At 44.2% G+C, this 72,089-nt stretch overlaps 1 protein-coding gene and 1 long non-coding RNA gene across 4 annotated transcripts; one reads left to right on the forward strand and one right to left on the reverse strand.

Annotated features, from left to right (window-relative positions):
- The first annotated feature begins 29,480 nt into the window (after window positions 1-29,480).
- Window positions 29,481-35,354, forward strand: LOC125506991 (GDSL esterase/lipase At1g71250-like). The gene is made up of 3 exons (XM_048671695.2): window positions 29,481-29,694; window positions 29,777-30,406; window positions 34,991-35,354. Exons 1-3 carry the CDS (start codon window positions 29,481-29,483, stop codon window positions 35,257-35,259), a joined length of 1,113 nt encoding a protein of 370 aa, XP_048527652.1. The 3' UTR covers window positions 35,260-35,354.
- Window positions 35,355-37,285: 1,931 nt separating this feature from the next.
- On the reverse strand, window positions 37,286-39,555 carry LOC125508643 (uncharacterized). 3 transcript variants are annotated; one of them, XR_007283686.2, is made up of 3 exons: window positions 39,407-39,555; window positions 38,913-38,937; window positions 37,286-38,145 (listed from the first exon to the last, which is right to left on the reverse strand). It is a non-coding gene; the product is annotated as an uncharacterized LOC125508643 (long non-coding RNA). The 3 variants fall into 3 exon arrangements; XR_007283689.2 differs by having other exon boundaries at window positions 37,286-37,378; window positions 37,480-38,937; XR_007283687.2 differs by having other exon boundaries at window positions 37,286-38,937.
- Window positions 39,556-72,089: the final 32,534 nt, after the last annotated feature.

Raw genomic sequence — 72,089 nt, forward strand, 5'->3', positions numbered from 1 at the left:
TTGTCATCGGTATGTTACTTGCCCAAGATTCAATCGTCGGTATCTTCATACCTAGTTCAATCTCGTCACCGGCAAGTCTCTTTACTCGTTCCGTAATACATCATCCCATAAATAACTCATTAGTCACATTGATTGCAAGGCTTATCATGATGTGTATTACCGAGAGGGTTGATGCGGCTTGAAGCTACGTCGGTATTTCCCCAAAGAGGAAGGCATGATGCAGCACAGCAGCGGTAGGTATTTCCCTCATATATGAAACCAAGGTTATCGAACCAGTAGGAGAACCAAGCAACACAACGTAAACATCACCAGCACACAAATAACAACTACTCGCAACCCGACGTATTAAAGGGGTTGTCAATCCCTTTCGGGTAACGGTGCGAGAAATTGGCAAAACGAGCGTGAATAAATTGTAGTAGATTCATAGATCGAATGCCAAATAAAATAAATAAGAATAAATTTTAGCAAGGTATTTTTGTATTTCTGGTTTAGTAGATCTGAAAATAAAAGGCAAATAAAATAGATCATGAAGGCAAATAATACGAGAAAGAGACCCGGGGGCGTAGATTTCACTAGTGGCTTCTCTCGGAAAAATAGCAAACGGGGGGTAAACAGATTACTGTTGGTCAATTGATAGAACTTCAAATACTCATGACGATATCCAGGCAATGATCATTATATAGGCATCACGTCCAAGATTAGTAGACCGACTCCTGCCTGCATCTACTACTATTACTCCACACATCGACCGCTATCTAGCATGCATATCTAGTGTATTAAGTTCATGGAGAAACGGAGTAATGCAATAAGAATGATGACATGATGTAGACAAGATCTATCTATGTAGAGATAGACCCCATAGTTGTATCCTTAGTAGCAACGATACATACGTGTCGGTTCCCCTTCTGTCACCGGGATCAAGCACCATAAGATCGAACCCACTACAAAGCACCTCTTCCCATTGCAAGATAAATAGATCAAATTGGCCAAACAAAACCCAAATATCGGGGAAGAAATACGAGGCTATAAGCAATCATGAATATAAGAGATCGAAGAAACTCAAATAACTTTGATGGATATAAAAAGGTAGATCTGATCATAAACTCAAAGTTCATCCGATCCCAACAAATACATCGCAAAAAGAGTTACATCATATGGATCTCAAAGAGACCATTGTATTGAGAATCAAACGAGAGAGAGGAAGCCATCTAGCTACTAACTACGGACCCAGAGGTCTACAAAGAACTACTCATGCATCATCGGAGAGGCACCAATGGAAGTGGTGAACCCGTCCGTGATGGTGTCTAGATTGGATCTGGTGGTTCTAGACTCTGCGACGGCTGGAATTGATTTTCATTGACTCCCCTAGGGTTTCTAGAATATTGGGGTATTTATAGAGCAAAGAGGCGGTCCGGGGGGCACCCGAGGTGGGCACAACCCACCAGTGCGTGCCTGGGCCTCCTGGCGCGCCCTGGTGGGTTGTGCTCTCCTCGGAGCACCCCCCCTCCAGGCGTAGCCTTGGCCCATTAGGTGTCTTCAGGTCCATAAAAAATCTCCATGAAGTTTCGTTGCATTTTGACTCCGTTTGGTATTGATTTTCGACGATGTAAAAACATGCAAAAACATCAACTCGCACTTGGCACTATGTCAATAGGTTAGTACCAAAAATTGATATAAAATGATTATAAAACATCCAAGATTGATAATATAACAGCATGGAACAATCAAAAATAACAGATACGTTGGAGACGTATCAGCATCCCCAGGCTTAACTCCTACTCGTCCTCGAGTAGGTAAGTGATAAAAACAGAATTTTTGATGTGGAATGCTGCCTATCATGTCATATCATATTTCTTTTCTTTGTAGCATGGACATTTGAACTTTTATATTGTTCAAAGCAATAGTCTAGTTTTGACATGATAACTTAAATACTCAAGCATATCAAAAAGCAACTATGTCTTTCAAAATATCAATGCTAATATAAGCTATCCCTAGCCCATCACGCTCAATCATTCATCCATTCATGAAATACACTCACATGTTAACTACGCCCAATGCTCAAGTACGATCATAGTGCCTCCTGGTTGGTGCTTTTATAAGAGAAGATGGAGACACAAATTCAAAATAAAAATTGCATAAAGTAAAAGAAAGGCCCTTCACAGAGGGAAGTAGGGATTTGTAGAGGTGCCAGAACTCAAAGCGAAAAACTTAGAGACAAAAAACATTTTGGGAGGTGTGTCCTTCCCACCAACGAAAATGACTTAGAGTTCCCAATACTTTCCTTGCTTAGAGATATCGTAGGCGGTTCCCCAACAGAAAATAAAGTTTACCTCTTTTTCCACCATGCTTTCACTTTCCATCGCTAACCGTATCCACGGGTGCCCTCCATACCAACACTTTCCAAGGAATTTATCATTTGACAACATAAAGTAAATTCATTTTTCATTTCGGGACTGGGCATCCCTAATACCTTTGCCTTACTCTCGTGCAATGACAAGTGAATAAACACTCATCGTGAGAATAACACATCGAACATGGAAAATAGTAGCCACCCCTCACCGCTCCGCGAGTGGAACAAACACACAAAATAGAAGTTCATTTTGAAAATTAGAGATGGCACATACAAATTTGCTTAGAACGGCAAAAGAATAGCGCATATAGGTAGATATAGTGGATTCATATGGCAAAACTAGTTTAAAGGTTTTTGGATGCACAAGTAGTGATCATACTTAGTGCAAAATGAAGGCTAGCAAAAGATTGAGAAGCGACCAGCCAAGAAACGAATAATCCCATGAGCGAGCATTAAGCATAATTAACACCGAATAATGTACCACAAATAAGATATAATTTCATTGCATAATTATTGACTTTCGTGCTTGCATGGGGAATCATAAACCTTAACACTAATATTCTTACTAAAGCATAATTACTCATCAACATAACTCACATATCACATAATCATATCTCAAAACTATTACTAAGAATCAAGTTTATTTTGTCCAATGATCTTCATGAAAGTTTTTATTATATTCTTCTTGGATATCTATAACTTTGGGACTAATTTTCATGTGTTGCTTTTGACAAGCTCAAACAAATATAAGTGAAGATCATGAGCATAATATTTCTTTCTCTCAAATTAATTTAAGTGAAGCAAGAGAGAATTTATAGAAAATTTCACTAACTCTCAAATAAATCTAAGTGAAGCAAGAGAGCATTTCTTCAAAAATACTAAAGCACACTGTGCTCAGAAAGATATAAGTGAAGCACTAGAGCAAGCCCATAGCTCATAAAAATTTAAGTGAAGCATAGAGAGCAATTCTAATAAGCCATGACATAATTTTGGCTCTCTCAAATAGTTGTGTCCAGCGAGGAATCAATACTTAAAACACAAAATAGAACAAGCAAAGACTCATATCATACAAGACGCTCCAAGCAAAACACATAGTATGTGACGAATAAAAATATAGCTTCGAGTAAAATACCGATGGTCGTTAGAAGAAAGAGGGGATGCCACTCGGGGGCATCCCCGAGCTTAGTTGCTTTCTCTCTTTTGGATAATAGATTGGGATGCTGGGGCATCCCCAAGCTTAGGCTCTTCTTACTCCTTATTCCTTCATCCATCGTAAGATAACCCAAAACTTGAAAACTTCAATCACACAAAACTCAACAAAAGCTTCCACGAGATCCGTTAGTATAAGAAAACAAATCACTACTATAAGTGTTGTATTAAACCAATTAATATTTCATTACTGCATTATATCTACTGTATTCCAACTTTTCTATGGCAAAAACTCATCAAAGAAAACCATAGAGCCATCAAAACAAGAACACAACGCAAAGAAAACGGAATCTGTCAAAAACAGAATAGTTTGTAGCAATCTGGGCATTTCGAATAGTTCTGTAACTCCCAAAACTCTGAAAAATTAGGACGGCCTAAGAAATTTGTATATTGATCTACTGCAAAAGGAATGCGTATTTTATTGCTCTCTGGTTAAAAATGAGAATTATTTTCGCGAGTGCAAAAGTTTTTGGTTTTTTCAGCAGGATCAAACAACTATCACCCAAGCAGATCCTAAAGGCTTTACTTGGCACAAACACTAATTAAAACATAAAAAACACAATCATAACAGTAGCATAATTGTGCTAACACTCAAAAACAGAAAGCGAAAAGCAAAAATAAATTTTATTCATTGGGTTGCCTCCCAACAAGCGCTATAGTTTCACGCCCTTAGCTAGGCATAAAGCAAGGATCGAAGTTTTGACATATTTGTTTCAAGATCCATAAGATGCCCTCATGATTGATTCATATGGTGGCCTAATTCTTGTTCTAGGGGAGTGTTCCATACCCTTCCTCAAAGGCAATTGGAATTTAATATTGCCTTCTTTCATATCAATCACGGCACCAATTGTGCGCAAAAACGGTTTACCAAGAATAATTGGACAAGACGTTGCAATCAATATCAAGAACAATAAAATCTATGGGCACATAATTCCTATTTGCAAGAATAAGAACATCATTAATTCTTCCCATAGGCTTTTTAATAGTAGAATCCGCCAAGTACAAATTCAAAGAACATGATTCAATATCGGTAAGACCAAGCACATCACACAAAGATTTCGGAATTGTAGAAACACTAGCACCCAAGTCACACAAAGAAAAACACTCATATTTTTTATTCTTGACTTTGATATTAGGTTCCCATTCATCATGCAATTTTCTAGGAATTGAAACTTCTAATTCCAACTTTTCTTCTAAAACTTTCATCATAGCATCAACAATATGTTTAGTAAAAGCTTTATTTTGTTCATAAGCATGGGGAGAATTTATCATGGATTGCAACAAATAAATACAATCAATCAAAGAGCAACTATCATAATTAAAGTCTTTGTAATCCAAAAGAGTGGGCACATCACTAGCTAAAGTTTTGACCTCTTCAAACCCACTTTTATCAATTTTCTCAACAAGATTTTCACCCTCCGAAATATCGGGACGCCTTCTAACTAAAGTTGACTCTTCTCCAGTCCCTTTTTCATCAATCTTAACTTTACTAAACAAGGAATCAATAGAAGAAACACCAACCATTTTAAGATCTTCATCACTTTTACAAAAGTAATCACTAGAAAACATTTTTTCTAAAAATTCTCTTTTAGCTCTAAGAATAGTAGTTCTTTTCTTACTTTCATCCAAAGAAGAATAAAGAGCTTTAATTGATTCCTCTACCTTAGGCACAAAAAATTTCATTTTGAGACTTTCCACATCATGAGAAATTCTATCAACACTTCTAGACAAATCATCAATCTTATTCAACTTTTCTTCTATGGTAGTGTTGAAATTTTTTTGCGTGTTGATAAATTCTTTAATATTATTCTCAAGATCAGAGGTGTTCCTATTATTATTATAAGAAGAATTTCCATAGGAATTACCATAATTAATAGAGGAATTACTAGGAAAAGGCCTAGGATTAAAATTACCTCTATAAGCATTGTTGTTGAAATTATTTCGAGAGATAAAATTCACATCGACGGCATCACTAGTTTGCTCAATCAAAGTAGACAAAGGCATATCATTAAAATCAATAGGAGAACTTTTACTAGCAACCAATTTCATAAGAGCATCGGCTTTTTCACTCAAAGAGGAAATTTCTTCAATCGAATTAACCTTTTTACTAGTAGGAGCTCTTTCGGTATGCCATTGTGAATAATTTGCCATAATATTATCAAGAAATTTAGTGGCTTCACCCAAAGTAATTTCCATAAAAGTACCTCCCGCGACGGAATCTAAAAGATTATGAGAAACAAAATTCAACCCCGCATAAAATTTTGTATGATCATCCAGAGATTTAACCCATGAGTTGGGCAATTCCTTAGCATCATTTTCATCCTTTCCCAAGATTGTGCAACATGCTCATGTTCAAGTTTCTTGATATTCATGATCTGGGTTCTAAGGGAAATAATTTTTGTGGGCGGAAAATACTTAGTGATAAAAGCATCTTTGCATTTATTCCAAGAATCGATACTATTGCGAGGCAAAGATGAGAACCAAATTTGTGCAGAAGCACACAAAGAAAACGGAAATAATTTCATCTTCACCACGTCGTTGTCCACATCTTTTTTCTTTTGCATATCGCATAATTCCACAAAGGTATTAAGATGGAACGCGACATCCTCATTAGGAGTATAGGACAACTGATCTTTCATAACAAGATTCAACAAAGCAGTATTAATATCACAAGACTCTACACTAGTGGCAGGAGGAACAAGCGGAGTGCCGATAAAATCATTATTGTTGGTATTTAAGAAATCACACAACTTGGTGTTCTCTTGAGTCACGATGACTACACAACAAGATTGCACTCAAAAACAGATCCGGCAAGAAAACGGCGAACGAAAAAGAGGGGCGAATAAAACGCAATTTTTTGTGAAGTCGGGGAGAGGAAAACAAGAGGCAAATGGCGAATAATGTAAATTGCGAGGAGATGAGATTTTTGATTAGGAACCTGGTATATGTTGAAGATCCTCCCCGGCAATGGTGCCAGAAATTCCTTTTGATGCGGCTTGAAGCTACGTCGGTATTTCCCCAAAGAGGATGGGATGATGCAGCACAGCAGTAGTAGGTATTTCCCTCAGATATGAAACCAAGGTTATCAAACTAGTAGGAGAACCAAGCAACACAACATAATCAGCACCTGCGCACAAATAACAACTACTCACAACCCGGCGTATTAAAGGGGTTGTCAATCCCTTTCGGGTAACGGTGCCAGAAATTGACAAAACAGATGTGGATAAATTGTAGTAGATTGATAGATCGAACGCCAAATAAAATAAATAAGAATAAATTGCAGCAAGGTATTTTTGTATTTTTGGTTTAATAGATCTGGAAATAAAAGGCAAATAAAATAGATCGCGAAGGCAAATAATATGAGAAAGAGACCCGGGAGCCGTAGGTTTCACTAGTGCCTTCTCTCGAGAAAAATAGCAAACGGTGGGTAAACAAATTACTGTTGGGCAATTGATAGAACTTCAAATACTCATGACGATATCCAGGCAATGATCATTATATAGGCAGCATGGCCAATATTAGTGGACCGACTCCTGCCTGCATCTACTACTATTACTCCACACATCGACCGCTATCCAGCATGCATCTAGTGTATTAAGTTCATGGAGAAACGGAGTAATGCAATAAGAACGATGAGATGATGTAGACAAGATCTATCTATGTAGAGATAGACCCCATCGTTTTATCCTTAGTAGCAATGATACATACGTTTTGGTTCCCCTTCTATCACCGGGATCAAGAACCGTAAGATCAAACCCACTACAAAGCACCTCTTCCCATTGCAAGATAAATAGATCAATTGGCCAAAAAAACCCAAATATCGGAGAAGAAATATGAGGCTATAAGCAATCATGAATATAAGAGATCAAAGAAACTCAAATAACTTTCATGGATATAAAAAGATAGATCTGATCACAAACTCAAAGTTCATCCGATCCCAACAAACACACCGCAAGAAGAGTCACATCATATGGATCTCCAAGAGACCATTGTATTGAGAATCAAATGAGAGAGAGGAAGCCATCTAGATACTAACTACGGACCCGAAGGTCTACAAAGAACTACTCACGCGTCATCGGAGAGGCACCAATGGAAGTGGTGAACCCCTATGTGATGGTGTCTAGATTGGATCTGGTGGTTCTGAACTCTGCGGCGGCTGGAATTGATTTTCGTCGACTCCCCTAGGGCTTCTATAATATTGGGGTATTTATAGAGAAAAGAGGCGGTCCAGGGGCACCCGAGGTGGGCACAACCCACCAGGGCGCGCATGGGCCTCCGGGCACGCCCTGGTGGATTGTGCTCTCCTCGGAGCACCCCCCAGGCGCCGCCTTGGCCCATTAGGTGTCTTCTGGTCCATAAAAAATCTCCATAAAGTTTCGTTGCATTTGGACTCCGTTTGGTATTGATTTTCTGTGATGTAAAAACATGCAAAAAACATCAACTCGCACTTGGCACTATGTCAATAGGTTAGTACCAAAAAATGATATAAAATGACTATAAAATGATTATAAAACATCCAAGATTGATAATATAACAGCATGGAACAATCAAAAATTATAGATACATTGGAGACGTATCAGCATCCCCAAGCTTAACTCCAACTCGTCCTCGAGTAGGTAAGTGATAAAAACAAAAAATTTGATGTGGAATGCTGCCTATCATGTCATGTCATATTTCTTTTCTTTATAGCATGGAAATTTGAACTTTTATATTTTTCAAAGCAATAGTCTAGTTTTGACATGATAACTTAAATACTCAAGCATATCAATAAGCAACTATGTCTTTCAAAATATCAATGTTAAAATAAGCTATCCCTAGCCCATCATGCTCAATCATTGATCCATTCATGAAACACACTCGCATATTAACTACGCCCAATGCTCAAGTACGATCATAGTGCCTCCTAGTTGGTGCTTTTATAAGAAAAGACCGAGACACAAATTGAAAATAAACATTGCATAAAGTAAAAGAAAGGCCCTTCGCAGAGGGAAGTAGGGATTTGTAGAGGTGTCAGAGCTCAAAGAGAAAAACCACTTGTCACTTCCTTCTACTCCTCGTTGGGTTCAACACTCTTACTTATGAAAAGAGCTACGATTGATCCCATATACTTGTGGGTCATCACACCGCAATGTCCTTGATGAACCGGACGGCTGTTGGCTCGTCCAGCTTCTTGATTGGTCGTGCCACGATCCACTTGGTGAACTTGTCCACCGCCACCATCAAGTGTGTCATGCCGTCTCGAGCATTCTTGAAAGGCCCTACCATGTCGAGTCCCCAGACCGTGAAGGGCCAGGTAATCGGGATGGTCCGAAGTGCTGAAGCCGGCTGGTGGATGCGCTTGCTGAAGCGCTGGCATCCCTCACATTGAGGACAAGCGACTCGGCATCTTGGAGGGACGTTGGCCAGTAGAAATCATGGAGGAAAGCCTTGGCCACCAGGGAAATGGAGGCGTCGTGGTGCCCGCACTCATCCTGGTGTATGTCGAGGAGGATCTCTATGCCCTTGTCCTGCTCGACGCAACGCTGGAAAACGCACGTCGCGTTGCGCTTGACGAGCTCATTGTTGATGATGATGTAGGTGGACACCCGGTGCTATACTTGTTGGGCCTCAGTCTCGTCCATGGGGAGGACTCCGTTCTCCAGGAACTTTGAGATTGGCAGTGCCCATGATGGAGCCGTCACCACGGTGAAGACGGCCACCATGAGGGCTTCTGGGGTGGCAACCCCGAGCCGGAGGCGGCAGCCCCCGGGTCGGAGATGACGATGGCCGGGTTGAGTATGGTAGCCCCCGGGCCGGGTTTAGCAGTCCCCAGGCCGGGTTCCGCAGCCCCCAGGATCGGGTCAGAGACGGCATCGGCCGGGTCGGACACGGCAATCCTCGGGCTGGGATCTGCAGTCCTCGGGCCAGGTTCCGTAGCTTTCGGGTATGGGTTGGAGAGGGGCATAGCCGGGTCGTCCGAGACGAAGATGGACTCGGAGTCTGGAGACGGCTTGACGGACGGCTTGTGTAGGTGCTCGAGGGAGACACCGGACGGTATGGCCTACCGGGATGAGCCAATCTTGGCTAGTGCGTTGGCGGCTTCATTTTCTGCGCGCGGGATGTGGAGGAACTCACAGCCGTCGAAGAAGCCGAAGAGCTGTTGAACGAGGAAGCGGTAGCTGGCCATGTTGGCGTCTCGGGCGTCTCAGTCACTGGAACACTGCTGCACCACCATGTCTGAGTCACCGTAGCACAGGATGTGCCAGATGCCGAGTTCCTTGGCAAGCCGGAGGCCATGCGCAAGGGCTTCATACTCGGCAACATTGTTGGAGGCAGCGAAGTGGATCTGGAGCGCGCACCAAAGACGGTCACACTTCGGAGACGACAGCATGATGCTGGCTCCCAGGCCGAAGCGCATCTTGGAGTCATCGAAGTGCATGCGCCAGTGTGTCGAATCCGACGGTGGCGACATGTACTAGGTCTCCGTCCAGTCGACGAGGAAGTCGACCAGGGCTTGGGACTTGATCGTAGTGCGGGGCTTGTAGAGGATGGTGTGGCCAGCTAGCTCGATCGCCCACTTTGCAACCCGGCCAGAGGCATCCCGCCAGCCCATGATCTCGCTGATGGGGGTCGTGCTGACCAAGGTGCCAACGTGCTCTTGGAAGTACTGCTTCAGTTTCTTGGTGGTAGAGTACACGCCATAACAAATCTTCTGGTAGGGCGGGTACGTAGTTCTGCTTGGAGGGGGAAAGCACCTCGCTCGGGTAGTAGACCGGGCGCTGGACAGACTGGATCTTGCCCTTCTCTGGTCGCTCGACCACCAGCACCGTGCTGGCCGTCCACGAGGTGGCGGCAACGTATAGCAACAGCGGCTCCTTCTCGGCTGGTGCGGCCAGGATGGGTGCGGTGGAGAGCATGCGCTTGAGATCCCAGAAGGCTTCGTCCGCCTGGTCGTTCCACTCGAACGGCATCGTCTTCTTCATCAGCTGATATAGGGGCAAGGCCCTCTCGCCTAGTCGAATGAGGAACCGGATGACCTAGGCCAAGCAGCTAGTGAACTTCTGGACATCGTGCGGTTGGGTTGGCTTGCTCATGCGCTTGATGGCCTTGATCTTCTCCAGGTTCACCTCAATGCTGCGCTCCGAGACGAGGAAGCCGAGTAGCTTTCCGGCTGGCATGCCGAAAATGCACTTCTCCGGGTTGAGCTTGATATGGTACTCGCACAGATTGGCAAAGGTCTCTCTCAGGTCATCGAGGAGCATGAGGTGCTGCTTGGTCTTCACCACTATGTCGTCCACATAGACGTGGATGTTGTGGACGAGTTGCGTCAGCAAGCATTTCTGCATGCAACGCTGGAAGGTGGCGCCGACAATCTTTAAGCCGAACGACATGGTGATGTAGCAATACGCCCCGAAGGGTGTGATGAAGGACGTCTTCACGGCGTCGGAAGAGTCCAGCTTGATCTGATGATAGCTGGAGTAAGCATCCAGGAAGGATAGGAGCTCGCAGCCGGCGGTGGAGTCGATGACTTGATCGATCCGCGGTAGGGAAAAAGGATCCTTGGGGCAAGCCTTGTTCAGGTTGGTGTAGTCTATGCACATGCGCCAGGTGTTGTTCTTCTTCAAGATGAGGACTGGGTTGGCCAGCCACTCGGGGTGGAACACTTCCATGATGAAGCCGGCCGCCAGGAGCTTGGCGAACTCTTCACCGATGGTTCTTCTCTTCTCTTCTGAAAAGCAATGTAGGGGTGGACGGACAGGCTTGGCGTCCTTGTAGACGTGGAGTTTGTTCTCGGCGTACTTCCTTGGAATACCTGGCATGTCCTTTGGGGTCCATGCAAAAATATCCAGATTCTTACGGAGGAAGTCGACGAGCTCGCCTTCCTATTTGCCGTCGAGGCGGGTGCCCACAACAACGTACTTGCTGAAGATGGGGTCCTCCGGGTTCAGCTTGACCTTCTTGGTCTCCTTGGAGGGCTGGAACGAGGCCTCGCCAGCCAGCTACTTAGCCGAAGCTGGCACGACCAGCGTCTCGTTGGCCGGTGCGATGATCCGGTCAAGCTGGCACCGCTCCTCGGCTATGACCAGCGACTTGGCCAGTTTGGCGCCGACTTGGGCGCATTCCAAGGACTTGTGGTAGTCGCCGACGATGGTGATGAAGCCCTTTGGACCTGGTAGCTTCATCTTCAGGTAGGCGTAGTGGGGGACCGCCATGAACTTGGCGAGCGCAGGCCGGCCCAGCAGCACGTGGTACATGCTGGACAGGTCCACCACCTCAAACCAGATTGGCTCGCGCCGGAAATGGTCGCTTGTGCCGAACAGGACATCAAGCCGGATCCGGCCGATGGGGGAGCTGGAGAGACCGGGTACGATGCATTGGAAGACCATCCGGGATGGCTCCAGGTCCTTGGCCTTGAGGCCCAGCTTGGTCATGGTGTCGCGGTAGAGGATGTTGATGCTGCTGCCGCCGTTGATGAGGACTCGTGAGAACTTGCAGGTGTGCCGGGGTACGCCGATGGTGGGGTCGAAGGACGAGTGCGTAGCCACCCGGGTTTGGCATGACAGTCGGGTGGTCTTCCCGAGACCAACTAATCGGGCGTTCCGACCAGTGCATGTATTCCGGCTTGGCCGGGACGATGGTGTTCACCTCCTGCCGGAGCAGGCACTCGCTACGCTTGTCGTCGCCAAGGCTGGTGAAGACGACGTAGCTCGCATTATGGTTGGGGTAGACGTCATCGCGCATCACGCCATTGGCCAGGGGCGGGGTGGAGGAAGCGGAGCCGGCGGCCCCGCTCCCGGAGCCGGAGGAGGCGGGAAGTTGCCCCTCATGATGCGCTTGGTGATGGCGCACTGCCGGAGCGTGTGCGTTGATGGCCTCGCGTCGTTGTGGTGCTTGCAGGGAGCGTCGAGCATCTCCTCGAAGCTCATGGCGGGTTGCCACGCCGTCTTGCCGGTTTGCCAGCGTTTGGCGGACGGCTTGGCCGCGGGTGCCTGCATGGTGGCGGCGACGAGACGGTTGTAGTAGCGCTGGGCTAGTTGGTCGGCCCTGCGTTTGTTGTTTTGTTGATTGTTCTACTGGCGGCTGCTCTCGCTAGCCGGCTTGGGAGGCGGTACCGGCTTTGCCTTGCTGGCTTCGTCCAGCGCCACCTGAATCTTTATGGCGGAGTCAGCGTTGGCGTACTTGTTCGCCGTCACCATGAACGCGACCATGGTGGCCGGCTCAGAGCGCAAGAGCTTGTGCTTGAGGAGGGTGCCATCCCGGCAACCGCTGATGAAATATTGGATGTCATGGACCTCATGGACGCCCTCGCAGCTGTTCCGGAGCTCAGTCTAGCACGCGAGGTACTCGCGGCCGGTCTCTGTCGGCCCCTGCACGCACATAGCAAGCTGGCTGGGGCGGCCGGTCTCTGTCGGCCCCTGCACGCACATAGCAAGCTGGCTGGGGCGGCCGGGACGCTTGTAGGTGCCAGTGAAGTTGTGTATGAAGGCCTGCTCAAAGTCGACCCACGCATTGATGCTGCCAGCCGGCAGGCTGTTCAACCACGTGCAGGTCGAGACCTGGAGCATGAGCGGAGCGTAGCGTATGGCAAGGCAGAGATTATTGCCCACGATGCCAATGGCGATGGTGTAGTCGACGAGCCAGTCCTCTGGCTTGATGGTGCCGTTGTACTTGGGGGTGTCACGGGGGAGTGTGAACCCTTTGTGGAAGGTCTCATCCCGGATGCATGGACCAAAGCAAGCCGGCCCAACAACGTTGTCCTCCTCGAGCTCCAAGGAGAGGGCGAGATGGTCGAGTCGGTGATGAGCGTTGGTGTCATCAATGGCGCGCGGGCCTAGCCGGCTCGCGACTAGGCCGCAGGGAGCCGGACGAGCGCGACGGCTGGGTTGTGGGGGAGGATCCTGCTGGCGCCGGTCTTCTAGGGCAGGCTCGTCGCCCAAATCGCCGGCGGTCGCCGGAGCGCGGTTGTGCCGGGTCCGGGCGGCCGGAATGAGCTTCGTCGGGTGGCGAAGACGCCATGTGCTGTTGCTCGGGGTCATTGGTATGGTGCTAGACGGATCCCACGGGCTGGTTGAGGCGGTTGAGGCAGTCCTGCTGCGTGTTGGTGGCGCCGAGAAGCTCGTTCACACGCTGCAGGCTGTCTTTCAGCTCCTCGCCCTGTAGCTGCTCCAGGCCAACAGCGGCCGCTTGCACGACGCGCATATTCTTCAAGGGGGTCATAGACGGGCGGGATTGCGCCAAGGGCGCGGCCAATGGCGCCACCCCAGGCCCACACATTGGCGCCCCGGTTGGGCTTCGCGCTCCCGCTGAGCAGAATCCAGACGGTGCCGCGTGGCAGCGAGCATCTTGGACAGGTCCAGCAGGCGCTGGCGATCTTCCTCGAGCCGAGCCCAGGTCTTGGCGGAGTTAGTGGCGTCGATGTCGGTGGCGATGGGGACGCGGAGGCTCTGCATCGTGGCGTGTGATGTCTACTACACAACCTTCTTCTTGTAGACGTTGTTGGGCCTCCAAGTGCAGAGGTAGGACAGTAGCAATTTTCCCTCAAGTGGATGACCTAAGGTTTATCAATCCGTGGGAGGCGTAGGACGAAGATGGTCTCTCTCAAGCAACCCTGCAACCAAATAACAAAGAGTCTCTTGTGTCCCCAACACACCCAATACAAAATTAAATTGTATAGGTGCACTAGTTCGGCGAAGAGATGGTGATACAAGTGCAATATGGGTAGTAGATAATGGTTTTTGTAATCTGAAAATATAAAAACAGCAAGGTAACTAATGATAAAAGTGAGCACAAACGGTATTGCAATGCGTTGAAACAAGGCCTAGGGTTCATACTTTCACTAGTGCAAGTTCTCTCAACAATAATAACATAATTGGATCATATAACTATCCCTCAACATGCAACAAAGAGTCACTCCAAAGTCACTAATAGCAGAGAACAAACGAAGAGATTATGGTAGGGTACGAAACCACCTCAAAGTTATCCTTTCTTATCGATCTATTCAAGAGTCCGTAGTAAAATAACACGAAGCCATTCTTTTCGTTCAATCTATCCTAGAGTTCATACTAGAATAACACCTTAAGACACAAATGAACCAAAACCCTAATGTCACCTAGATACTCCAATGTCACCTCAAGTATCCGTGGGTATGATTATACGATATGCATCACACAATTTCAGATTCATCTATTCAACCAACACAAAGAATTTCAAAGAGTACCCCAAAGTTTCTACCGGAGAGTCAAGACAAAAACGTGTGCCAACCCCTATGCATAAGTTCACAAGGTCACAGAACCCGCAAGATGATCATCAAAACATACATCAAGTAAATCATGTGATATCCCATTGTCACCACAGATAAGCACATGCAAGACATACATCAAGTGTTCTCAAATCCTTAAAGACTCAATCCGATAAGAAAACTTCAAAGGGAAAACTCAATCCATTACAAGAGACTAGAGGGGGAGAAACATCATAAGATTCAACTATAATAGCAAAGCTCGCGATACATCAAGATCATGCTGACTCAAGAACATGAGAGAGAGAGAGAGATCAAACACATAGCTACAGGTACATACCCTCAGCCCCGAGAGAGAACTACTCACTCCTCATCATGGAGAGCACCGGGATGATGAAGATGGCCATCGGAGAGGGATTCCCCCCTCCGGCATGGTGCCGGAACGGGTCTAGATTGGTTTGAGGTGGCTACGGAGGCTTCTGGCGGCGGAACTCCCGATCTATTCTGCTCTCTGATGTTTTAGGGTATATGGACATATATAGGCGAAAGAAGTCGGTCAGGGGAGCCATGAGGGGCCCACGAGGGTGGGGGCGTGCCCAGAGGGGTAGGGCACGCCTCCCTGCCTCGTGGCTTCCTCCAAGCTTCCCTGACGTACTCTCCCGAAGGTTTCATTCCGTTTGGACTCTGTTTGATATTCCTTTTCTTCAAAACACTGAAATAGGCAAGAAAACAACAATTTGCGCTAGGCCTTCGGTTAATAGGTTAGTCCCAAAAATAATATAAAAGTGTATAATAAAGCCCATAAACATCCAAAACGGGTGATATAATAGCATGGAACAATCAAAAAATATAGATACATTGGAGACGTATCAGCGTGCAGCAGGTTGGGCGCGTTGGCGTGATCTGCTGCAGCCTTGGCTTCAGCGGCCTTTCTCGCAGCGTTGGACGAGGAGCCGGTGTTGGTGGTGAACACCTCCACTCGAACGCAGAGGTCCATCACCCCGGCGGAAGCATCATTGCCGAGGGGAACGAGAGAGTCAGAGATATTGAGCACCCCGTTGGGGTCCTCGTCAGCCGCGGGCGCATCACAGACGCGCAGCGCGGCAAAGGAGGCAGCGAGCGTGTCAATGACATCGGCTGCCAGTGTGACGGGCTCATCGGAGTTCGAGAGGAGCCCTGTCTAGAACGTGTCCCTAGCCGGGACCTCGAGCTGCCCAATGGTGGGCACCAACTATCGTGGTGGGTGCACGGCAGATGCCAAAGGATTGCTAAAGAGAGGAGGAGGCTTGAAGGCACCGATGGGCTCCAAAGGCGAGGTCAGCATGAGCGAGCGAGGAACGCAAGACATACCCAGGTTCGAGGATCTCCGGAGAGATAACACCCCTAGTCCTGCCGAGCGTGGTTTATATGTGGATGTTACAAGCTTGATCCTAGAGCTGTTTTGGGGAGGAAGGAACACTGCTAGGGAAAACCCTAGTAGTAGCGCGGGTTTTGAGGCTATCAGTAGCGCGGGCAGCCATGCTACCAATAAGGCGCTACAACTAACTGGTAGTAGTAGCGCAGTTTGCACCCGCGCTACTACTATTGACTATATCAGCAGCGCTTTTCCAGAACACGCTACTATTAGTTAGTTGTAGCGCTTTCCTAGCCCCGCGCTACTGCTATGTGTTTCATCATTTTTCTCCGCTTCCTACCCAGTTTCAGTTTCAATAAACTGCAATTTCCAGATACTAGGCACTACTAGATATCAATTTCATAAAGCATTATAGGTACCAGGTAGTACTACCTACGTTCCAAATTACTCGTCGTGGTTTTAGTTCAAATTTGAACTAAAACCATGACGAGTAATTTGGAACGGAAGGAGTACTAGATAACAATTTCATATATAGTCAACATGCATCCTCAATCAGTACAAGGTGATATCGATGACGATCATCATATATAGTTCTAGATGATATCGACAACGATCATCATATGTAGTTCTACATGATATCGACGACGATCATCATATGTAGTTCTAGATGATATAGCCACACACACATATGTAGTTCTAGATGATATCGACGACGATCATCATCCTGAAGTCTGGGCGGTGGGTGTTCCTGATAGTAATTAGGATGGCCTGGCCAACATGAAGATTCTTGCCAACGAGGAATCTCTTCCACCCAACCGAGTTTAAGTGTGCGCGACTGTGTCCATGCGGTAAGTACAGGTGGTGAAGGAGCCCCTTGTGGTAAGGCGTAGTCCAGCTGAGCCTTCTTCATTAGGCTCGATACCACAACTCACAGATAGGTTCTTTGGCAATTTCTGAATAAGAAAAACATATCAATGAATAAATAGCCTCACACATACTCTTGCAAATATATTTCTATTAAGTATAGATTTCTACACTATTGAAAGACACAGTACTACACATTTGTACTAATTAAGCATGAATTCTACTAATAAGTATATACGGATTATCTACACTATTAATAGTTCCTTGGATTGTACACTAATAAGCATGTGATCATACTCTACACTAAAGCATATCATCTTCTAGATTCCACAAGGCATATCATTGGACTCTACACTAAGCATATCATCGGATTCACTAAGCATATCATCGGATAATTAGCATTTGTAAGTATAACAATAAAGCATATATATATATCATCAAATTACTACAGTCAGTATAACATACCATTTCATGCCGATCGACCATGGTACTTGTCAGGCGGGTCAGGAATGGCACCCCGACAAAGTCATCACGTGGCGGAATTATGTCCCATAGGTTGCACACCTCCTCCTCGCCCAGCCTCATTCTTTGAGCTACGATGGCTTCATGAAGTGGGTTCTCATCATCTTCATCGAGTGGGTCCTCATTATCTTCATCATCTTCCACCAGGTTGAGATAAATGACAGCCAGCTTGGGTCTTTCTGCTCTGAAGGAGAAGTTGATCAACTCACCACCAGTAAGACACATGCGGGTGAGGAAACAGGCCCATCCATCTCCTCCAATCTACGACATATTGCGTCCTTTCTCGACCTCCATAGTGTACGGCCCCCTAGGAGCCTCAAATGTCATAGTGTCTCCTGTCAGCTTGTTGAATTTCAACCTCACATTGCATGGGACGATCTGTGTAAAAAAGCAAAATGACACAATGCAATAATGCCAACACTAAAAATAAAATAGTTGTTACATTTCATCTAATTTCTTACCGCCGCATGATGAAACTCGGCTGGAAGTAGATGCCAAACAGCTTGTCAGTTGCAAGGCTGCTGGCGCACCTTGACTTGCACAGTCGACATGGTGGTCGTGGTGGTGGCGCCATTTTCCTAAAGCAATATGAGCAAAGGATTAACGATCCACTTCACAGGAAAGAAAAACAGTAGCATGTGATATTTTTGGTTCTTCTTCAGTTATATTTTCATAGTGGAACCTGATCCCAAAAAGTAAACAACAAGCTCTCAATTAACTTACTAACACCTTCTATAATAGAACCAACAGCTAGCAGGCCAATGCCAAATCAACCAACAAGACTCCAGACAACAAGTTCTCAATTAGCTTACTAACACCTTCTAGAATATCTCTAGATGAAGAGATTCTTCCGCAAGAAGCAATTTCAGGGGCACCTATTTCCAAAAAAATATTTGGCCCCTACCAAAGGTATAATCCTAAGATCTGTAATAAGTTATCTACCAAATCAAGGTACCACCTACCAAGACACATTTCATCTAATTTGGCCCCTATTGCCTAAGATAACTGATTAAAAAACAAGTGGAAAATTAAATTGGGATTAACTTAGCACTTGCAAACTAAATACTTGTACCACCTACCAAAGCATTTCAACTAAATTGGCACCTAAATTTAATTCGTAAGCCCTTGTTGCATCTAGGTAGGGCAACCCTCGGGGGATGCTGACGATCAGGGGGGATGGCATGGTGTCCTTGGTCGGGGGTGCTGACGAGGGGAAGGTCGGTGACTTTCCTATGAGAGGGGGCAACGACCGCGGCCGGTGAGGAGATCGAGTGCGATCGGCCAAAGGCACCCGGCCAGAGCTCGCGGGCGGCGACAGGGTGGGTGGCGACAGGGTGGAGGAGCAGCTAGCAGAGTGGCGGCGAGAGGGGGGAGGATCATTACGTGTGGAGGCGGTGGGGGTGGCGGAGGATAAACCCTAACCGCAGCTGCCGACGTCGGGCGGAGGGGACGATTGAGAGATGAGCGTGCGGGGGGCGGGCCGCGTGTTTTGTTTTGCTGTAGCAGTAGCGCGGGTACAGGGAGCGCGTTGCTACTAAGCCCAATATCAGTAGCGCTTTGTCCTGAAAAAACACTACTGCTAAGGCTAAGCATGTAAAAACATCAAAAATATACGTTGGTCATCATTGATCTTTTTGTGTAGAATCTAAATAGTCAACATGAATCCTCACCATACCTGTATAGGCACAGGTGAAGATTCATATTGCAGCCACAAATCCTACACATACAGTTCAATGAAGACCAAGTGCTCGAGATAGTTTGAGAAGTAACATATTTAAGGTGGTAAACACCTTGTTCGCTTAGCAGTATGGGACTAAACTTAATTAGTTGCAAGAGGGGATGATACTTAGCAGCAGCGAGTTTTAAAGAAAAATGCTGCTACTAAGTACTTTAGCAGTAGCGCGTCTAGGAGAAGGGCTCTACTACTCTATCTAGCCTGGAGGCAACACCGTGGCTATTGTAGTAGTAGCGCTCATTTCAACTAGAGTGCTACTGCTACTGGGCTATTAGTAGCGCGGTCTTCTGAAGCTTGCTACTAATAATTAGCAGTAGCGTTTGTTTTTAAACCTCGCTGCTGCTAAGATTCTGTGTATAAGGTTTTCCCTAGTAGTGGAAGACAGGAAAAAGCATAGGTCACTCCTTCTCCTTGTATGTGTGTTCTACTGATCCTATGATCGTGTGCCTGTGCCCGTGTACATGGGGGCTCCTGGGGGGTTTTATATGTCAGCCCCCCCAGGGTTACAATGGTAAAGTTACAAAGCCATCGGGTCGGGACGTCAGCGCCTGGGAAGCCGGTGCTGGGACCCGCCTGGTGCCAGGGCTCGCCGGGTTCTCCGGGCACGGGGCCCCATGTGCCAGAAGGCACTGTTCTCCGTCTTGTCGATCGTCACAGAGTGGCCGGGTCGACTCGGCTACAGTGGCACACCGCCTGGTCACCGTCGGCTGGCGTCAGTAGTGATGAAGGGCACACTATAGCCATGTCGACCTCGGTCAGCGGAGTAGGAAGGCCATTGTTGCCACGCCCCCACTGGTCAGAGGAGTTGGTGGGGCACTGTTGCCACATTCATCCCTTTTATGGGGACTTGCTCCATCGTACTCCTTGGATGGGACAGGAGCTGACTCGTGGCCGGGTTGAGGAAGACGCCACGAGAGAGCTGGCATGCTGGAGAAGTCTTGGCCTATCGGGTTCGGCGGCACGCGCCGGCCGTCTTGGCCGGGTTGAGGAGCTTGGCCGGGTTGAAGAGCTTGGCTAGGTTGAGGAACCCGGCCAAGTGCGAGCCAGATTGAGGGGTGTTGATGGCCCGGATGTTTTTGAAAAGGATCCGGGTTCCGTTGCCTGCCCGGGGTTCATCCCCCCGACACCCCGGTAGTAAAAGTCGCTTGTTCCGCAGGTATTATGCCTTGATTGTGAACGCGGATCAAGGAAGAGGGGTTAAGGCTACCGCTAAGGAGGGCCTTCGGGCCCACCACGACTCCTTTCCACAATTATAATGAGTTGTGGGACCATAAAGCTACCCAAGGGTCGCCAAGAAACCTCAGAGGTAAACGTCTAGTAAGGAAGAGACCTCAGGTTTTAGTCCTCGGACCCAGAAAAAGGTGCATTACTTGTATAAGGAGTCTTGTTAAAAGACACGCGGATACTCAAAGTATATCGATGCTCGAATCCCGAATCTAAAAACCTAAGGCCGACAGCCAAGCATAGAAAGAGGACCTCGGGTACGAATATAGCCTCGGATCTAGAAGCCGACATGGAGGATAGAACTCGCCTACGAAGCCGAAGACCACAAGATAGATGTTGTTCTGAAGATAGGAGCCTGAGTCCTTGCCTTGAAGACCGGTTCAAGGGCTATTGTCGGTGTCATGGATTAGGGGGTGCATGCCACGTCGGCCTGCCACTCATGGGCCGAGCCGAGGACCCCACCAATGGACTTCACATACCCTGGCCCTCGGCATGATCAAGATGGAGTTCTCCTGAGACTTGGCGTACACTTCAAGACATATTTGAATGATTGACATGTTTATCCCTAAATTGATTATGTGCAAACCCTAGCTACCCCCTAGTGCCTACATAAACCATGGGGTTTCGTCCGTAGAGGTAAAATTTCAAGATCTTAGAGCTTAGAACTCATTCATACGATCTCGAGGTAGATCAAATTGTACTTTGTACCCCCTCCACAATCAATATAATAAGAGCAGGACATAGGTTTTACCTCTTTGAGAGGGCTCAGACCTGCATAAATACCGCGGCCCTATTCTTCATGTTACCATCGTTCCTAGATCACCAGCTTGGGACCCCCTACATGAGATCCGCCGATTTTAGCACTGACACCACTCAAAATACAATTATATCTACTTTTGAAACAATGAGCTCTAGCACCTCTCCAAATCTCTGTTTTCCTCTGCGAAGGGCCTATCAATTTACCTTTATTGTTGACTCATCACCTTCTCATTCAAGCACCAATCCTGAGAGCGCAATTGCATTCTTAGTGTACCATGCATTCTATCTAATTAATGTTGACAATGAGCATGACTGAATCTCTTCTACCCCGAATTACAATGTTTAGTCTCTGCTTGAACTCCAGAGGTGCTCTGTTTTTATATTTTGCGGTCTCAGAAAGGGCTAGCGTAATACTATTTTATCATATTGCGTCACAATTGTTTTGACAAATTGTTGGCATCTGAGATATTGTATTATTACCCGCCAGTAGGTTATGTCATTGACATGAATAAATATGAGTTATAAACATTATCAGATATGTGTCTAGTTCACGATCTTCGCTGAAAACTTGATTACTAGTTAAGCTCATATACGATAACAGAAACAAAAAAGTTTGTAAAAGTTTTTCTGTGTCACTTTCAGTTTGTCAATTGAATTGCTTGAGGACAAGCAATGAGTTAAACTTGGGGGAGTTGATATGTCTCCAACATATCTACTTTTCCAAACACTTTTGCTCTTGTTTTGGACTCTAATTTGTATGATTTGAATGAAACTAACCCGGACTACCGTTGTTTTCAGCAGGACTACTTTGGTGTTGTTTTTGCGCAGAAATAAAAAATTCTCAGAATCGAGTGATTTTGGAATATATATAAAATAATAGCATAAATAGTTACTGGAGGGGGCCACCTGTGAGGCACAAGCTTAGGGGCCCCCTCGGGGCACGCCGTCTGAGCTTGTGGGTCCCACGGGCCTTAGTTTGCCCTACCTCCAAGTCCATAAGTACCGTCTTCCCGAGAGAAAAAATCAGAGAGAAAGAGTTATCGGTTTTACGATACAAAGTCACCACCACCTCTTGTTCATCACCAGAAGGGCGGATCTGAAGTCCTTTCAAGGCTCCGAAGAGGAGGATTTGTCACTGCCATCGTCTACAACCCTCCTTCGTCAATAAACTCATGATGCTCACCCCCGGGAGTGAGTAATTTACTCATAGGCATATTGGAGGTAGATGGACATGGATGAGATTTTTCATGTAATCGAGTCAATTTGTTAGGTCTTGATCCCTAGTATCCACTGTGTTCTAAGATTGGTGTTGCTATGTTTAATACTTGTCATTAGGGCCCGGGTATCATGATTTCAGATCTAAACCTAGTACGTTTTCAAGAATATATTTAAGTTTTTGATCCTATCTGCAAGTTATATGCACTTGTTATTGTTCTGAACCTTAGACCCCAAGGTGACAATAATTAGGATACTCTTCGGGGATGACTGTAATTTGAGGAGTTCATGCATTCATTGTTGGTTAATGCTTTGTTCTGGTTCTCTATTGAAAGGAGCGTCTTAATTACCCTTAGATTTCTATTAGGACCCGGCTGCCACGGGAGGGTAGGACAAAAGATGTCATGCAAGTTCTTATTGCAAGCACATAAGACTATATACAGAATACATGCCTACATATGATTGATGAATTGGATCTATTGTGTATCGATCTAGGTTGTGACTGTTACATGATGAATGTCATCCAAATATACATCGCTACTCCATGCCTACACTTTTCATAATATATTTTTTGCTCGAATCACTATTACTATTGCTATTCCAATTGCTACAAATTTGTTACTACTGCTACCAAAACTACCATATTATTGTGCTATTAATATTTTGCTACAAGGAAATAATTGTGGTTGAACTAACAACTCAACTTCTAAGGCTTATAAATATTCTTTGCCTCCCATTATGCCGAGTCAATAAATTTGGTTGAAATACTACCCTTGAAGACAGTTGCAGTTCCCTATACTTGTGGGTCATCAATAGCTCATAGAATTGATGCAGTGAGTTTTATCCAGTGTCCCATGGATGCTAATATGATATCACATAATTTGACTAGGTGGGTTTATGATTTTAAAATTGTACTAATAAATTGGGAGGGTGTCCCCTCGAGTTTTATTATCCCAGACTGTCAGCGAGTCCAAGGCCGGAGCAGAGCAACCAGGAGAGCGCGAAGACGATGATTCGACTCATGGGCGATCGCACGGCCCACTCGAGCCCGGCAGCTTCCCAGTGGCTTGCAGGCTCGAACTGGGCCCGTTAAGGGTGTACGTTGGCATATAACCATTGGCGTGTGTTGCGTGTGGATTGGGAACGGAGTTGGTGGCTTTGGCCAGGACCTCGCGCGTGCATGTGAGCTTGTATAGCCATTCATGGCGAATTGATCCCCAATTAGAGATAATACATGCCCCATCTCACATCTGGCATCAAAGATGTTCAATCCTGGAGCTTCCCCGCCACCCCCACCCCACCAGATTCAGCGATCTTCGACAGCGAGAGGCCATGGAGAACCTGTCGGCGGAGGGCCGCAACATCCACGAGTTTGTCAAGGCGGCCGTCACCGACGACCTCGAGCAGCGCCTCAAGGTACACAACGACGACCTCCTCAAGTCCATGACCAAGCTGCTCCAAGATTCAACCAAGACCTTGGATGGGATCATCACGGCCTGTGTCGACAGCGTCCGTTCCGAGCTCCACCTCGACATAGAGCGGATCTACTTCGATCTAGAGTGAGTCGACAAGGTTGACTACGAGGGCGGGCCCGGGGGCTCGTCTGCTGGCAGAGAGGTGAGAACCCACAACATCTGTGTCCCCCCCCCCCCCGGCTCGCGGAGCACGTGATCTGTCGTCTCCACAGGAAATTCAGTCTCCCCCCGCGAACTTGTTGCTCTGGATCAAGGTGAGCAGTACAGTTCAGGCCCTCAGGTGGAATTGCCGTGATTTGACGGGTCTAATCCACGATTATGGCAAGCTAGGTGTGAGGATTACTTCAAATTATGGGGCACTCACCACAACAGATGGATATCTTATGCCATTGCCCAGTTTGAAGGTGCAGCCGCCCGATGGTTGGAGTCAGTGCAGAGGCGAACTGCAGAACTGCATTGGATTGAATTTTGCAACCTATTGCAGACAAGGTTCAGTCGGAATCAGCACCAGAATCTCTTGAGGAAGATGTCCAGAATTAACCAGACGGGGTCAGTGGAGGAGTATGTGGAACAATTTGCAGAATTGTATGATGAACTCACTGCATATGAATCTAGTCCTGATCCTCTGCATTACACCACCTGATTCATTGATGGTCTAAAACCAGGAGTTCAGATGGCCATTGCCATGCAAAAACCACGCGATCTGGATACTGCTTATGAATTGGCCTTGCTCCATGAGGAATTGGGCGAAATGCAATATTCTCAACACACTTCCACAGCAAAAAGAAGTACTGCTCCATCAGGAGTTTATCCTTATAAGGCAAGGACAGTAGAAGAGAAAAAACCAGCTGAAGGTCATAGATCTCTGCCAGTGGAAGATAAATGGACTTCCCTAAGGAATTTTAGGAAGGATAAGGGATTGTGTTTCATTTGTGGTGAGAAATGGTCCAAAGATCACTAATGCAAATTGACAGTCCAGTTGCATGTGGTGCAGGAACTGATAGAATAGTTGCAAGGCTCCACTCCTTCTCTTGATGATTCAGACAGTGACACTGATAATCTGATGCTACTGTCAGCAGCTGCTACAAGCAAAAGTGTGTCTATCTTGTCTTTGTCCTTGCCAGTAAACATTAAAAATACAGAGCTGAAGTTCTTAGTCAATTCTGGCAGCATTCACTCGTTCTTGGACAGTTCCTTGCATTACCTGCTCCTAGAAGTTACTGACATTAAAGCAGTTACAGTAAAGGTAGCAGGTGGAGGAAAATTGACTTGTTCACAACAAGTGAAACAATGTCAGTGGGACTATCAAGGCTAAGAATTCTCACATGACTTCAGATTGCTGTCATTAGGGGGTTATGATGGCATTTTGGGCCTGGGTTGGCTAGCCAAACACAGCCCCATGTACATTGACTGGGAACAGAAATGGCTTTCATTCTAATACAAGGGTACTACTGTCACTCTGCAAGGAGATCTGCCTAAGGAATGTGCTTTTACAGTTATGGCCATTTTCCAAAATGTTATCTCTGAACAAAAGGAACAGTTACCTAAAATTCAAGCTCTGTTGGACAAGTATGCAGTGGTCTTCTCTCCTCCTACAGGTCTACCTCCCAGAAGACAGTTTGATCACAGTATACCATTAATCCCTGGTGCTCAACCAATATCAATCAGACCCTATAGAATTCCTCCTCATCTGAAAGTTGAAATGGAGAAGCGGGTGCAGGAAATGCTACAAAGGGGAATAATTCAGGTGAGAAACAATCCATTTTCTTCCCCTACTCTGATGGTTAAGAAAAAGGAAGAAGGAGATTGGAGGTTGGTCATTGACTTCAGACATGTTAATGCTCTCACAGTAAAAAGCAAGTACCCTATTCCTGTCATAGATGAATTACTTGATGAACTTGCTGGAGCTTGTTGGTTTTCCAAATTAGACTTAAGAGCTGGCTACCATCAGATCAGATTAGCACATGGAGAAGAATTTAAGACTGTCTTCCAAACACATACTGGGCACTATGAGTTTACTGTGGTAGCTATGGGCCTGACAGGTGCACCTAATACTTTCCAAGGAGCAATGAACATAGACCTAGCTCCAGTTTTGAGAGAAGGTCCTTGTGCAGTATGTTTCTTTGATGATATTCTCATTTTCAGTAAAACCCTAAAGGAACATTTCATACATCTAGAAAAGGTGCTAACAATTTTGTTGGAGAAACATTGGAGAGTTAAATTGAGCGAGTGTGACTTTGCTAAACAAGAAATTGCTTACTTGGGCCATGTCATTAGTAGTGAAGGGGTTTCTACTGATGCCAGCAAAATTGCAACTATCAAACATTGGCCAGTTCCTGCTGATCTGAAACAAGTTAGAGGATTTCTGGGCTTAACTGGGTACTACAGGAAATTTATCAGGAATTATGGCATGGTCAGTAGACCATTAATTGATTTGTTGAAAAGGGGGGCTATCTTTGTGTGGACACCAGCTACAGAGATGTCTTTTCAAACTCTGAAGCAAGCCCTTATTCATGCTCCTGTCTTAGCAGTGACTGATTTTTCTAAGTAGTTTGTGGTGGAAACTGATGCTTGTGATGTTGGTATTGGTGTTGTTCTTATGCAGCAGGACCATCCCATTGCTTTTGTTAGCAGAGCTTTAGGTCCTAGGAACAGAGGATTATCTGTTTATGAGAAGGAATATCTAGCTATATTATTAGCTATTGAGCAGTGGAGACCATACTTACAGTTCCAGGAATTCATTATCAGGACAGATAAAAGAGTTTGGTTAATCTTTCTGCAGAGATTGCATACACCCTGGCAGCAAAAGGCACTCACAAAGATGATGGGACTGAATTATAAGATTGTTTATAAGAAGGGTATTGATAATTCTGTAGCTGACGCTCTCTCCGGGAGACCATAATCAGATTCTCAAGTGTTAGCAATTTATGGGGTTCGGCCTAGCTGATTGGAAGATGTTGTTGAAAGCTACAAGAATGAGACAAAAGCACAGGAATTATTGCAGCAGTTGTCAGTGCAACCAAAGTCCAAACACAATTTTCAACTGATACACGGGGTGCTGAGATATAAAGGTTGCATTTGGGTGGGCAATGACAGTGGCTTTCACACTAGAATTTGCCAAGCTTTCCATGACACTCCCCTGGGTGGTCATTTTGGGTTTCTTGTCACCTAGAAAAGAATTTGTGCATTGTTTAAATGGGTAGGTATGAAGAAAAAGATCCAGCAGTTTGTGCAATCTTGTCTCATTTGTCAACAAGCAAAACCAGAGAGAGTGGCTTACCTTGGGTTGCTCTCACCATTGCCTGTTCCTGCAAAAGCTTGGGAAACTGTGACAATGGATTTTATCTCAGGGCTGCCTTCTTCTAATCAGTATGACTCCATCATGGTGGTCATTGACAAGTTTACAAAATATGGCCATTTTGTTCCTGTCAAACACCCATACACTGCCCAGAAAATTGCTGAACTTTTCTTGGATAATATTTACAAGCTTCATGGCATGCCTCTTTATATTGTATCTGACAGGGATCTAGTGTTCACAAGCAAATTTTGGCAAGCTCTAGTGAAGAGGACGGGAGCTGTACTTAATATGAGCACGACATATCATCCTGAAACAGATGGACAGACTGAACGTGTTAATCAGCAGGTGGAGTGTTTTTTGAGGTGTTTCATCAGTGCTCATCCGAAGAAATGAGCAAAATGGCTCTCACTTTGTGAGTTTTGGTACAACACAAACTGGTATTCAGCACTTAACAAATCTCCATTTGAAGTTCTTTATGGCCATGGCCCTCGGCAATTTGGAATTTCTGCTTCAGATTACATTGACCATGTTGATTTGCAGCAATGGTTAGATGCTCGGGCAGTTGTTCAGCAGTCAGTGCGCCAACATTTGTTGCGTGTTCAGCAAAGAATGAAGCATCAGGCTGACAAGAAACGCACTGAAAGGACATTTGCTGTTCGTGATCGGGTATTTCTCAAACTTCAACCATATGTGCAATCTTCTGTGGCGCACAGAGCTAATCACAAGCTCACCTTCAAGTACTTTGTCCCATTTCTCATCCTGGATAAGATTGGAGAGGTGGCTTATCGCGTGCAGCTTCCAGCAGCCAGCCGTATACATCATGTTTTCCATGTTTCACAACTAAAATGTTGCGTGTAGCCACACCATGAGGTACTCAACTCACTACCTTCTATCGATACTCGCCTCCAGTTTCCTGTCAAGGTGCTGCAGGAGCGCCTCCGCCGTTCAGATAACAGATATGTGGCACAAGTTCTGGTCCAGTGGAGCGGGGGAGACGCGTCTTCAGCTACCTGGGAAGACAAAGACTCCCTTCGTCAGCTGTTTCCGCGGGCTCCGGCTTGGGGACAATCCGGTTCTCAAGAAGGGGGGAATGTCAGCGAGTCCAAGGCCGAAATAGAGCAACTAGGAGAGCGTGAAGACGATGATTCGACTCGTGGGCCGATCGCACGGCCCACTCAAGCCCGGCAGCTTCCCCGGTGGCTTGCAGGCCCGAACTGGGCCCGTTAAGGGTGTATGTTGGTATATAACCATTGGCGTGTGTTGCGTGTGGATTGGGAACGGAGTTGGTGGCTTCGGCCAGGATCTCGCATGTGTGTGTGAGCTTGTACAGCCATTCATGGCGAATTGATCCCCAATTAGAGATAATACATGCCACATCTCACACAGACATTGTTTTCGATGTAATTGTCATTTGATGTTGATAAAGTGCGCCCAAGGGCACTCCCCAAAAAACAAAATCTCGGCCATGAGAGGAGGATTACACCCAATAAATCATAGTTATGGAACTAAATCCCAAATTTCCCTGTGCTATTCGCGTTTGAAATTCTAGCAAAAGGGGATGCAATTTATAACTTCCGGAGACACAGCGGCTCTTCCCCGATCTGGCTCCCAGTCCAGGCTCCCTCCTCCTTCTGCCCGGCGACGAGACCTCCCAGGAGCGCGAGAGATCTGCTCACTTGCACAACGGCACATACAACAAGTTGCTAGATGGGCGTTCGAGCAAATATTACAAGAGACGAATATCCAGTGATACCACACCTTAGATGCTCTATGATAACAAAAAAATCAAATTCAGATCTAAAAAAACAAATTCAAATGTTTCAAAAAATCTTTAAAAAATCATGACGTTCACAAGAAATGTGTCTACAACCCCTAGAAATTTTAGCTTCTAATTCGAAATGCACATTGAGAACCAAAAAAAAACAAATCCAGATGTGAATGGTGTCAATTTTGCTTTTTTCTTTTTGTGACACTAGTCATGCTAGATTTGTCTTTTTTGTTTTTGAATTTGTATTACGAATTTAGATTTGATTTTTAGGGGTTGTAGTCTCATACGTTGTTTATACATTCATAAAAGAAATTCAGAATTTTTTGAAATATCCAAAATTGATTTTTCAAATATCATGCGAGTATGTTTCAAAATTTTCAAATACCTTTTTGTAGACACCAAAATTTCAAATACACTAGTGAATTCAGGAGCTCAGCCCGGACCTTCCCGCGAAGCCAAGCCTACTTGTGTTGGCGCCGCAACGCGAGAGGCATGGCTCTCCTCCTCCTCCACCTCTTGCTCTTCCTCCGCCTCGTTACCTCCGGCGCCGCCGACTCGTTTCCAGCCACTGCGATGTTCGTCCTCGGAGACTCCACTGCCAGCTGTGCCGCCACCACGCTGTCCCTCAACCTCACCCCCCCCTCCTCTTTCTCCAGCCCCTGCCTCTTCCACTCCGGCCGCCGCCGCCTCCTCCCCGACATCCTTGGTAAGCACCTTGAACGCCCCCGTTCCACTGAACCCCACCAGCTCCGCTCCTGATTCGCGCACCATCACGTGCGTGCATGCAGCCGCCAAGATGGAGCTCCCGCCACCGCCGCTCATCTCCACGCTCAACGGCTCAGCGGCCGCGGCCGCGATGGGCGTCAACTTCGGCGGCGAGGAGGGCGAGAGCGGCGGAGCCGGGGTGTTCCGCATGGGCGCCGTCGGGCAGCAGCTGCGGCTGGCCGCCGAGACGCTGCAGCTGCTGCGCCTCGAGGCCGCCACGCCGGGCGAGGCGTCCGCGGCCGCGGCCGGCGCCGTCTTCGTGGTGTCCTTCGGCGCCGACGCGTACGCGCGGCTGCTCGCGCGCGGGTCCGAGGCGGACGCGTCGGCGCCCAAGCACGGCCGCCGCGGCTTCGCCCGCCTCCTGGCCGGCCGCGTGGCGCGCGCGGTGCAGGAGCTGTACGAGGCGGACGTGAGGAGGGTGGCGGTGCTGGGGGTGCCGCCGCTGGGGTGCGCGCCGCGGGTGATGTGGGACGGGCTGCACCTCGTGGACGGCCGCGGGTGCGTGGAGGAGGCTAACGAGCTCGTCCAGGGGTACAACGCCAGGGTGGAGGCGCAGCTGGACGCGCTCCGGCCGGAGCTGCCCGGCGCCGACATCGTCTTCTGCGACGTCTACAAGGGGGTCATGGAGATGATCACCAATCCGGCCGCCTATGGTAACATTACTTTTACTAACCGAAATTATCTGTTTTGTATGTGATCACCAATGTGAGTCGACGTTTGCCGCATTGCGCTCTTTTGTTTCTGCAAACACATTCGGAAAAATGAACACCTGCTGCTACCGGGTGTTCAATCAGTTCCATGTGAGCCATGCTGTGCCTGTTTTTCAAACTTAGCTGGGTTGATCGGTGATCGAAGCGTCTTAACCAATCTTCTATTATATTATTAAAACGATAGAGTTATGATAAATCAACGGCAGTGATTGGGTGATCTGAATTTTTTTTTCATGGAGCGTGATGTGAGCTTGGAAAGGCCAGCCAGCAAAACAGAGTATGTACGTGAACCTATTCCATCGGCTATAGGCAAGAAGAGTCCATATGCTAATACAAACGGATTCCGGATGAAGTCCAATTACTATACGGGTCATGTTATGGTAATTCGTATACGTACAGCGTAACGTTTGGATGCTATCTTCCAAGTATTTAATTTGCATGCAGAAGGCAAGGCATAATGGCTCTTGCTTGCATGAGCGTGGATTGCATGCAACATGAAATTCAGCTGGGGAACATCAAAGTAATAAGGAACTGTAGGACAGCTAGAATATATATTGCTTGCAAATACGAATCAACCATTCAGAGTCTACACGGGTGAAAAAAATGGCCACAAAAATTATAGAGGAAAATACGCAGCAGAGTCGTATTTCCCAAAAAAATGTCCACAGAAATTGTACAGTGAAAAAGATTTTTTGCATGTAAAAGAATTAGAAATTTCAATAGTTGGATGGATATTATAATTCTGTTATTTAGAAAAAATGTAGTACGTATTTGTTTTTCTAAGAATGGCAATGCCATTATATATAAAAAGCATTTTTTTGGTAGATAAAGAATACAATAATTATATATATGTAATATATCTATTATATTATTATTAAAACAAGAGACTACGGAAATTGTACAGGCAAAAAGATTTTTTTGCATGTAAAAGAACTATAAAATTCAATAGTTGGATGGACACTATAATTCTGTTATTTAGAAAAAATATAGTATGTATTTGTTTTTCTAAGAACGGCAATGCCTTTATATACAGAAAGCATTTTTGGTAGATAAAGAATACAGTAATTATATTTATGAAATCTATCTATTATTATATTATTAAAATAAGAGACTAACAAGCCATCACGGTTATCCACATATGTTAATATTTTTTGCATCGTTTGATAAAGAAAATAACAGTTGAGATTTAAAATAAATTACATAAGAGATTAACATGTATGTACGAACATATTGGACTGTGGCGTCTTTACTTGAAGATTCCAAATATACACGCTTAAAGCTTCCACGCCACGTAAAAAAAAGAGGCACGTAATGCTCAGAGTCTTGGTTATGCATACGCTTACTTCCCTCACTAATAGAGACCCAAAGGCTGTAAAATAAAACAAAAACAGTCGGTGTATGCTAGCGTGTAGTACTAATGAGAAGCTAGCACATGCATGTATATTAATTAACTAATGCAAAGTTACAGTTCACAAATGGGTCCAGCCTGCTTTATGAGCCCACTTTAAAAGACAACAAGCACAATCTTTAGGTAAAAAGTCCGATCAGTTATTCTAGATGCACAGATAGTTGCTCATTCTTTTGCAGGGAGCTGCTCATTACACGTAGGTAGAATTTCGTGAATAAACATGTTTATCTATCTATAAGCTAAAAAGCAAAAATATATCTGTAGAATGCACGTACTATTTACTATTACATATGCACATTTTTTATTTATTTTCGTAGTTCAGAAATAAATATATTTAAAAATGATGAAATTACTCATGTGTATAGAGCACATCTACAAGTACACATGATATGTATTTTAAATGTTCTGAAAATTTACAAATATGACTCTCTTTACTTTTGAAAATAACTCCCATTATATAGGTATATAAATGGTCTCTAACTCTATATTTCTTTTTCTCTTCCACTATCTCAAAATTTTCCGGAACCTATAAATATGTCTTTTCTTACTTTTGAAAATTATGGGCCAGCTTTATGGGTATATGGCTGGCCTTCAAACCAATATATTTTTTCTCTCTTTCTGTCGATAAGATTTCAGCTGTTCCCAAAGGCAAAAAACCATAATTCAAATTCACATATCAATTTAACTAGCACGTGTTTTTTTTCAAAAGATGAAAAGTGTGTACCAAGTGGGGCCATATCCGTTGGCCAAATTCAAATTTTACACGCCAACCAATAGAAGGAAATCAAATGCTTGACTGATGGTAGTTTGTAAAGTCTTCTCTTCCATCATGTCAAGGGGTGAGTGGATTAATAGATTACTAAGATCATGTATAACCATCAATATTTCGATTTAATCCTATATAAAATGGTTCACAAATAATATATGTTGTTGAAGAGATAGACATTGCTCGACGAGGAGGAGTGGAGGAGGGAAGTTAGAGATCAATATGAAAGTAAATGATTTCACATGGTAGGTTAAAAACTCGAATAACATCAAAAAAATTATCACCAACCTTGCCAAAGACCAAATACAACCATCGGAAGATTTATATCAAAATGCAATCATATGTTTCCGCCAGGCATATATTATGCATAAATTTTTAAATAATAATTCACCGCACGAACACTATAGCTTCAAGAGAATAAAATTTACAAGTAAAATAATAAGCACCAACTTTTGAAATATCTTGAAGACAAAACAATATGTGTTGAGCCTAGCCGCGCAAATGCGCGGGTTACCCCGCTAGTTACTAGTACTAGAACTAAAATACTTGTTAGAGCAAGTACAATAGTGGGCTTATAGCCGGCTTACATGGTAATTTTGCCAATGTGGAGGAGAGACATGAAAAAATAAGGGGAGTGGGCTCTTATGTAAGAGCCTGACTATATGCGTGCTTCAAGGCAGGTGCAATAAATGTGAGAAAAGAGATAGAGAGAAGATGTGAAAAAGTACTAATCTTAGAACCAACCTTATAGCTAACTTTGTTGTATGAGTGACTATATATGTTGACTATATATGATATAACAACACCTTATAGCTAGCAGTTGACTGTATTATTAACCATGCTCTTAGTTACCTTCTTGATCAGTTGTGTGCAAAATCACTTTTTCTAGTTATAGTATTTCAATAGAAACTGGTTGTCGTGACAAGAAACATAGATGGTCACATTCTTTTCTCTTCTCTCTGGGGTCAAAAAGTGCCTTGTACAATATCGAAACGACAGAATAAGCTGTGAGGTCTACGTATATAGTCAGTGGTGGAGCCATAACTTTTGTGAAGCCTGGGCGAGTTTAAGTCTAAGTGACTAATCTAGAAATCGAAATCAGGTATTCATGTATGCAATATACAAAATATCCTCAAACATTCAAACCAAAAATCCACATTAACGTTGATGTAAAAATGCAAACATATGGTAGTCATACAAATGTATTTTAAAGTGAACTAACATATAATATAGCAGAATTTAGTAGATAGACCACAATAACGTTGAGACTTGGCAACAAAAGTCATAGAACCGAGCCATGCATCGAATCAAATTTGCCATGTTACAGACAAAATTATAGATATCCAATTTATAATCGAAACGTCCTTCAAGATTAAGAAATGGATTTGTAATACATGAAAATTAAGTGTTGTGATTTGTGAGTATAATTTAGAATTTTGAAGTAAACATTCAACTATGTAGAACAAATGACTGACGAAAAAGGCTTTTCCCCCGCTTTATATTAAAGCAAACATCTAGAACAAATACCTAAAGCAAAACTAATTTCATGAAGTCACAATCATCCCTGGATAATTCCCCATGCTTTGATCTCAAATTTAAGCCATAGGTATGTCGATTAATCCCCACATGAATAGATCAGTTAGCAATTTTACCTAGTCACAATGGAGGAGCCGAGTAGTTAAGATGCATCGGTTTCTGCCTTCTTGGGGATGGACCGGCTCTGCCGGCGCGCGGCCAGCCTCTGCTCGCGGCCAGTCTATCTCCTGGATACGCGGTCCTGGCGGTTGGCGATACGTGAGAAAGAAAGGAAGGAACGAGGAGGCGGAGCGATCAGCGCAACAAAATTGGACATGAACCAGCCGAACAGACGTTTCAGTCTTGCTAGGCTTAGTTCTCACGAGGCCCATTGCCACAAGAAGCCCAAAGTGTGCCTAAGTTTTGGGCCAAAACAATTCTGCCCGGGAAATAAAGTATACGGACATGAATTTTTCAGTTGTGGCACCGCATGTACAACGTCAGCGTACGCAGGGAGCCCGGGCAACTGCCCAGGGTGGCCGGGCGCTGGCTCAGTAATTAGCCGTCCCTATTATTGGATTCGCGGCCCTTTTATCTGTAGATTGACGCTCATTAAGATGCAGAAAGTCATGTTCATCGGTGCAATGATAGTACATAGGAGTAGTACTCAGAGCGATCCGAATTGCAGTTAGCACGACCTAAACGACAAGGTTAGGAAGTACTCCCTCCGTCCCATACTAGTTGTTGTCATTATGTCCTAGCGATTTTCTGCTTGTTATTAGTTGAATATCTGATCAAATGAGAATGAAGTTTTTATGTGAATCCTTGGAGCCTGCAGGGTTTGAGGAGGCGAGGGACGCGTGCTGCGGGCTGGGCCCGTTCGGTGGCACCATCGGGTGCCTGACGAGGGAGATGGCGTGCCCCACACCGCAGGGACACGTCTGGTGGGACCTGTACAGTGTCACGGAGACAGTGAACACACTGCTCGCGGACTGGGCCTGGTCGGTGCCGCCGTCGACGGACTCCGACACGAGCATCTGCCGCCCCATTACCCTGCAGCAGCTTGCCGGGCGAGCCGACGCGCCGCCGCCACCGGTGATGGTGTAGGTCCGACGACGAGGGCTGGTAGGTTATTTCAGCTTGATCGTTGGAGATTGAACATTTTTTCGTTCAACCCGTGCTGCTGTTCCAGTTGACGGCGGGAAACAAAGGAAATCAGAGAACAGTCTCATGCTACGAAGAAGCGAGGGTCTGATGGGTGTGCGTGTCCATACAGACGTGAGACTACATGTGATGCTGCGTACGCAATTGAAGTACGGAGTACTGTATAGCGGGGTTGGCGATGATCTAACGCATTATTATTGCTCCTTCATGCTGAAATGCAACGGTGTTATCATCACTTTAATAATTCGTAGTAAAAACCATCACACCAAAAAATTGACGGTGGCAAGGTAAATGCTAGTGAGGACTAAAGCACCAACGCGAAACCACATCTCTGAGGCTGTGTTTGGATGTAGACATTGAGGACCTTGGTATTGAATTGGCTCCAATGCCAAATATCCCAAGACATTGATATTGAGCTTCAATGCCACACATGGTGTTTGGATGTTCATGTATTGGGCTCTTGGAATTCATAGGAAGGAACAATGCCCAATCATGTTTGGATGCACATAGTTTGGAATTGGACATTTAAAAATGTGGGAACACAATTTGCCGTACAAATTTGAAAATGGAATTTGAGCAACACATGCATATATTTGAAAAATGATGTATTACAAAAAAATGAAAAAATGAAATAAAACATAAAAGATGGTACAGGCCAGCAGTACATTATGATGAACTTGACAACATCTACTGTGAAAAGATACAAAAAAATAGGTTGTATGCAACAGTAGCAAACAATAGCATATTATGGTGAACTTGAGAGCAACATCAACTTCTCAAAAAACACGAAAAATAGGAATAGATATATGTAACAGCAGCATATATGATTATCTTGACAATATATAATATAACATGATTAAGTGAGAAGTCTCATAAGGATGGCAACAACAAATTATAGAAGTCTTACACAAAAGAGGCCACATTACAAGTTTTAGCACAACAAGTTTAGAAGTCTGATACACACTAAATCAGATTATAAGTAGCAACATGCATACATAATATCCATCAAGAGCCATTTTTTAATTCAACATCAACAGACCAGCCCTCTCACGCAACATGGTGCATAAGTTATGGAAGTTTCTTTTAGTTAAACGCAGCTGATCATAGCATGTTACTTCTGCCCCATCATACATTCCTTTTAGCAAATAGTTCCGATGAATGTTTTTTTTCCTCATCGTCACTAAAGCTCCCTAAATCCCTTGGTGCCCTCTGCGTACTAAGATATGCTATCCCAAGAAGAAACGATTCAAAATACAGTTTGGTCAAAACTATCCGTCTCCTCTTTCTTCTTTTGTTCTCCTCGTTTATGTAATCAACCAAGTCCAAGTTAGACATGGTGCAGCTACATTACACTAGTCGAATACCCGTGCGTTGCCACGGGAGAGATGTTACCGATCAAATTATTGCACTATCAATGTTTGATGTGCTTTACTTTGGAGTATAATATAATTTGATCAGTTTGGTTATAGCGAATACATTATTTATTTAGGCGTATCATAGAAGTTCTATGAGCTCTAAGTTTTATGAATAAATTTTTTAGATAACAATTTTCAAAGACTAAAATTGAATCTGAAACTTAAGTGACAACTCTATTACTTAGACAATTCGTTTCCTTCTCCATGTCACACCATTTTCTTTGCGTCGCAGACAAAAGCTATATTGAAGCAATCTGTCACATGGTGTAGTTGGCAGTGTAGATCATAAAGGTTCCATGTACAGTCTATGTACATCAGCCAACACCATAAAGATTAGAGATGCGTGCATGACGCGGTAAAGAAAAATTAATCACTAAATTTGGTACTTTATTTGAAACAAAATAATTAGATATTAAATGACACCAATAAAATAGTACTCCCTCCTGTATATTAATATTCATGGTGATTTCGTGTCATTATCATTAACAAAATAACCTGTAGAAAATTATTCCCTTCTCTTGATCATACCATGCTACCCATTAGTACTCTCAATGTTAGTGAATAATGACAAATCATAACGTCAAAGTGTAAGAACAAACTTGTTTTGGTGACCAGAAATAAATTACCTGCACAAGTCGTTCTTAAAGCTACAGGATGCAAGAGGAAAGCATAGTTAGAGCTACAGGATATAAGAGGAAAACATAGTCACACAGGACGAACAAAAGGGAGAGACGAACAAGATGATTACATGAACACAACGTGTCCTAGGTCCTCTCCCGCCGCCCTGGCTACTGCCTGCCCTGCACTCGCGCACGCCGCTCCGCAGCTGTCCCGAGCATCAACCATGTGCCTCGCCCGCGCCCTTCAGTAGCCCCACGAGCACCTGGCAGCCGTCACCGGCGCCCTCGCCTGCGATTCTGCGATGCCGAGACGACCGGTCCTGCACCGGGATGAATGTAGCTAGAGCGATGGCCATGTCTGTACGCGCAGCCGTAGCACGCCCTTGTAGACCACAAAGAGAGAGTGAGCATAAGAGATGAGGAAAAAAACTACCTGGATTGCAGCCGCCACTGCCCTAGCTCAGGCACGCTGCCGGCTTGTTTTCTGCTCCTCCATGAGTCGTGGCAATTCGAGGGGGCTCCGGGCCTCAGCCGCTTCCGCCTCGACGATCAACCCTGCCCAGGGCTCGGGGCTTTATAGAGGACCACCAGGAGCATCTCGATGAAGACGATAGAGACAACGCCGCCGCGGCGACCGATGCTGGTGAGTTCAGAGGCCAGGAGGTAGAGCGCGATGGCCACCCCAAACGTAGGCGTGAACCCTGCGCGTCCACCACTTCCCCGCCCGCGTCATGCTAGTGACGCGCTCCTCGAGGAGGAACACCATTGAAACGGTGCACATGGCGGCCTCCCGTCTGGCACGATGGCGAGCATGACCAGGAAGGAGGAACATGCATGGTCAGGTCGTTAGGAAATAAGGAGAAGCCCTAGCAGATCGTGCATGTATAGATGTGTGCATACCGGTGCGTTGATTTTGCCTGGTCTAGCGGCAGTTCTGGATTGCATAGGAAACGTGCATGCGTGGGTAAGGTTGTTTCTTTTTTGGTTTTTCCCCTTGTAAACCGGAGGGTTGGAAGTGTGGGAGGTGCTGTAAAAAGATCGTTGCGGTTCTCGCGAGAGGCGATCATGGTCTCGTGGATGGATCGTGGGAAGGAGGTGGCCCAATGATACGTGTCCAACGAGGTGGGGGGATCAAACGAGGTGTCGAACCACGAGGGGAGGTCGAACCATCACGATGTTCGATCCCCCTTTAATAGTAGAGATTTCAGAAATTAGCCATGCATGCCTCATTCAATTACGCAAGTAAATATAGAAAGCCATGGTGCAACAAGCATTCCAAAATAATATATTATTTAGACACACAAGTATAACCCAAGACATGGTGCAGCAAGCATTCTAAAATTATGTATCATTCCATCACAGAGATTAATAAACCCTGACTTGGCACACCACATCTGAACCATTTGAGGATAGCAAGCAAACATCACATATGAAAGGATAGCAGGCAAACATCACATATGACAGGATAGCACAAATTATGGCAAGGCAAATTTATTTGCTTATTCTACCAGCAAACAAACATCACATATGACAGGATAACACAAATTATAGATGAACAAACCTTGAATCTGCCTCAGCTAAACAACCTGCAAATTTATGAGAGACAATTTGTTAGCATCTGAATATGTATCGAAGTTCATAGCTTGCACTGGTGTATTTACAATATGGCAATATTCACATCTGGTCGAGATATGGTGGGGAGGCCATCGGATCTGAATCATTTGATGAGACAGAGGGATATATGGGAGAGACGGTGGCTACAGAGGAGGTGACAGGCGACGAGGTAGGGGCCAAATCGGGTGGGGAGAAGGCAGGGGATCTCAGTGAGAGATGCATCGGGTGAGAGTGACGGGTTCAAAGAGGCATGGAGGAAGAGGTCTGGCCGGATGGGGCGTAGGCGGATGGCCGGAGATGCAGGCCGACCGGGGAGATGGGGGCGGGCCGCATGGGCGATGGGGGCGGGTGCCGGGGGTGCTGCATGGGAGATGTGGAGAGGGAGGAGGCCGGTGCTGGCCGGAGAAGGAAAGGAGGGGGAGGGGCGAGGCCGGGGCTCACCTGCGCCCCCGCGTGCCGCCGCTTCTCCACCTCGTCCCGCGCGAGCCCTTTTCGCTTCTGGGGCGGTCGAGCGAAATCAGCCCAAAACCGAGCGCCAGAGCAAAGAATTCTGGAAGAGCGCGCGAAGTGTTCCCAGGCTGCTTCCAATATCACGGTCCAATGTCTATGACCACCCAAACGCACGCACCCAATTACACAATTCTACCCCTCAATCTCCACATCCAAACACAGCGGAGTGGGTGGGAGAGGGGGGCACGGTGCTTACGGTGGCGGCGGCGCGCGAGCGCAGGGCTCGTCGGCATGGCCCTGCGCAGTGCGCTGCGAGGTGGTGGCGCCCGTTGCGGCCGCTCGATCTGGTTCGGGTCCGAGCGGATCCGGGCGGCGGATGGCCTGATGGCCGCCGATGGATCCTCCTACCGCTCCTAGAGGTCTTCCTCGTGCCTCCATGGATGCGTGCGGAGGCGGCTTCGTAGATGTGGGGCTGGTGGCGGCGCGCTCATCCGGATCTGACAGCAAGATCGGGGTGGGAGGCACAGGTTAGGCAGCGGCCTGGTGTGGTTGTTGCTCCGGCCATGGACGGCGGCGCGGGAAGGTCCGGCACATGGGCGGTAGCCTCCTGGTGGCGTGGCGGCTACACGGTGGCCCGACAGCTCTGCCCACGGCGACGGTCGGCTTCTACTTCGGCATCGGCTCGTCTGTGAGCGGACTGTTTCGACTTTCACTTCAACCCCTCGTCATGTGTGTGCTACGTTCACTGGAGGGCAGTCCTCTCCCAGTCGTCGTCCACCATTAAGGGACAACTCCGCCGCTAGGTGGGCCGCCGAGTCTTCCTTGCCTCCCGTCGACTGGTGTGTGCCACCGCGGAGCTTGTCCCTTGCCCGGGAGGGATGGGGAGGGACGGTGCCGGCCAGTTTTGGCCGACCCAAGGGTGGATTTTAAGGGCTGGAGGCCGCCCAGGAGTGGTAAAAAGGGGTATTTTCCACTCATCTCTTCGTTCGTCATAGCTGTGTGTCTCGAGTGGGGTGGTATCGAGGTCTTGAATGCCGGGGTGACGGCCTTGGCGGTGGGAGCCGCGGGTCCCGTGAGCGGAGCTCGTGGCTCGGGTGTGGTCTGGCTGCCATGCTCGTGCGAGAAGCGTGGTGGTCAGGGTTCGACGACGGGTGGTGGTGTGCAGCGAGCGGTGGCTCTATGTACCCCATCTAGGTGGTGAAGAGGGCTTGCCGGGGTGAAAACCTATTCTGGTCTAGTCAGGTCGACAGCGGCAGCATCTATGGTGTTGTCCCCTTCTTGAAGGCGTCGCCACGGCCCCTCTATGTTCCCTTTGATGCTCCCGGGTAATCCCCGATCCCTGGATTGGGGGTAGTGGCACTCGATATCATACCCTTCCTGAAGGCACAATCTTGGAGCTTTTGTTTCGTCTTGCTCAGCTTCTCTTCATTTGGAGATGGCCCTGATCGCCTCAAGAGGTGCTCGTGTTCCTGTTGGGAAACGTAGCATGCAAGTTCAAAAAATTTCCTACGCTCACAGAAAATCTATCTAGGAGATGCAGAGCAACGAGAGGAGGAGAGTGTGTCCACGTACCCTCGAAGACCGAAAGCGGAAGCATTTGACAACACGGTTGATGTAGTCGAACTTCTTCTCGTTCCAACCGATCAAGCACCGAATGTACGGCAGCTCTGAATTCTGCACACGTTCAGCTCGATGACGTCCCTTGAACTCTTGATCCAGCGAAGTGTCGAGGGAGAGTTTCATTAGCACGACGGCGTGGTGACGTTGATGGTGAAGTGATCCGCGCAGGGCTTCGCTTAAGCACTACGTGAATATGACCGGGGGCGTAAACTGTGGAGGGAGGCATGGCACACGGTTAGGAATCAATGTTGTATATGTTCTAGCGGTGCCCCCCCCATATATATATATATAGGTGGGAAAGGGAGAGCGGCAGCAAGGGGCGCCCCAAGTAGGAGTAATCCTACTTGGGCGCCTCCTACAAGTCGGCCTCCCCCCTTCCATAAGTGTGGGAGGGAGAAGGAAAGAGATGGGGGAGGGGAAGGAAAGGGGGAGGTCGAATCCTCCCCTTTCCTTCTCCCTTCCCTCCTTTCCTTTCCCCCTTTGTAGCGACCAGACCTCAAACAGTCTGATCTCTGTGCTCCGGTGTCATCCCTGGATCAGTAATGCTGACACCACACAGTACTCGGAGGATTTATAGCAGAGTAGCAATCACACACTTATTACATCGAGTGTCTCAAAAGAGAACTTATTACAATAAATATGGCTTAAGGCCATCTAATAACGATAACAACGGAAGGCTTGGAAGATAAGTGAGTCCATCAACTCCAACGGCATCACTGAGTATAGAACCACGACCTAAAACCTCCTTAATCATCGTCTGAAAAGTCTGCAACATTAACGTTGCAGCCCGAAAACGGGTCAGCACATGGAATATGCTGGCAAGGTAACACATAGAGAGTAATGGAATGCAACAGCTATACTATATGCATATTTGGCTGGTGGAAAGCTCTATGGTTACTGTTTTTGCGTAAAGCCAATTTTTCCGTACTTCAAAGGAATAAGATTAATTACTATCATGGTGGTTGTTAAACATTGAGAATGGTTGACAGCATTCTCAATCCCAATTAAGTAACATCATTAAAACCCCACAAAATTAATTTAGAGTAACATGTTGAGATTCACATGATAATCCAGGTACTAGATACTCAAGATGTCCATAATCGGGGACACGGCTAACCATGATTAGTTTGTTACACTCTGCAGAGGTTTGCGCACTTTTCCCCACAAGACTCGATCGCCTCCATTTGATTTCTCGCACTACAGGGTGTTTGAGAAGACGGATGACCGAGACACAGTCTTTCAGAAGCGCTAGCACCTTACGACAGAAAAACGGCTTACAGATTTTTTTTAAACAGCACGGAAAACGAGGCGGCGGCGAACCTCAGGCGGCGCGCAACTCTGGCGGCGGCGGCGGCTGCGGCGGGGCTAGGGTTAGGCGGCGGCGGCTGGGCTCTCTCTCGGCTCGGGCCTCGGGCGCCTTATAAAGGCCCCGACCAGGGAGTCCTGGCCGAGTACGGCCCGTAGTCGGTTCCGGGTTTTTTTTTAATAATTCCGCTCGGAAGAAAAATAAAAAGAAATACTAAACGGACTCCAAAAATCATGAAATAAATTTTGCCGGGTTTCTAAAATCAAGCCCGATAAAGTGAACATTTATCTGGGCCCAAACTACAACTTTGAAAAACGCGCATTTTTCCTAAATTCAAATAAAAATACCGAAAAACTTCGAAATAAAACTTATTTGATTTTTTTATTAAATCCTCAATATTTCTATATTTTGGGAAAGTCATTTTATTCCCTCTCTCATATTTTTGTAATAGAAATAATTGATGATAAAATAAATAAAATCAAATGATCCTGTTTACATAATTTGAGAAAACTCAAATATGTAAATAACGAAATCCTCAACTCTCTCCGTGGGTCCTTGAATTGCTTAGGATTTTCTAGGATCAAAACCAAAAGCAAAATAAAATATGATATGCATGATGATCTAATGTATAACATTCCAAATTAAAAATTTGGGATGATACAAACCTACCCCCCTTAAGATGAATCTCGCCCTCGAGATTCGGGTTGGCTAGAAAATAGGTGAGGGTGGTCTTTGAGCAAATCTTCCTCTCGTTCCCAGGTGGCTTCATCCTCCGTATGGTGGTTCCACTGAACTTTGCAAAACTTGATAACCTTGCTGCGAGTGACTCGGCTGGCAAACTCGAGAATCTTGACTGGTTTCTCCTCATAGGTCAAATTGTTATCCAACTGAATTGCTTCTAATGGCACTGTGTCTCTCAAGGGTATGTCAGCCATCTCCGCGTGACACTTCTTCAACTGAGAAACGTGGAACACATCATGCACTCCTGCCAATACTTCTGGCAATTCCAACTTGTAGGCCACTTCTCCCATACGCTCCAAAACTCGACATGGTCCTACAAATCGTGGCGCTAACTTCCCCTTAACTCCAAAGCGCTTAATCCCTCGAAGTGGGGATACTCGAAGATAAACTCTGTCTCCAACTTCGTAAACTGTCTCCTTGCATTTAGAATCTGCGTAGCTCTTCTGCCTGGACTGGGCTACCTTGAGCCTATCACGAATCAACTTCACCTTCTGTTCAGACTCTTTAATCAGATCTGGTCCAAACAACTGACGGTCTCCAACTTCGTCCCATGACAACGGTGTCCTGCACCTCCTTCCGTACAAAGCTTCGAAAGGTGCCATCTTCAAACTGGTCTGATAGCTATTATTGTAAGAGAACTCTGCATATGGCAAATTATCGTCCCAACTAGATCCATAATCTAGCGCACAAGCTCTCAGCATATCCTCCAAAATCTGATTGACTCTCTCGGTCTGTCCATCTGTCTGCGGGTGAAAAGCTGTACTAAATTCTAGCCTAGTACCCAAAGTCTCATGCAACTGCTTCCAGAACTTTGAGGTAAACTGGGTTCCTCTATCTGATACGATGCTCCTCGGAACTCCATGCAAACATACGATCCTGGTCATGTATATCTTTGCCAACTTAGCACTAGTGTAAGTGGTCTTTACTGGGATGAAATGAGCTACCTTCGTCAATCGATCAACTACAACCCAAATCGAGTCATAGCCTGAACGAGTCCTTGGTAATCCCGTGATAAAATCCATGCCTAAGTTATCCCACTTCCATTCGGGTATCGGCAATGGTTGCAACAGTCCTGCTGGCTTCTGATGCTCTGCCTTTACTCTCTGACATACGTCACGAACTGCTACATACTCCGCAATATCCTTTTTCATTCCGGTCCACCAGAAAATATCCTTCAAATCCAAATACATCTTGGTATTTCCTGGGTGAATCGAATCTGGTGAATCATGTGCCTCTTGCAAAATCAACTTTCTGATTTCCGGGTCATTGGGTATATAAACACGGTCTTCAAACCATAGGGTGTCGTGCTCATCCTCACGAAATCCTTTAGCTTTTCCTTCTTTCATCTTCTCCTTTATGGAAGCAATCTCCTTGTCAGATTTCTGAGCTTCTCTGATTCTGTCCATCAATGTTGACTGAATCTCCAATGCTGCTACATAGCCTCTCGGAACTATTTCCAAACATAGTTCACGAAAATTTTCTGCTAACTCCTTGGGTATTTCTCCCGTCATTAACGTATTGACATGGCTCTTGCGGCTTAATGCATCAGCTACTACATTAGCTTTTCCGGGATGGTAATGTAATTTCATATCATAATCCTTGATAAGCTCCAACCATCTCCTTTGTCTGAGGTTCAACTCCTTCTGCGTGAAAATGTACTTCAAACTCTTATGATCCGTGTACACCTCACAATGATTTTCGATGAGGAAATGTCTCCATGTCTTCAATGCATGCACTACAGCTGCTAACTCCAAATCATGCGTGGCATAATTCAATTCGTGGGGCTTCAGTTGTCGTGAAGCATACGAAACAACTCTCCCTTCCTGCATAAGCACTGCTCCAAGTCCTCGACGTGAAGCGTCGCAATACACCTCATAATCCTTGGTTTGATCTGGCAAAATCAACACTGGTGAGGTAACCAAGCGTTTCTTCAACTCCTGGAAACTAGCCTCACACTCCTCAGTCCATTTGAACTTGGTATCCTTCTTCAGCAACTCCGTCATAGGTTTCGCGATCTTTGAGAAATTCTCAATAAATCTCCGGTAGTATCCTGCGAGTCCAAGAAAACTCCGGATCTCTCCAACGGTAGTTGGGGCTTCCCACTGGGTCACGGTTTCAACTTTAGCGGGATCTACTGCTATACCTTCTCCAGATACAACGTGTCCGAGGAATCCTACTTCCTTCAACCAAAATTCACATTTGCTGAACTTGGCGTATAATTGGTGTTCTCTGAGCTTTCCAAGTACCAAACGCAAATGTTCCTTATGCTCCTCTTCATTCTTCAAATATACCAGGATATCATCAATGAACACTACGACGAACTTATCCAAAAACTCCATAAACACTTTGTTCATCATGTTCATAAAATAGGCAGGCGCGTTAGTCAGTCCAAATGACATAACGGTATACTCATACAGTCCATATCTTGTGGTAAAAGCTGTCTTAGGTATATCCTGTTCTCGAATCTTCAACTGATGGTATCCTGATCGCAAATCGATCTTGGAAAACACTTTAGCTCCTTGCAATCGATCAAACAGATCATTGATCATTGGTAGCGGGTACTTGTTCTTGATTGTTACTTCGTTCAATCCTCGATAGTCAACAACCATCCTTAACGATCCATCCTTCTTCTCCACTAGAAGTACTGGTGATCCCCAAGGCGAAGAACTTGGGCGAATATATCCCTTATCCAGTAACTCCTTAATCTGCTTCTTAATTTCCACCAAATCTTTTGCTGGCATCCTATATGGTCTCTTCGATATTGGCCCAGTGCCTGGCAAAAGCTCAATCAAAAACTCAATGTCTCTATCCGGTGGCATGCCTGGCAACTCTTCGGGAAATACATCAGGGAAATCCTTTACCACTGGTACTTCCTCCTGCACAACTCCTGTTAGGCAATTTACTTGGGTCCTCTTTGGCACATGCCGGGATACATACTTGATCCTTCTCCCTTCTGGTGTGGTAAGCAAAATTGACTTACTAGCACACTCAATATTCCCTTCATACTTTGATAACCAATCCATGCCTAATATCACATCCAATCCTTGAGATTCCAATACTACTAGGTCTGAGGGAAAAACATAGTTACCAATCCTTAATGGTAAATCCGGGGTCACGTCTCGGAGGCATCTGAGGGTTTAGAAAAGATGAGATATAAGAATAGAGGGGGTCTAAAGGGAAAACACTACCCATATGCTCATGAGGCAAAAACAAACAATTCACTTCAATCAATCAAACAAGGACATACAATCGATCTAGCTATCGCAAAAAGTGCTCGGACTACTATATTTACATGGTGGACTACTACTACTGATGAGGTGGTCTACTAGAAATATTCTACGGTTGTAGACTCCATGATATCTGCTCCTGCTTCATCCACAAAGTCATCATCGCTACTATCTTGCTCCGAGTCGGTGCCGTCGATGATGATGTAGTCTTCCGGGCTAATCTCCTTGGGTTCTTCGTCTTCATCTACTGGTGTCGGGCCTCCCATAAATATTCCAATCTTCTTAATCAGATCGTCATTCTTCTCCACCAATACTTCAATTTCTTCTTCATAATCTTCGCGTGTAGCCTTGAGTTCTTCCTCTAGTTCCTTGATTCTAGTCTTAGCCTTCTTCAGATCTATCATGTCGGCGCACATCTGATTCTCCTGTCGTCGAATGTGCTGGTTTAACTCCTGGATAAAAGCTGCAATTGATCTATCTTTCCTGGTGCTGATCATCTCCCAGTGTTCATCTCGGCGTCCACAAATCTGGTAGATAGTATCCTTGAGATCCTTGCGGTAGATTTCTCCAATGCGTCCCATGGCGATGTGGGCTGCCATGCTCTTTCCTAGACTCCAAGTTGGTGCATCAAAAGAAAACTCTATGGGCTCAGTGACTGGCATGAACGTCCTTCCTGGAACTTGAACTTGAATCATCCAGCGCTCTTCTTCAGGTAAAGTGGCGTTGTAGGTTCCCGTGAAGCTTGGTACTCCTATGTTCAGGTATCTAGTGACTTCCTTCAAGTGGCGTCCAAAGGGTGTATCTTCATCCGGTTGGGTGAACTTGTTCCTTGCATCCGCCATCCTAAAGAGTAGAAAAGATGAGAAGTCAGAAGAGAAGAGAGTGAGTAGTGATCTAGGTCTTTAGCTTAGTGGTCGTGTCCTACAGTCAGCGTGTGCTCTGATACCATCTCTGTAGCGACCAGACCTCAAACAGTCTGATCTCTGTGCTCCGGTGTCATCCCTGGATCAGTAATGCTGACACCACACAGTACTCGGAGGATTTATAGCAGAGTAGCAATCACACACTTATTACATCGAGTGTCTCAAAAGAGAACTTATTACAATAAATATGGCTTAAGGCCATCTAATAACGATAACAACGGAAGGCTTGGAAGATAAGTGAGTCCATCAACTCCAATGGCATCACTGAGTATAGAACCACGACCTAAAAACTCCTTAATCGTCGTCTGAAAAGTCTGTAACATTAACGTTGCAGCCCGAAAACGGGTCAGCACATGGAATATGCTGGCAAGGTAACACATAGAGAGTAATGGAATGCAACAGCTATACTATATGCATATTTGGCTGGTGGAAAGCTCTATGGTTACTGTTTTTGCGTAAAGCCAATTTTTCCATACGTCAAAGGAATAAGATTAATTACTATCATGGTGGTTGTTAAACATTGAGAATGGTTGATAGCATTATCAATCCCAATTAAGTAACATCATTAAAACCCCACAAAATTAATTTAGAGTAACATGTTGAGATTCACATGATAATCCAGGTACTAGATACTCAAGATGTCCATAATCGGGGACACGGCTAACCATGATTAGTTTGTTACACTCTGCAGAGGTTTGCGCACTTTTCCCCACAAGACTCGATCGCCTCCGTTTGATTTCTCGCACTACAGGGTGTTTGAGAAGACGGATGACCGAGACACAGTCTTTCAGAAGCGCTAGCACCTTACGACGGATAGACCGGTACACCTACTTTCCCCTACATCTACTAGTCTACCCTGTAAGAGTTCGCACAACTTAGTCAACTATGCCAGAGCCCATAATGGCTTGTGGCTGCACACGGAAGTTTCTAGTATGAACAATCTCATGATCCCTTTGGGCCTGGGTGGCGGTCCAAATAAAAACAGGCAAGTCCTGGAAACCCCAGGTGCCTCAATCCACCCAGATGTGTGTTAGGTTGCCACCTTAGATAAACCCTTAATTATCAATCTCACATCTGTCATGGATATCACTCACCCAATCCACGTCTACTAGCATAGCATGGCATAATAAGCAAACGTAGAAGTAACTCCCAAAGGTTTGATAATAAACAGGTAATAGGTACTACCTCATCTACTTCCCATCCCACAATTTAATTAGATCCTAATCATGCAATGTGTGAGGATTGATCTAATGCAATAAAACTGGGTTGTAGAAAAGGTATGATCAAAGTGTTACTTGCCTTGCTGATGATCCGCGTAACCTAGAGATTCGAAGTAACAGGCGGCGCACTCCGGGTATTCTATCGCAGACAAACAACAAGCATACAATAAGTACTCATCTAATGCACAGGTAAAACTCAAATAGAAGATCTAACCAGAAAGTTCAACTTAAGAACCCTGGTTTGCAAAAAGAATCAAATCGAACGAAGCAAAAGAAATCAAACGGCGAAAGAAAACAACTTCGTTCTAGTAATCTGGATCTAGGGCAAATTTTACAGTAGCAAAAACATGTTTAAGTTGATTATTCGGAAAGAGGGTTTCGAGACGAAACTCCAGGCGCTTGAATCTCCTGATTCCGATAAACGAGCGAAAAGTTATACTAAAACGAAAATCGGATCTGAAATCGCGATCAGAAAATAACCGCGAAAAATCCGACGAAAAAGAAAAACAACAAACAGATTTTTTTTTAAACAGCACGGAAAACGAGGCGGCGGCGAACCTCGGGCGGCGCGCAACTCCGGCGGTGGCGGCGGCGGCGGCTGGGGCGGGGCTAGGGTTAGGCGGCGGCGGCTGGGCTCTCTCTCGGCTCGGGCCTCGGGCGCCTTATAAAGGCCCCGACCAGGGAGTCCTGGCCGAGTACGGCCCGTAGTCGGTTCCGGTTTTTTTAAATAATTTCGCTCAGAAGAAAAATAAAAAGAAATACTAAACGGACTCCAAAAATCACGAAATAAATTTTTGCCGGGTTTCTAAAATCAAGCCCGATAAAGTGAACATTTATCTGGGCCCAAACTACAACTTTGAAAAACGCGCATTTTTCCTAAATTCAAATAAAAATACCGAAAAACTCCGAAATAAAACTTATTTGATTTTTTTATTAAATCCTCAATATTTCTATATTTTGGGAAAGTCATTTTATTCCCTCTCTCATATTTTTGTAATAGAAATAATTGATGATAAAATAAATAAAATCAAATGATCCTGTTTACATAATTTGAGAAAACTCAAATATGTAAATAACGAAATCCCCAACTCTCTCCGTGGGTCCTTGAGTTGCTTAGGATTTTCTAGGATCAAAACCAAAAGCAAAATAAAATATGATATGCATGATGATCTAATGTATAACATTCCAAATTGAAAATTTGGGATGTTACACCCTTATTTCGGCCTATAGGAGGCGCACCAGCCCCTTAGGGGCTGGTTTGTCCCTCTTTGGCCCATTAGTCCCATATAGTTTGCCGGGGGTTGCCCGAAACCCCTTCCGATGACCCGATACGTACCCAATGCCCCCCGAAACACTTCCGGTGTCCGAATACTATTGTCCTATATATGAATCTTTACCTCTCGACCATTTTGAGACTCCTCGTCATGTATGTGATCTCATACAGGACTCCGAAAACATTCGGTCACCAAATCACATAACTCATATAATACAAAATCGTCATTGAACGTTAAGCGTGCGGACCCTACAGATTCGAGAACTATGTAGACATGACCAAGACACCTCTCCGGTCAATAACCAACAACGGAACCTGGATGCTCATATTGGTTCCCACATATTCTACGAAGATCTTTATCGGTCATACCGTAATGACAACATATGTTATTCCCTTTATCATCGGTATGTTACTTGTCCGAGATTCGATCGTCGGTATCTTCATACCTAGTTCAATCTCGTTACCGTCAAGTATCTTTACTCGTTCCGTAATACATCATCCCACAACTAACTCATTAGTCACATTGCTTGCAAGGCTTATTACGATGTGCATTACCGAGAGGGCCCAGAGATACCTCTCTGAAACTCGGAGTGACAAATCCTAATCTTGATCTATGCCAACCCAACGAACACCTTTGGAGATACCTGTAGAGCATCTTTATAATCACCCAGTTACGTTGTGACGTTTGATAGCACACAAGGTATTCCTCCGGTGTCTGGGAGTTGCATAATCTCATAGTCAAAGGAATATGTATATGACATGAAGAAAGCAATAGCAATAAAACTTAACGATCATTATGCTAAGCTAACGGATGGGACTTTTCCATCACATCATTCTCCTAATGATGTGATCCCGTTCATCAAATGACAACGCATGTCCATGGCTAGGAAATTTAACCATCTTTGATTAACGAGCTAGTCTAGTAGAGGCTTACTAGGGACACTGTGTTTTGTCTATGTATCCACACATGTATCAAGTTTTCGGTTAATACAATTCTAGCATGAATAATAAACATTTATCATGATATTAGGAAATATAAAATAACAACTTTATTATTGCCTCTAGAGCATATTTCCTTCAGTCTTCCACTTGCACTAGAGTCAGTAATCTAGTTCACATCACCATGTGATTTAACACCAATAGTTCACATCTTTATGTGATTAACACCCATAGTTCACATCGCCATGTTACTAACACCCAAAGGGTTTACTAGAGTCAAAAATCTAGTTCACACCACTATGTGATTAACACCCAAGGAGTGCTAAGGTGTGATCATGTTTTGCTTGTGAGAGAAGTTTAGTCAACGGGTCTGGCACATTCAGATCCGTATGTATTTTGCAAATTTCTATGTCTACAATGCTCTGCATGGAGCTACTCTATCTAATTGCTTCCACTTTCAATATGTAAGCAGATTGAGACTCAGAGTCATCCGTATCAGTGTCAAGCTTGCATCGACATAACCCTTTACGACGAACTCTTTGTCACCTCCATAACCGAGAAACATTTCCTTAGTCCTCTTTAGGTACCTAAGGATAATTTTGACCATTGTCCAGTGATCTACTCCTGGATCACTATTGTACCCCCTTGCCAAACTCATGGCAAGGTACACAATAGGTCTGGTATACAACATGGCATACTTTATAGAACCTATGGCTGAGGCATAGGGAATGACTTTCATTCTCTCACTATCTTCTGTCGTGGTCGGGTTTTGAGTCTTACTCAACTCCATACCTTACAACTCAGGCAAGAACTCCTTCTTTGACTGATCCATTTTAAACTCCTTCAAAATCTTATCAAGGTAAGCACTCATCAAAAGTCTTATCAAGCGTCTTGATCTATCTTTATAGATCTTGATGCCCAATATGTAAGCAGCTTCACCTAGGTCTTTCTTTGAAAAACTCCTGTCAAACACTCCTTTATGCTTTCCAGAAAATTCTACATCATTTCCGATCAACAATATGTCATTCACATATACTTATCAGAAAGGCTGTAGTGCTCCCACTCACTTTCTTGTAAATACAGGCTTCACTGAAGTCTGTATAAAACTATATGCTTTGATCAACTCATCAAAGCGTATATTCCAACTCTGAGATGCTTGCACCAGTCCATAAATGGATCGCTGGAGCTTGAACATTTTGTTAGTACCTCTAGGATTGACAAAACCTTCTGGTTGTATCATATACAACTCTTCTTTAAGAAATCCATTAAGGAATGCAGTTTTCACATCCATTTGCCAGATTTCATAAAATGCGGCAATTGCTAATATGATCCGGACAGACTTAAGCATCGGTACGGGTGAGAAAATCTCATCGTAGTCAACACCTTTGAACTTGTCGAAAACCTTTTGCGACAAGTCGAGCTTTGTAGATAGTAACACTACCATCAGTGTCCGTCTTCCTTTTGAAGATCCATTTATTCTCAATGGCTTGCCGATTATTGGGCAAGTCCACCAAAGTCCACACTTTGTTCTCATACATGGATCCTATCTCAGATTTCATGGCCTCAAGCCATCTGTTGGAACGTGGGCTCATCATAGTTTCTTCATAGTTCGTAGGTTTGCCACAGTCTAATAACATGACTTCCAGGACAGGATTACCGTACCACTCTGGTGCAGAACATGCTTTGTTCGACCTACGAGATCTAGTAGTAACTTGATCCAATGTTTCATGATCATCATCATTAGCTTCCTCTCTAGTTGGTGTAGGCATCATGAGAACAGATTTCACTGATGTGCTACTTTCCAATTTGAGAGAAGGTACAATTACCTCATCAAGTTCTACTTTCCTCCCACTCACTTCTTTCGAGAGAAATTCCTTCTCTAGAAAGGATCCATTCTTAGCAACAAAGATCTTGCCTTCGGATCTGTGATAGAAGGTATATCCAGCAGTTTCTTTTCGGTATCCTATGAAGACACACTTCTCCGGTTTGGGTTCGAGCTTAGCAGGCTGAAGCTTTTTCACATAAGCATCGCAACCCCAAACTTTAAGAAACGACATCTTAGGTTTCTTGCCAAACCATAGTTCATACGGTGTCATCTCAACGGATTTAGACGGTGCCCTATTTAACGTGAATGTAGCTGTCTCTAATGCATAACCCCAGAATGATAGTGGTAAATCGGTAAGAGGCATCATAGATCGCACCATATCTAATAAAGTATGGTTACGGCATTCGGACACACCATTACGCTATGGTGCTCCAGGTGGCGTGAGTTGTGAAACTATTCCACATTGTTTTAAATGAAGGCCAAACTCATAACTCAAATATTTGCCTCCGCGACCAGATCATAGAAATTTTATTTTCTTGTTACGATGATTATGCATTTCACTCTGAAATTCTTTGAACTTTTCAAATGTTTCAGACTTGTGTTTCATTAAGTAGATATACCCATATCTGCTCAAATCATCTGTGAAGGTCAGAAAATAACGATACCCGCTGCAAGCCTCAACACTCATCGGACCGCATACATCGGTATGTATTATTTCCAATAAGTCATTAGCTCGCTCCATTGTTCTGGAGAATGGAGTTTTAGTCATCTTGCCAATGAGGCATGGTTCGCAAGTATCAAATGATTCATAATCAAGTGATTCCAAAAGCCCATCCGCATGGAGTTTTTTCATGCGCTTTACACCAATATGACCTAAACGGCTGTGCCACAAATATGTTGCACTATCATTATCAACTTTGCATCTTTTGGCATCAATATTATGAATATGTGTATCACTACGAGCGAGATTCAATAAACCATTTACATTAGGTGTATAACCATAGAAGGTTTTATTCATGTAAACAGAACAACAATTATTCTCTGACTTAAATGAATAAACCTATCGCAATAAACATGATCCAATCATATTCATGCTCAACGCAAACACCAAATAACATTTATTTAGGTCCAACACTAATCCTGAAGGTAGAGAGAGTGTGTGATGGTGATCTTATCAACCTTGGAATCACTTCCAACACACATCGTTGATGTCTACTACACAACCTTCTTCTTGTAGACGTTGTTGGGCCTCCAAGTGCAGAGGTTTATAGGACAGTAGCAAATTTCACTCAAGTGGATTACCTAAGGTTTATCAATCCATAGGAGGCGTAGGATGAAGATGGTCTCTCTCAAGCAACCCTGCAACCAAATAACAAAGAGTCTCTTGTGTCCCCAACACACCCAATACAATGGTAAATTTTATAGGTGCACTAGTTCGGCGAAGCGATGGTGATACAAGTGCAATATAGATAGTAGATAATAATTTTTGTAATCTGAAAATATAAAAACAGCAAGGTAACTAATGATAAAAGTGAGCGTAAACAGTATTGCAATACGTTGAAACAAGGCCTAGGGTTCATACTTTCACTAGTGCAAGTCCTCTCAACAATAATAACATAATTGGATCACATAACCATCCCTTAACATGCAACAAAGAGTCACTCCAAAGTCACTAATAGCGGAGAGCAAATGAAGATATTATGGTAGGGTACGAAACCACCTCAAAGTTATTCTTTCCAATAAATCCGTTGGCTATTCCTATAGGTGTCACAAACAACCCTAGAGTTCGTACTAGAATAACACCTTAAGACACAAATCAACCAAAACCCTAATGTCACCTAGATACTCCAATGTCACCTCAAGTATCCGTGGGTATGATTATACGATATGCATCACACAATCTTAGATTCATCTATTCAACCAACACATAGAACCTCAAAGAGTGCCCTAAAGTTTCTACCAGAGAATCACGATGAAAATGTGTGCCAACCCCTATGCATAGGTTCATGGGCGGAACCCGCAAGTTGATCAGCAAAACATACATCAAGTGAATCATGTGATATCCCATTGTCACCACAGATACGCACGGCAAGACATACATCAAGTGTTCTCAAATCTTTAAAGACTCAATCCGATAAGATAACTTCAAAGGGGAAACTCAATCCATTACAAGAGAGTAGAGGGGGAGGAGAAACATAAGATCCAACTATAATAGCAAAGCTCGCGATACATCAAGATCGTGCCAAATCAAGAACACGAGAGAGAGAGAGAGAGATCAAACACATAGCTACTGGTACATACCCTCAGCTCCGAGGGTGAACTACTCCCTCCTCGTCATGGAGAGCGCCGGGATGATGAAGATGGCCACTGGAGAGGGATTGCCCCCTCCGGCAGGGTGTCGGAACGGGTCTAGATTGGTTTTCGGTGGCTACGGAGGCTTCTGGCGGCGGAACTCCTGATCTATTGTGCTCCCCGATCGTTTTAGGGTATATGGATATATATAGGCGGAAGAAATACGTCAGGGGAGCCACGAGGGGCCCACGAGGGTGGAGGGTGCGCCCAGGGGGGTGGGCGCGCCCCCTGCCTTGTGGCTTCCTCGTTCCTCCCTTACGTGGACTCCAAGTCTCCCGGGTTGCTTTCCTTCCAAAAATAAGTTCCTTGAAGTTTCAGGTCAATTGGACTCCGTTTGATTTTTCTTTTCTGCGATACTCTAAAACAAGGAAAAAACAGAAACTGCCACCGGGCTCTGGGTTAATAGGTTAGTCCCAAAAATAATATAAAAGTGTATAATAAAGCCCATAAACATCCAAGGTTTATAATATAATAGCATGGAACAATCAAAAATTATAGATACGTTGGAGACGTATCAGCATCCCCAAGCTTAATTCCTGCTCGTCCTCGAGTAGGTAAATGATAAAAACAGAATTTTTGATGTGGAATGCTACTAGGCATAATTTCAATGTAATTCTTCTTAATTGTGGCATGAATATTCAGATCCGAAAGATTCAAGATAAAAGTTCATATTGACATAAAAATAATAATACTTCAAGCATACTAACAAAGCAATTATGTCTTCTCAAAATAACATGGCCAAAGAAAGTTCATCCCTACAAAATCATATAGTTTAGTCATGCTCCATTTTCGTCACATAAGAATGCTCTCATCATGCACAACCCCGATGACAAGCCAAGCAATTGTTTCATACTTTAGTAATCTCAAACCTATAAACTTTCACACAATATATGAGCGCGAGCCATGGACATAGCACTATGGGTGAAATAGAATATGATGATGGGGGTTATGTGGAGAAGACAAAAAGGAGAAATTCTCACATCAACGAGGCTAATCAATGAGCTATGGAGATGCCCATCGTTTGATGTTAATGCAAGGAGTAGGGATTGCCATGCAACGGATGCACCAGAGATATAAATGTATGAAAGCTCAACAAAAGAACTAAGTGGGTGTGCATCCAACTTGCTTGCTCACGAAGACCTAGGGCACTTAAGGAGGCCCATTGTTGGAATATACAAGCCAAGTTCTATAATGAAAAATTCCCACTAGTATATGAAAGTGACAAAACAAGAGACTCTCTATCATAAAGATCATGGTGCTACTTTGAAGCACAAGTGTGGAAAAAGGATAGTAGCATTGTCCCTTTTATTTTTTATTTTTTTGTTTTTTTATTTGGCCTTTTTAGGACAATGCTCTATGAATGATGGTCATCACACTTCTATTTATTTACAACTCAATAATTACAACTCGATACTTAGAACAAGATATGACTCTATATGAATGCCTCTGGCGGTGTACCGGGTTATGCAATGAACCAAGAGTGACATGTATGAAAAAATTATGAACGGTGGCTTTGCCACAAATACTATGTCAACTACATGATCATGCTAAGCAATATGACAATGATGAATGTGTCATGATAAACGGAATGGTGGAAAGTTGCATGGCAATATATCTCGGAATGGCTATGGAAATGCCATAATAGGTAGGTATGGTGGCTGTTTTGAGGAAGATATAAGGAGGTTTAGTTGTGAAAGAGCGTATCATATCACGGGGTTTGGATGCACCGGCGAAGTTTGCACCAATTCTCAATGTGAGAAAGGGCAATGCACGGTACCGAAGAGGCTAGCAATGATGGAAGGGTGAGAGTGCGTACAATCCATGGACTCAACATTAGTCATGAAGAACTCACATACTTATTGCAAAAATCTACAAGTCATCAAAAACCAAGCACTACGCGCATGCTCCTAGGGGGATAGATTGGTAGGAAAAGACCATCTCTCGTCCCCGACCGCCACTCATAAGGAAGACAATCAAATAGCACCTCATGTTTCAAATTTGTTACACAATGTTTACCATGCATGCATGCTACGGGACTTGCAAACTTCAACACAAGCATTTCTCAAATTCACAACTACTCAACTAGCATGACTTTGATATTATTACCTCCATATCTCAAAACAATCATCAAGCATCAAACTTCTCTTAGTATTCAATACTCTATATGAAAGTTTTTACTATTCTTGGATGCCTAGCATATTAGGATTATTGAAGCAAATTACCATGCTATTTAAGACTCTCAAAATGATATAAGTGAAGCATGAGAGTTCTTTAATTTCTACAAAATAAAACCACCACCGTGCTCTAAAAGATATAAGTGAAGCACTAGAGCAAATGACAAACTACTCCGAAAGATATAAGTGAAGACCGATCAGTAGTCGAATAATTATGCAACTATATGAAGACTCTCTAACATTTAATAATTTCAGATCTTGGTATTTTATTCAAACAGCAAGCAAAGCAAAATAAAATAAATTGACGCTCCAAGCAAAACACATATCATGTGGCGAATAAAAATATAGCTCCAAGTAAAGTTACCGATGAACGAAGACGGAAGAGGGGATGCCTTTCGGGGCATCCCCAAGCTTAGGCTTTTTGTTGTCCTTGAATATTACCTTGGGGTGCCTTGGGCATCCCAAAGCTTAGGCTCTTGCCACTCCTTATTCCATAGTCCATCGAATCTTTACCCAAAACTTGAAAACTTCACAACACAAAACTTAACAGAAAACTCGTAAGCTCCGTTAGTATAAGAAAGAAAATCACCATCATAAGGTACTGCAATGAACTCATTATAAATTCATATTGGTTTAATATATACTGTATTCCAAGTTCTCTATGGTTCATACCCTCCGATAGTACTCATAGATTCATCAAAATAAGCAAACAACACGATGAAGACAGAATCTGTCAAAAACAGAACAGTCTGTAGTAATCTGGATTAAACGTATACTTTTGGAACTCATAAAATTCTCAAATAAATTTCTGGACGTGAGTAATTCATCTATTAGTAATCTGAAAAAATAATTAACTAAATATCACTCTCCAGTAAAACATGGCAGCAAATCTCGTGAGCGCTAAAGTTTCTGTTTTTTACAGCATGATCAACAAGACTTTCCCCAAGTCTTCCCAACGGTTCTACTTGGCACAAACACTAAATAAAACATAAAAACTCAATCATAACAGAGGCTAGATAAATTATTTATTACTAAATAGGAGCAAAAAGCAAGGGACAAAAATAAAATCGGGTTGCCTCCCAACAAGCGCTATCGTTTAACGCCCCTAGCTAGGCATGATGATTTCAATGATGCTCACATAAAGGATAAGAATTGAAATATAAAGAGAGAATCATGAAGAATATGACTAGCACATTTAAGTATAAGCCTCTTCCTATACATAAGGATTTTGTGAGCAAACAACTTATGGGAACAATAATCAACTAGCATAGAAAGGCAAAACAAGCATAACTTCAAAACTTTAAGCACATAGAGAGGAAACTTGATATTATTGCAATTCCTACAAGCATATATTCCTCCCTCATAATAATTTTCAGTAGCATCATGAATGAATTCAACAATATAACTAGCACCTAAAGCATTCTTTTCATAATCTACAAGCATAGAATTTTTATTACTCTCCACATAAGCAAAATTCTTCTCATTCGGAATAGTCGGAGTATCATAAGAGACTCGAATACTATAAATTGTTTCCACATTAAAAGAGTAATGTCCAGAAAAAGGGTAATCATAATCATTATAAGTTTTATAAATATAATCACTACTTTTTATAGCATAAGTATCATCACAATAATCACCATAAGTAGGAGGCATGCTATCATCATTACAAATTTGCATATCAAAACTTGGGAGACTAAAAATATCATCTTCATTAAACGTAGCATCCCCAAGCTTGGGACAAACATTAATTGCAGCAAATATATTCTCAAAAACATCATCTTCATCAAACATAGCATCCCCAAGCTTGGGCCTTTTCATATCATAAGCATAATCACTCTCATCATTAATAGTATGGATAGCACCAATAGTATAGCAATTATCATATTCTTCCTAGCAAGTGCCCAAAAGATTTTCAAGATCATAAGAAGTATCGTTATATTCCACAATTATATTTTCATGAGGCACAATAGTAATAGGAGCAACATTATTTGGGAGAGATATCTTTTTACCTCTCTTCCTTTTTCTTTTCTTTTTCTTCACCACATCATGTGTGGGTTCAATCCCCTTTTTGGTGCTCCTTATTAATGAGATTGGTTGGATAGACGGCTCCTCCTCGTTACCTGATTCATCATAAGAAATAATAGGAGAATATTGGGAAGTCTCTTCCCTTTCATTAGTGTTCTCTTCATCTTCTATTTGTTTTCTTTTCTTTATGTAATTGGCAATATAAGGATTTTCAATGCAATTCACCGCACAATACATATAAATTTCCTCTAGATCAAATCCAAGAAGTTTATAATGGGCAAATTCTGGAAGATAGTTAGTTATATGTTTCATTTATTCATAGCCCATAAGCAAACTAAGTTCATTATAATGTGCAAGGGAAATCAAGTCATCACAATTTTTGGACACGATTAGATCATGAAACAATTTGCATGGGATAGCTAAATGATCCCGTTCATTGCAAAGTCCACAGGTACGGCCAAGGAAATTTAAATTTTCAGCACAATCATCTAGCCTTTCTTGCAACAATTTAGTTTCTAAGTACTTATGCCTCATGCAATATCTATCTTCCCTATTTGGTGTGTACTTACAAACCCAATGCACTCCACAAAAATTGACATGTTTATAGGAGACATTTTCATCATAACTAGTGCAATCATCATTAGTACTATGGATATTCAAAGAGTTCATACTAACAACATTGCAATCATGCTCATCATTCAAAGATTTAGTGCCAAACATTTTAATGCATTCTTTTTCTAACACTTTGGCACAATTTTCCTTTCCATCATACTCACGAAAGATATTAAAAAGATGAAGCGTATGAGACAAACTCAATTCCATTTTTTTATTTTCTTTTATAAACTAAACTAGTGATAAAACAAGAAACTAAAAGACTCGATTGCAAGATCTAAAGATATACCTTCAAGCACTCACCTCCCCGGCAACGGAGCTAGAAAAGAGCTTGATGTCTACTACACAACCTTCTTCTTGTAGACGTTGTTGGGCCTCCAAGTGCAGAGGTTTGTAGGATAGTAGCAAATTTCCCCCAAGTGGATGACCTAAGGTTTATCAATCCGTAGGAGGCGTAGGATGAAGATGGTCTCTCTCAAGCAACCCTGCAACCAAATAACAAAGAGTCTCTTGTGTCCCCAACACACCCAATACAATGGTAAATTGTATAGGTGCACTAGTTCGGCGAAGAGATGGTGATACAAGTGCAATATGGATAGTAGATAATAGTTTTTTGTAATATGAAAATATAAAAACAGCAAGGTAACTAATGATAAAGTGAGCGTAAACGGTATTGCAATGCGTTGAAACAAGGCCTAGGGTTCATACTTTCACTAGTGCAAGTCCTCTCAACAATAATAACATAATTGGATCACATAACTATCCCTTAACATGCAACAAAGAGTCACTCCAAAGTCACTAATAGCGGAGAGCAAACGAAGAGATTATGGTAGGGTACGAAACCACCTCAAAGTTATTCTTTCCAATCAATCCGTTGGGCTATTCCTATAGGTGTCACAAACAACCCTAGAGTTTGTACTAGAATAACACCTTAAGACACAAATCAACCAAAACCCTAATGTCACCTAGATACTCCAATGTCACCTCAAGTATCCGTGGGTATGATTATACGATATGCATCACACAATCTCAGATTCATCTATTCAACCAACACATAGAACCTCAAAGAGCGCCCCAAAGTTTCTACCAGAGAATCACGACGAAAACGTGTGCCAACCCCTATGCATAGGTTCATGGGCGGAACCCGCAAGTTGATCAGCAAAACATACATCAAGTGAATCACGTGATATCCCATTGTCACCACAGATACACATGGCAAGACATACATCAAGTGTTCTCAAATCTTTAAAGACTCAATCCGATAAGATAACTTCAAAGGGGAAACTCAATCCATTACAAGAGAGTAGAGGGGGAGGAGAAACATAAGATCCAACTATAATAGCAAAGCTCGCGATACATCAAGATCGTGCCAAATCAAGAACACGAGAGAGAGAGAGAGATCAAACACATGGCTACTGGTACATACCCTCAGCCCCGAGGGTGAACTACTCCCTCCTTGTCATGGAGAGCGCCGGGATGATGAAGATGGCCATCAAAGAGGGATTGCCCCCTCCGGCAGGGTGCCGGAACGGGTCTAGATTGGTTTTCGGTGGCTACGGAGGCTTCTGGCGGCGGAACTCCCGATCTATTGTGCTCCCTGATCATTTTAGGGTATATGGATATATATATATATATATAGGCGGAAGAAATACGTCAGGGGAGCCACGAGGGGCCCACGAGGGTGGAGGGTGCGCCCAGGGGGGTGTGTGAGCGCCCCTGCCTCGTGGCTTCCTCGTTGCTTCCCTTACGTGGACTCCAAGTCTCCCGGGTTGCTTTCCTTCCAAAAATAAGTTCTGTGAAGTTTTAGGTCAATGGGCTCCGTTTGATTTTCCTTTTATGCGATACTCTAAAACAAGGAAAAAAACAGAAACTGGCATTGGGCTCTGGGTTAATAGGTTAGTCCCAAAAATAATATAAAAGTGTATAATAAAGCCCATAAACATCCAAAGTTGATAATATAATAGCATGGAACAATCAAAAATTATAGATACGTTGGAGACGTATCAATCTTCACCTCGCCCTTAACTAGTATTTGTTTGTTTTGCAACTTTTGTTTCGTGTTACTAATCTTAGCAACTGAACCGGTATCAAATACGCAGGGGTTACTATGAACACTAGTAAAGTACACACCAATAACATGTATATCAAATATACCTTTGTTCACTTTGCCATCCTTCTTATCCGCCAAGTATTTGGGGTAGTTCCACTTCCAGTGGCCATTTACTTTGCAGTAGAAGCACTTAGTTTTGGGCTTGGGTATAGCTTTGGGCTTCTTCACGGGAGTGGAAACTTGCTTGCCATTCATCTTCAAGTTCCCTTTCTTTCCCTTGCCCTTTTTCTTGAAACTAGTGGTCTTGTTAACCATCAACACTTGATGCTATTTCTTGATTTCTACCTTCGCCGATTTCAGCATCGCGACAAGCTTTGGAATCATTTTTGTCATCCATTGCATTTTATAGTTCATCACGAAGTTCTAGTATCTTGGTGATAGTGACTAGAGAACTTTGTCAATCACTATCTTATCTGATTAACTCTCACTTGATTCAAGTGATTGTTGTACCCAGACATTTTGAGCACATGCTCACTGGTTGAGCTATTCTCCTCCATCTTGTAGGCAAAGTACTTGTCACAGGTCTCATACCTCTCGATATGGGCATGAGTTTGAAATACCAATTTCAGCTCTTAGAACATCTCATATGCTCTGTGGCATTCAAAACATTTTTGAAGTCCCGGTTCTAAGCTGTAAAGCATGGCGCACTAAACTATCAAGTAGTCATCATATTGAGCTTGCAAAACGTTCATAACGTCTGCATCTGCTCCTCAATAGGTCTGTCACCTAGCGGTGCATCAAGGACATAATTCTTCTGTGCAGCAATGAGGATAATCCTCAGATCATCGACCCAGTCTGCATCATTGCTACTATCATCTTTGAACTTAGTTTTCTCTAGGAACATATAAAAACATAGGGGAGCTACAACGCGAGCTATTGATCTACAACATAGATATGCAAACACTACCAGGACTAAGTTCATGATAAATTAAGTTCAGTTAATCATATTACTTAAGAACTCCCACTTAGATAGACATCCCTCGAGTCATATAAATGATCATGTGATCCAAATCAACTAAACCATGTCCGATCATCACGTGAGATGGAGTAGTGTTCAATGGTGAACATCTCTATGTTGATCATATCTACTATATGATTCACGTTCGGCCTTTCGGTCTCCAGTGTTCCAAGGCCATGTCTGTACATGCTAGGCTCGTCAAGTTTAACTCGAGTATTCCGCATGTGCAAAATTGTCTTGCACCCGTTGTATGTGAACGTCGAGCCTATCACACCCGATCATCACATGGTGTCTTAGCACGATGAACTGTTGCAATGGTGCATACTCAGGGAGAACAGTTATACCTTGAAATTTTAGTAAGGGGTCATCTTATAATGCTACCACCGTACTAAGCAAAATAAGATGCATAAAAGATAAACATCACATGCAATGAAAATATGTGACATGATATGGCCATCATCATCATGTGCCTTTGATCTCCATCTCCAAAGCACCATCATGATCTCCGTTGTCACCGGCTTGACACATTGATCTCCATCATAGTGTCGTGGTCGTCCCACCAACTATTGCTTCTACAACTATTGCTAACACATAGTGATAAAGTAAAGCAATTACATGGTGTTTGCATTTCATACAATAAAGAGACAACCATAAGGCTCATGCCGGTTGCCAGTGACTTTCACAAAACATGATCATCTCATACAAAAATGTATATCACATCATGTCTTGACCATATCACGTCACAACATGCCCTACAAAAATAAGTTAGACGTCCTCTACTTTGTTGTCGCAAGTTTTACGTGGCTGCTACGGGCTTCTAGCAAGAACCGTTCTTACCTATGCATCAAAACCACAATAGTGATTTATCAAGTTTGTTGTTTTAACCTTCAACAAGGACCGGACACAGTCAAATTTGATTCAACTAAAGTTGGAGAAACAGACACCCACCAGCCACCTTTATGCAGAACTAGTTGCATGCTTGTCGGTGGAACCGGTCTCATGAACTAGGTCATGTAAGGTTGGTCTGGGCCGCTTCATCCAACAATACCGCCGAATCAAAATAAGACATTGGTGGTAAGCAGTACAATGATCACCGCCCACAACTCTTTGTGTTCTACTCGTGCATATCATCTACGCATAGACCTGGCTTGGATGCCACTGTTGGGAAACAGCATGCAATTTCAAAAAAATCCTACGTTCATGGAAGATCTATCTAGGAGATGCAGAGAAACGAGAGGGGGGAGAGTGTGTCCATGTACCCTCATAGACCGAAAGCGGAAGCATTTGACAACGCGGTTGATGTAGTCGAACTTTTTCTCGTTCCGACCGATCAAGCACCGAACGTACGGCACCTCCGAGTTCCGCACACGTTCAACTCGATGATGTCCCTTGAACTCTTGATCCAGCAAAGTGTCAAGGGAGAGTTGCGTCAGCACGACGGCATGGTGACGGTGATGGTGAAGTGATCCGCGCAGGGCTTCGCTTAAGCACTACATGAATATGACCGGAGGCGTAAACTATGGAGGGGGCGCTGCACACGGCTAGGAATCAATGTTGTATGTTCTAGTGGTGCCCCCCCCATATATATATATAGGTGGGAGAGGGATAGGGGCTGGAAGGGGCGCCCCAGGTAGGAGTAATCCTACTTGGGCGCCTCCTACAAGTCGGCCTCCCCCTTCATAAGTGTCGAAGGGAGAAGGAAAGAGAGGGGGGAGGGGAAGGAAAGGGGGAGGCCGAATCCTCCCCCTTCCTTCTCCCTTCTCTACTTTCCTTTCCCCTTATTTCGGCCTATAGGGGGTGCACCAGCCCCTTAGGGGCTGGTATGTCCCTCTCTTGGCCCATTAGGCCCATGTAGTTTGCCGGGGGTTGCCCGGAACCCCTTTCGGTGACCCGATACGTACCCGGTACCCCTGAAACACTTCCGGTGTCCGAATACTATCATCCTATATATGAATCTTTACCTCTCGACCATTTCGAGACTCCTCGTCATGTTTGTGATCTCATCTGGGACTCCGAACAACATTCGGTCACCAAATCACATAACTCATATAATACAAAATCGTCATTGAACGTTAAGCGTGCGGACCCTAGAGTTTGAGAACTATGTAGACATGACCGAGACACCTCTCCAGTCAATAACCAACATCGGAACCTGGATGCTTATATTGGTTCCCACATATTCTATGAAGATCTTTATCGGTCGTACCGTAATGATAACATATGTTATTCCCTTTGTCATCGGTATGTTACTTGCCCGAGATTCAATCATCGGTATCTTCATACCTAGTTCAATATCATTACCGACAAGTATCTTTACTCGTTTCATAATACATCATCCCGCAGCTAACTCATTAGTCACATTGCTTGAAAGGCTTATTATGATGTGCATTACCGAGAGGGCCCAGAGATACCTCTCCGAAACGTGGAGTGACAAATCCTAATCTTGATCTATGCCAATCGAACAAACACTTTCGGAGATACCTGTAGAGCATCTTTATAATCACCCATTTACGTTGTGATGTTTGATAGCACACAAGGTATTCCTACGGTATCTGGGAGTTGCATAATCCTATAGTCAAAGGAGTATGTATATGACATGAAGAAAGAAATAGCAATAAAATTTAACGATCATTATGCTAAGCTAACAGATGGGTCTTGTCCATAACATCATTCTCCTAATGATGTGATCCCGTTCATTAAATGACAACACATGTCCATGGCTAGGAAACTTAATCATCTTTGATTAATGGGCTAGTCTAGTAGAGGCTTACTAGGGACATTGTGCTTCGTCTATGTATCCACGCATGTATCAAGTTTAATTCTAACATGAATAATAAACATTTATCATGATATAAGGAAATATAAAATAACAAATTTATTATTGCCTATAGGGCATATTTCCTTCAGTTTTTGCTGGTAGTGTGCTTGGTGTACTCGGGTGCTTATAGTCGTTCTTGTCACCCTTCTATCTTGCCTTGTGTGTGTGTGTTGTGGTGTCGGGTGATGTGCGTTGAGTTGTATGCTGGATTGGTTGTTGCTTTATATATAAAGCGGGGTGTGAGCCTTTTTCGGTAAATGCTATTGACTTGGATGACATCACTAATTGGTTGGGGCCGCCTGTCGGGCTGAGTTGGGTAGAGAAGCCGTGTAAACACTTAGACTTGGCCTTCTTATTCTTCCTCCCTCTTTCTCTCTTTGTAGCATTTTATCGAACGCCTTATTAAGAACATGTTCTTTCTTAGCACTCTTGAGAATGATTCTCAGATTATGAAACCAGTCCGCAAAGCTATTTTCATATGCACTAAGTTTTTCTTTCTCAAGCATAGGTGCTAACTTAAAGGTGGTATTGTGTGGCATATTTACAACATATAATGCAAATTCATTTAAACTTTGTTAAAAAATAATGCAACTAATTAACAATTAACTAGAGCGCTCCCACTAAAAACAATATCTTCATACTCCCTCCGTCCCGAAATAAGTGACTCAACTTTACACTAACTTTGAACTAAATATAGTATAAATTTGAGTCACTTATTTTGAGACGGAGGGAGTAATTGATTACTATAGTGATTCAAGATCTACGCCTCACTTACTACCCATTGATGTGACATCACTGATGAGTAGCAGTGAGACCGGTAGGTGAAAGTGCGTTATATCGACTAGAGGGGGGTGAATAGGCGTTTTTTATGAATTCTTCACTAAGGAATTTGCAGGTGAGGAAATTCCTTAGAGAAGAACTGCTAGCAGCGGAATAAGTACTCAAAAGTAAACATAACAGAACACAAGCATAGTCATCATGATGAAATGAAGACAGGCACAGAGTACAGAAAGTGTAAACACAAGATAGCACAGGATGAAGACAAACAGACTGAAGAAATTTGAACTGAGGAAATTGAGAAAATCTTCAGTCAAAGTCTTCAAGCACAGATATGAACAAGCACACAACACAGTTATGAGGAAATGAAAGAGTTGAGGAAATAGAACCAGTAAGCTTGGTGAAGACAATGATTTGGTAGACCAGTTCCAACTGTTGTCTCAGTTGTACATCTGGTTAGGGCGCCTAGGTATTTAAACCTGAGGACACACAGTCCCGGACACCCAGTCCTGAACACGCAGCTTAGGACACCCAGTCCTCACCGTATTCCCCTTGAGCTAAGGTCACACAGACCTCGCCCAATCACTCGTGGTAAGTCTTCAGGTGACTTCCGAACCTTCACAAACTTGGTCACTCGGTGATCCATAATTCCTCTTGGATGCTCTAGACCATGACGCCTAACCTTCTGGAAGAAGCACAATATTCAAAGGTAACAAGCGTCGGATCCACGCAGGATCAATCTCTTCAGTGATGCTCAATCACTTGGGGTTTGTAGGTGTTTGGGTTTGGGTTTTCCTCACTTGATGATTTTCGCTCAAAATCCTTGGAGGATGGGTTGCTCTCAAATGATAAGTGCAGTTTCTCTCGGAGCAGCCAACCAGCTAGTGGTTGTAGGGGCGGCTATTTATAGCCTAGGGAGCAGCGCGACATGATAAGACATAAATGCCCTTCAATGATATGACCGTTAGGTGGGTAGATATTTTGGGACAGCTGGCTCATAGCACAGCAACGGTCGGAATTTTGAGTAGCAAAATCCTCAGGGCTATCATGTTCCTCACTGTGTAGGTAATCTGCACTGGCGAATTCCTAACTCCTCAGTCAGAACAAATTCCTCAGAGACCAGAAGAACTTCATCTCTATCACTGAAGAATATGACTGGACTGTATGAGATTTCCAATGGCTTCACTCGAAGGGATTTGTAGGTGTAGGATTTTGAGTTGAGCATCACATGGAAATTTTTCCTTAGTATTTTCTCGACCCCCTTTAACAGTACGGTGTTTCCTATGACTCAAGAAAGAGAAAATGAAACTACGAAAACAAAAGTCTTCACGCTTCATGTTCCTCGAATGAATACCAAGTCTTCAAGGTCACACCAATTTCTTCACTTTCAAAGTCTTCGGAAAGTCTTCAGAAATCCAAAGTCTTCAGTCGAAGAACTTCATTTTTAGGGGTCGACTTTCTCTGTTAATATCAAACTCCTTATAGACTTATAGACTTGTGTACACTCACAAACGCATTAGACCCTTAACCTATAAGTCTTCAATACACCAAAATCACTAAGGGGCACTAGATGCACTTACAATCTCCCCCTTTTTGGTGATTGATGACAATATAGGTTAAGTTTTCAACAGGGATAAACATATGAAGTGTAAATACTGATATTGAGGAATTTGATTGCAAGATATAGTAGAATTCCCCCTGAATATGTGCATGGTGAGGTATTTGCTTTTGAAGCATTGCACACTTGAAGAGTAGAATCATGGAGATCTCCCCCTATATCTTGTAATTCATACACGCATTTGACATATCGTAATGAAGAATTTGAAATGCATGATGAAATATGGTGACTGATGTAATTCAGCATGCGTGCGTTAGCATATGTGAGGAATGAGCATGCAGAAACACATATCAAAAGTATCAGAGCACCATTGGGTTTAAGTTTACAACTCGATCCAATAAAGTCTCAAAAGAACGAGAGTTATAACTTAACAAAGAAACGCCCATATAGAAAGACCGGCTTGAAGACTAACTCAAAATCCTCCCCCTTTGTCATCAAATGACCAAAAGGATCGAATATGAGGACTAACACCCCTGAAGAATATCAAGTTGATGAAGGAGCGCTAGCGTTGTTGGGGTCGTTTGTGGTGGAAGGGCCTGCCGCAGTGTCGTCCAAGTCTTCATTCTCATCGGTGTCGCGCGATGAAGAATATGAGCTGTCACCAAGGAAGGAACCTCGACCTTCTTGAATTTCTTCGGTGGAGGTGCAGACCAGTCAAAATCTTCCTTGAGACCTATTTTCTTCAGATCTTCTTCACCATACAGATGTGACAGAATGGCCCAGGTGCGACCGAAAACTTCATGGAGGTAGTAATTGTTTTTCTTCACTTCATTGTGCATAGCAGTCATGTTGTGAAGAAATGAACCAAACTGACGCTTAACCCATTTATGGTTTCGATCCACCTTCTGGTGAAGACTAAGTAGAAGCTCACGATCAGTCATCACAGAGGAGCAGTGGCTTGAGGAGTAGACTTGGGTGCATTGGCAGAGTCATGTGTGGCAGAGTCATCAATGGTGGAATAAGATGCAGCTTTGCGAAACTGTCCATCCAATGGACGAATGCCTTCATCTATAATAGCTGGTGCCTTGCCCTTTTCATCAACTGAAGAATAGGTCTGCTTGAGGGCTTCAATCGAGGGCAAGTAGCTGAGGTGATTATGAAAATCAGCTTTGTAGTTGAGTGAAGACCTTGTCCCGAGGAATCTCATAATCCAGGGAGCATAAGGCTTCAGCTCAAACGGAGAAAGTGCAACATTTGCCAGAGTCCTCATGAAGAAATTGTGATAATTGACAGGAATGCCATGGATGATATTGAATACCAGATTCTTCATGATGCCAACAATTTCCTCATCAGATGAGTCGTGGCCTTTGATGGGACTCATTGTCCTCATTAGAATGTGATAGACAGTTCTGGGCACATAAAGTAATTCCTTCACAAGGAATTTGGTTCGTGGGGCCTGAACTGGCTTCAAAGGTTTCATCAGAATTTGCATGTAGTGATTTTTAAGCTCAGGTTCACTGTAAATGCAACGAGCTTCTTCAAGGGGAGGTCTGAGTGGTAAGGCACGAAGCAATTCAGTAGCTGGTGCTGTGTAGTGAGTGTTCTCAGACATCTAGTCCAGCACCCATGAATTCACATCTTCAGAATCTCCTGTGATGTGCAGCGTCGCATAAAATTGAAGAATCAGTTCTTCATTCCAATCGCAGATGTCAGAATAGAAGTTTAATAGTCCAGCATCGTGAAGAACACTGAGGACTAGCATGAAGCACGACAGAGATTCCATATCCACGTGAGGAATGTGCTCATGGTAGAAGATTTTGTTTTTGTTGAACAGCACTGAGGAATAGAAATTGGCTTGGCTGGCTGTCCAGAAACACCTCTTCCTAATGCGAGCAGAGTTATAAGGGTTGTAGTCTTCGAAGAATACATGCTCGCCGAAGAAATCATCAGCCTTGAACTTTTGCTTCCTCGAGAATGGATCCTTTGGCTTGGGTAGAGGAGTGTCAGTGAGTTGCATCACGACCTCAGGAATCTCAATCACAGGTTCTTCAGGCTGAGGAATTTCTGGTTCCTCTTCGGTGGTAGTCTGCGTCTTCAGATGTTCAGCAGCAGCAGTTTCTTCAGCACTAGTGGCTGGAATTTCTTCACGTACAGATGAAGTGGGGTGAGTTTCTTCAGAGCCCATTTGAACAGTTTGTGCAGGGGACTGAGGTATTTGCTGCAACGGTGTGAACATTGGAGAGTTTGGATGCTGACTTTCCCAGAATTCATCACTCATTACTGGTGTGGAGCAGCCAACATCCACATCTTCATCTTCCATTTCTTCAACGCTAGCCTCTTCAGCAGTGAACTAAGGCAGAGGCGAGGAAATGACAGGTGTTGAAGGGATCTCATCCACTTCAATTTCTTCATCCAACTGCTCTGATGAAACAGCAGAAGGAGTTTCTTCATCAGATCCGCTGGGGATCACATATTCTTCATCGAAAGGAACAAGGTCCTTTGATGGCATGGTAGAGAGAGGAACAACATCAATGGAATTTTCAAACGAGCTGGTTAAAGGCTTCATCTTCTTCGGAGCTGAAGAATCTGAAGTAGCTGATGCTTTTCTTTTCTTCACTGCTGCACGCTCTGCAGCCTTGGTTTTCTTCACATCTGGTGTAGATGGAAGGATCAGAGTTGGTGTTGGCGCAGGAGGAGCAGAGGAATCGGGTTGATTTTCTTCAGGCACAACTGATGCAGTTGCCCTGATTTCTTCATCTTCTTCAGGCGCACCACTAGTGGATGCCCTAGCAATTTCTTCAGCGGATGGAATGCAGTCATCAGCCCTGGAACTTATATTTTCTTCAGCAGCCTGATTTTCATCAGCGGTGCTGGCATGTTCTTCAGTCGGCTGAGCAGATGCTTCAGCCTGAGGAACTTCCTGTTGCGTTGGGGCTGCAACATTTGAGGTGAAGTTATCCGCAAGTTTCACAAAGCGCACCTTGGCTCCAAGCCAATCAGGGCGGTATGCGTCAAATTCATCACTGAGTTTCTTGGTCTTAGTTTGAACAGCGACAAGTTCTTCAGTTGTCATAGAGACAATGTTTTTCTTCAGATAGCGCTCCTTCTTGTACTGCGCTTTCTTGATCTGCCTGGCCTTCTCAAATTTCCATTTTTCTTCTTGAATGAAGTGGGTCAGCATGTGACTTTGGCCAGGAGTCAACTTGAAGTTAGGCATGGGAGTGTTGGGGTCCTTGTGCCAAACATCAATGTATTCGAGGATCAACTTTGGATCCAAAAGTAGTGGCACATTTGTTCCCTTGGCTCTAGCGGCCCTGACTTGCCTATCTCCGATGATTTCAGCAAGTTCATCATCATCAGCTTTGTCTTCTTCAGACGGCTCTTGGAAGGCGACCTGCTTCTTCTGAGGACTAGGGTGAGGACCTCGTCTAGCAGTGACATTTGTCTTCAGTGGAGAGGGTCCCATTGAAGAATTTGGTGCAGCTGAGGAACTAGCTAAAGCTCCCGAGGCAATTGAGATGCCTGTGGTCCTTTGACACGTGGCGAGATGCATAGGTGCAGAGGACTTTGTCGGAGCAGCTGAGGACTCGTGAGGAGCTGAGGATTTGGGAGGAACAGGAGCAACATGAGAAGTTGGCCTTGATGGCTTTGAAGATTCTGGCCGTGAGGGCATTGCTGAGGAACTTGGCCTTGAAACCACTGAAGGTGAAACACTTGGCTTGTGCGCATGCTTCTTTGACATGGCCTTCTTAGGCTTGACAGAGGCCTCAGCGGCAGCAGCAGCGCAGAGTCTTCATTGAATTTCCTCATAGCTTCTTTGGCTTGTTTAGCCAACTTGGCTTGGCGCTTGGCCCATTCATCCGGATAATCCTCACCACGCTTGAGGCTGGTGGGATCAGCTATTTGGCCAGGTGCCAATGGAGGTCTTGGGCATGGAGGATTGAGTGCGAATTTCTTCATGTACTTGGGAGTAACATACATGTACTCCCTCCACTCTCTTGCCCATCTCCTTTCTATCCTTTGTATGCGCACCTTGCGCTGATTTTTGTCCTCTTTTCCAAACTTGGCCTCATCAGGAGTGCAGTAATCTTTGTATATGTCATCAGGGATTTCAAACGTTGTGTTGACCTCATCCCTCTTTCCTCCTTTCTGTGGCTTCTTACCATCAGCCATTTTCTTCAGTTGAGGAATTTGAACAATTGAATTTTCTAAAAAA

Source organism: Triticum urartu, chromosome 5A (assembly GCF_056163025.1).
Source record: "Triticum urartu cultivar PI428250 chromosome 5A, HENAU_Tu73, whole genome shotgun sequence".
NCBI lineage: Eukaryota > Viridiplantae > Streptophyta > Magnoliopsida > Poales > Poaceae > Triticum > Triticum urartu.

Coding starts and splice junctions, on each gene's coding strand:
- LOC125506991 (XM_048671695.2), top strand. CDS start 29,481: ATGGCTCTCCTCCTCCTCCACCTCTTGCTCTTCCTCCGCCTCGTTACC. Junction 29,695..29,776: donor CCTCCTCCCCGACATCCTTG/GTAAGCACCTTG, acceptor GCGTGCATGCAG/CCGCCAAGATGGAGCTCCCG. Junction 30,407..34,990: donor CACCAATCCGGCCGCCTATG/GTAACATTACTT, acceptor TGGAGCCTGCAG/GGTTTGAGGAGGCGAGGGAC.